This window comes from Delphinus delphis, chromosome 4 (genome assembly GCF_949987515.2).
Source record: "Delphinus delphis chromosome 4, mDelDel1.2, whole genome shotgun sequence".
NCBI lineage: Eukaryota > Metazoa > Chordata > Mammalia > Artiodactyla > Delphinidae > Delphinus > Delphinus delphis.
Genome location: NC_082686.1, coordinates 35,336,585 through 35,408,673, shown reverse-complemented (window position 1 = coordinate 35,408,673; position 72,089 = coordinate 35,336,585).

The following is a 72,089-nucleotide window of genomic DNA, read 5'->3' as shown; positions in this document are numbered from 1 at the left end:
ACTGAAAGGGAGGAACCCTAAAAAATATGCACCTGTGAGTTTATATATGCATTATCTCCCTTTTCTTCTAAAGAAGGAAGAGAAACTCAATCTCCTTGATGAAAACAAATTGCCCTTGGGGAAAAATGGGGAAGGACTCTGGTTCTAACTCTTGGAATGTGAGTAAATCTCTCTAGGGAAAGATAAGACAGGTGTTTCAGTGTTTCAACCCTTGGAATGTTTCTGGATTAATCCCCCTTTGACATTTAAAAATGACTTTCACTAGTGTAAAAATCCCTTACTCTCTATTCAATCATCTTTCAAGTAGAGGATTGTCCTTTAATTCAGGCCCCAAGTTTTTGTTTTAGTTTTGTTCAGAAAGCCCTAACTGTGCAGAAAATGAAAACATTTTCTCTATAATCTCACAAATATCACATATCATATGCCATAATTTTATACACATTTGTGTTATGAGCTTTTTTAAAAAAAATTCTGACTTTTTTTCTCTCATAGTGACACTCACTTTTTGTTGATCAAAAAGTTAACTTTTTATTGTAGATGTCTCTGATTTTTGCAAAAGCTCTTCTTTCAGCTAATGTATAAAGCTCTAAGGCTTAAGGCACTTTTTTCATTATAATAATATCAGAGAGGAGAGGGATTGAAGATATCAAGTTAAATAGAAAATGATGGGATTAAAAGTGGACCACAGGCTACACAATGCATCTGGGAGTGACTTGACCTCAACACTTCATCTGGAAAAATGATAGAAGTAGAGGTGCCGTGATGAGGTAATTTGTCCAGTGTTGCTGTTTGGGGTACAAAGCTACTAGAAGTTTGTTTTGTGAGCTTTTGGTGTCATTCTTACACTCAGGGTCTCTAGTCCTAGATACTCAGGATTAGAAAAACTATTATCTCAGTAGAATAGTATTACATTCAGAACACTCCGACTTTCAGTCATAACACTTAGAAGTTACAAGTAAAAAAGTTTACCCTGAATTATCTAAAAACTGAGATAAGAAACCATATCATCAGCTAATGGTATGGGGATTTATCCAGTGACCTAAACGCCTAATACACTCTTCCACTGGGTAGGAAAATGAAACAACCCTAAACCCACATAGGCACTGTGCCATCAACTTTTCCAGTGATGCCTCATAGACACTTTTATCCTAGTTGGCGTCCACAGGACATCATATTATATTAATACTAATCTCTCTCTCTCCATACAGTAATTCTCTCCATACACTAATATTCTTCATATACTCTTTCCATATGCTAACAAATTGCAGTATTAGTAAGTACTTCTGAAGTGCTGGGCATGGTTCTGGTACTTGATATGCATTACAAACTAATTATTCACAACAAACTAATTATTATCCCTATTTACAGATGAGGCTCAAAGAGACTGAACAAATTGCTCACCATCCCTCAGCTAGTTGGGACTTGGTTTGAGTACCCAGAGCCTACATTCTTCAGCATTATGCCATACTGACTTTCATGAAACACAACCCCAAAGTAATGTTAGTAAATACATTGTACCAACTCAGACCAGTTGGTAGAGGACAATGTAAGAGAAATATTTCAAAATAATTCTGATGTCAGAGATCTTAACAAGCAATAATTTCTAAATTTCATAATGCATAGTTCCCAAACTGGCCATTACCTTTAGTTTCAGCTGCTGGAGAAATGGCAGTCATCCAGAGAAAGTCGTTTGTCTGGGGAAAAAAGGCAAAAATTTCAATCCATGAGGGTTACATTATAAAAATATATATATATATATATATATATATATATATATTTTGTTTTCCTGACCTCTCCAACCACAATCAATGATCCCTTAAAATTCTACTTAAATGTGTATAGATCATTTTATAACATTAATGTCCCTCACATCATTAAATTCTACAAGTGTGTTCAAGAATATCCACCCAACATTCTAAATTGTACTGTGCAAACTGTTTATACAGAGAAGACAACTCCATGGTGACTGGATAACTCTAACTTTTATGACAAAGCTAAAGTTTATTATTATTTCCCACAGAATGTTTTTTGATAAGTTTTAACACAAAATTAGCAACGTTATTAGCATGCAAAAGATATCCAATCATTTACCCATTCATTTACTTCATTAAAAATATTTAAGTACCTCCTTTGTGCAGGGATTGGTCTTAGGAATATAATGATAAACAAGGCAGAAAAAAAATCTCTGTATTGTGGAGAACACATGGTGAGTGAGCATGGGAAGAATTGAAGAAAGTTGTTAAAATATAAAATAAAAATGAATAAAAATAAAAATGAATAGTGGAAATCAGTGTATGGTATTACATTCAGAGACAATTATACAAATTTTGATACCATTCTAACAAAGTAAAAATACAAATGACATATATTCTCTATGCAGGGACAAATCAGACTGTTGAGAATGCCAGAACAGGTGCATCACCACATAGATTGTCTAACATGATTTTATCCTTAAAAAAAAAGATCATTCTTAGTTGTCTATGAGTTGGCTCTGAGGTAGGAGGTAGATGGGGCCCCCCCAGGGTAAGCAATTGGAGATTTGTTCCCTGGGGACCAATACTGCAAGATGAAAATAGCAGGACAATTGAGAAAGGAGGCTGGACTCTGCCCAAATAGAAGATAACTGACCACATATTTCTCATTTTTGGAGTCAAGGAAACGTTTCCGACTAGAAAGCCCCTTGGAGGTCTAAAGGGAGGGGGCGTCACCTCATAATAAGTGATGTCAACTACCCATAGGCTTCTTCGGTGTAATCCATCTTGGCTGAGAAATGCACATGCACACATGGGAGGATCCTGAGATATACCAAATACGGATTCTGAACCAGGCAAATCAAAATGATTGGCCAAAGGAAACCTGGAAGAAATGCCCCATAAAAGTGACTCAAATTTCCATGAGGGTGCGACCCTCTCTCTGAGTCCACCCATGTGTCCATCCACACGTATTGTACTCTTTCTTCTCCTAATAAATACTTTACTTGTTTCTACTTTCCATCTTTGTAGGAATTCTTTTCTGCAAAGCTGAAGGTCCAGGGCCTTGTCACTCACCACTGGTCTAGCGGCTAGGATTTGGTGCTCTCACTGCCACGACCTGACCTCAATCTCTGACGGGAACCGAAACCCTGCTTCAAGCCACTGCAGGCCAAGGCCACCGGAGATCAGCTCCGGCATGCATACCCTGATATATATCATTAACATATTATAGGCAGCCTTAATTTATGAACTGACTTAGCTAAGGTCTAAAGAAATAATTTACTTTTATATAGGTAAATATACAAAGGAAACTGTCACAAAATCATCTGAACCAAGAACTACTACTAAACCAAAATGTAACCCAGTATAGAAGGCAATTACTACCTTTTTCCCCCTACCCTGCTGCTGGGCACTGTTCACCTAAAACTAGAAAGATCACTTGAAAAGATGAAGAGTTCCAAAGTATCAGACTGAATCTATTCTTTTATTTATGTTTCCTATACATATATAGGTACATATATTCACAAATATACATATATGTACAAATATATGTATATGAATCTAGGAGAGAAGGAGGGGTGGGTGGAGAGGCAATGTGAGTGGAAATTCTTTTCTTCTCCTCCAAACTTGATGAGTAGAAATCTCTATAACTCTCCTAAACCTAAATTCAATATTTCCCACTCCAGCTCATCCTGTGGGTATCTAGCCAACCCAAGGTACTGCACTCTTTTTTCACTTCTCATAAGAAGGTGTGTTGCAGGGTCCATGGCTGGTGTATTAAACTAAGAATATGCAGATTATGAACCTGCTGAATGAGGGGGGCACAAGCCACCCACACAGAATGGACAGGTAGCTTCCCCAGTATCTGAGCACCTACTCTGGGGAAGTGAAACCCATGGGGTTGTTTTGATTGAAGCTTCAGTTTTCATACAGCCACACAAAGGAAGTAATCACAGATTTTTACTTACAGATCCCAGAAAGGGATGAGGGTGGAAGGTTGGGCACGATGAGCTAGGGGAAAGGCAATCAAGTGACCAGGAGTTAGAGAGCAGGGTAGCAGTCACCTACTACTTATAAGGTGACTGGGGTGGTGGTTTTTGAGGTCTTAAATCTAAGTGGTTAATTTAAGAGGTGCCCTGGGAAAAGCAAAGCCTGAACTGATGGAGGAACCCTAGACTCAAGTTCTTTTCTAAGTGTCTAGACTCTGGGTGTGAGCAAGATCATCATATTGTAAAATGCCAGCCAGCAACTCATAACAAAAGTTATTTTTCTCATCGCAGAAGGGTCTGAACTCTTCTTTTCTATCAAAAGTCAAGGTAGTTTTCTGTTCTCCTTACCCAAACTACGGCCTTCTCTGTCTTGGCACTCTTTTACAGAAACATACCCTTTATGTGCAACTGGGCCTTTTGTATAGGAGGTGACTCTCTTACTTATGGTGCATAGTCTGGAAGAATATTGTCTTCTGTACTGACTTTGATCTATGAGCAAAATTACTGAGGGATAAGCCTGATAGTCTGGTTTTATATATTGGAAAAAAATTAAAAGACTATGTAAGGATGCATGAAATCCTTAATGAAACAAAACAGAATGGAATAGAAAGGAACAGAAAAAGAATAAATTCACTTGATTAGGATTGAAAGAAAATGAGTGGATGGAATGGTGAGTACTTATTGTCTTTATAGGCAAAAAACACGTTATCAATATTTTTGGGGTGTCACTGATATTTTAAAATCAGCCTTTGCAACAAAACAGTATCTTGGCTTGGGGAGGTATTTTACTTCATCAGTTCAATTGTTGGACAAATGAATCATATTTGAAATGTATAGTAGAACACATAGGAAGCTAGAGGCCAATAAAATTACAAAGTTTAATAAAAAACATTTGTAGAATAACGGTTTCTACATCGTAAGGCAGATCAAAATTTTAAGAGTTGTGGCATTTCTGATGTGTTGACATTATTTCTTCAATAACTAAATTTTAACTTTTTATTTTGAAATAATTTCAAATTTTCAGAAAAGTCATGCAAATAGTACAAAGAACTCCATAGACCCTTCACCCAAATTAATTCAACAATCATTAATATTTTACTACATTCCCTCTCTTTCTCTCCCCCCCCCCCCCGGCTGTCTTTCATAATATTGACATTTCTAAGGATTACGGGTGAGTTGTTTTGTGGAATATCTCATAATTTGATTTGAGCTTATCTAATGTTTCATCATGGCTGTATTTATATTTAGGTAGTTCATTTTTGCAGGAATACTTCTTATGGTGTTTTCACCCCCTTTCACAGTTCTCTCTCTCTCTGTATACACACACACACACACACACACACACACACACACACATTACTGAGTTACTGAATTAGCTGTAGATATCACATCACTTTATAATTCTGAATTTTTTTCTAAAAACTAAACAGAATATAAGGGCATGCTCTTATATAATTACAGATATATAACACTGGTACAATAATTTTATGAATATTCAATTTATATAATTGTTATAAATGTTCTTTATGGTAATTTCACTCACTCATTCAATATAATATCACACATTGTATTTAGTGGAAATGTCTCATTAAAATGACAGTAAGGGATTATATTACTACTGAAAATATAAGAATTCATGAATAAGTAAGAAGGGAGGGAAAGAACTTTATTACATTAGAATTTCAACTTATAAATGTAGATAAAAACAGAGTTATAAAATCATCATTTTGTGGTTCTCAGAGTATCGACTCAAGCAAAAACCATAAACTGTTAATAAACCATTTGGGTTAAAATTTGAAGAGAAACATGATATTTACAAAGTCTAGAAGCATTCCCCACACATTACCTATTAATTGCAAAGAGAAAAATGATAATATTATAGTGTAAAATCTGGTGAGCCAATTTGACCGAGTAATCAGAATTAACGTCAAGAATAAGGGGGCGAATTGACAAAATGTGTGTTTTGAATGTGATGCACTGAGAAACATCATTTATTCCTGTCAAAAATATTTGGTCTGACTCTAGTCATGAGGAAATATATGTAGTCATTTGCCTAGGAGATAAAATGCTAGTCAAGATGGTCAAAATATCTACCCTATTGGAGCCCATATTATGAGGAGTGTTGGGAAGAGCAGAGGAAAATTGCTTGAGGAAAATAAAAAATGAAATTGAAAACTTAAAAATCAAAGTATGGTATTACATTTAGAGTCAAACCAATAGTGTAGTACCATACCAACAAAAATAAACAGAATGAAAGTTATGCCCTGTTGCAGTTCAAGTCTGACTGCTGCTGATAATAAATCTGAAAAACACAAATTGAGGGACATATGATGGCATGCAATCTTCAAAAATGGCAGTATCATACAAAATGACAAGACTGAGGGTTTTAGTCCTTGATTCATCAAATTTCTCTATAACCACAAGGCTCAAAAACTTTAAGTAGAAATTAATTCATAATGAGTAAAACTTTCTTAGAAATAACGATTTTTGTAGCAAATTTCAATTAAAGTAGGCACGAACTGAGCACACCCACAGTTCAGTATCAAGGCTTTGATGTCATTATAAACAGGTTCACAGTTTGTTCTGTTTTGCAATGATATTTTACAAGCCCTTTAATGGATTATAATCCTGGTCATCTTGATTCACCTAATAATTATATCACACATTGAACCATTTCAGTAGAAATATACTAATTTCCAGAATTTATTTATGACAATATCCTAATAGTAAATTATAATAGGTGAGAAGAGATGGAATATTTATTAGTGCTTATTTCTGTTTAAGATATAAAATATAAATAATTGTATCTTTTATTAGGAATATAGCTATATTTATAAAAATTAGATTTATACTCATATAAATAAAATGGCTTTTTATCTAAAATATTAATGATGAATAAAGTAATACATATTTTTATAAATTTATATGATGGCTAAGTACCAAATCTGGCAGTTAAGTAAGTGTTGTGTGAGATAAATTGGTACAAATTCTTAAGAAAGTTGTAATCTCATTCTCTAGCTCAAAAAGAGCGATAAGTAAAGAAAGTATAATAAAAAACCTGCTATTTATTTTTTGATACAGAGTTTCCATTTTCAACAATTTAATCAAAACGACAGTTCCCATGGGGCGATACTACTATGGTTCCCGTGGTGTGATACTACTATGGAGGGAGCATTTTGGAAATGTGTAAAATTATTTTTAGTTGGCACAACAATTGGTATGGCTCCAGAAGTTTCAAATAATTTTACTAAGTATTCATGTGGCTAAAAAGACTATGCATATAATTTGTTCTTTAGTTCAGAATTTTACCAAGTATTCCAATTTCAAAATATCAGGTCATCTAACTAATAAGAACCTGCTGTATAAAAAAATAAATAAAATTAAATTAAAAAAAATAAAATTTAAAAAACATATATCAGGTCATCATCAGCAATGCTGCTAACATTATTTAAGTTGCCAACACACACACACACACACACACACACACACACACTTCTATTAATTTTTATTTAAAGTTCTTGAATTTGCAATCATTTCATATTTGAATGCAAACATTTGAATGTTCATTTTTATATCTTTTGTGCAGAGATTGGCAAACTAAGATTCTGGGCCAAATCAAGCTTTCCATCTAAATTTGCAAATGAAGTTTTATTGGAACATGGCAGTTCTCATTCATTTGCATATTGTCTATGGCTTTCTTTTGTGCTACAGTGCCAGAGTTGTATAGTTACAACAGAGATTATGTGGCTGACAAAAATAAAAAATTATTAGGTAACTGACCCTTTATTGAAAAAGTTTATACACCTATGTTCTAGTGTATCATTCTCAAGCATTTACATATTTAAATGTATATTATTTCAGTAAAACTTATCTTCCCTTTATTTATCTATTATATTTGAACATGATATTATACAGATTTTTTTAAATTGCTTGTACAGTTTTCTTACAGTATGTGTGAATTTCATTTCAGGATAACAAAGGAGGCACTGTGAAATATATTACACATAAAAGGAGTTTGGGGACTGATAGAATTGTAAGCAAGTACACTAACAAAAGTGTCAGAGATAAAAATCATTAAGTAAAAGAATTATGACTGTTTTATTTTTAATTGCAACATTAGAGAATAAGAAAAACTTCAATATTTAAAGCATGTATAAATAAAATATGGCATGTCCATATAATGGGATAAACTGTCCATCCAAATATAGTTGTGGAAATATATTTAAAGACTTGGAATTATATACATAATGTACTTTTTAAAATTTTTTAAATACTTTACAGTATTGTTAACTATATACACATTGTTATATAAGAGATCTCTAGAACTTTTTCTTCTTGCATGACTGAAATTCTATACCCTTTGAACAACAATTCACCATTTCCCCCTTTGTCCAGCCCATAGAAACCAACATTCTATTCTCTCTCTGAGCTTGATTAACTTAGATAATTCATATAAGTGGAATCATACAATATTTTTCTTAATGTCACTAACTTATTTCACTTAGCATATTCTCCCCAAGGTTCATCCATTGTTGTAGCACAAGATTTCCTTCTTTTTTGTGCTTTAATAATATTTCATTCTATGCATACACCACATTTTCCTTATCAATTCCTCCATGTACATGTAGGATGCTTTCATTTCTTGGCTACTGTGAATAATTCTGCAATGAACATGCATGTGCAAGTATTTCTTCAAAATTCTGTTTTCAATTATTTTGGTTATATACCCAGAGTGGGATTGCTGGCTCATATGATAGTTTTACTTTTAATTTTTTGAGGAACCTCCATATAGTTGTCCATAGCAGCTTCACCATTTTACAATCCCACCAACAGTGCACAAGTGTCCCAATTTCTCCACTTCCTCACCAGCACTTGTTACTTTCTTATTTTTTGTTTTTTGAATATTGTTTACCCTAATGGATATGAAGTGATATCTCATTGTGGTTTTGATATGCATTTCCCTGATGATTAGTCATGTTGAGTACTTTTTCATATGCTTTTTGGCCAGTTTATATTTTTTTTGGAGAAAAAATCTTCTCAATTCCTTAGCTCATTTTTAAAATCAGGTTTTTGGTTGTTTTATTATTGAGTTACAGGTGTTCTTTATATATCCTGGATAGTAATCCCTTATCAAATAAGGTTTGCAAATATTTTCTCTGATTCCATAGTTTGCTTCTTCACTCTATTATTTTCTTTGCTGTGAAGAAGTTTTCAAGTTCTATATACTCCCATTTGTCTGTTTCACTTTTGTTATCTGTGCTTTTGATGTCATGTATAAGAAATTATTGCCCATTCCAATGTGATAAAATTTTTTTCCCTGTTTTATTCTAGGAATTTTATAGGTAAAGATTGTATGTTTAGGTCTTTAATATATTTTGAGTTAGTTTTTATGTATGGTGTAAGATAAGGGCTAGTCTTCATTCTTTCACATGAAGATATTCAGTTTCCCAACACCGTTAGTTAAAGAGTCTATCCTTTTCCCCATGGTGCAATCTTGGCAGTCTTCTGCAAAAACATTTGACCATATATGTGAGGGTTTATTTCTGGTTTCCATTCTGTCCCACAGATCTAGATAACTGTCTTTATGCCAATACCATACTGTTTTGAATATTGTAGCTTTGCAATAAATTTTGAAATCAGGAAGTGTGAGGCCTCCAGTTTTGTTCTTCCAGTTCAAGATTGGCTTGGCTACTGGAAGGGGGGGGTGTCCTTTGAAATTCCATATGAATTTTAGAATTTTTTTCTAGTTCTGAAAAAATTGTCTTTGGGATTTTAATACACATTTCATTGAATCTGTAGATCACTGTGGGTAGTATGGACAGCTTAAGAATATTAACCTTTCCAATCCATGAACATGGGTTTTCTTTCAATTTATTTGTGTCTTTAATTTCCTTATGCAATGTTTTACAATTTTTTTCTGCACAAGTCTTTCACTTCCTTGGTTTGGTTAATTCCTAAGTATTTCATTTTTTGTGACACTCCGACAAATGGAATTTTCTTAATTGTTTTCGCAGATTGGACATTGATAGTGCATAGAAACACAATTGATTCATGTGTATCAATTGTGTTTCTTGCAACTTTGCTGAATTTATTAGTTCTAACAATTTTTTTTGTGAAAGCTTTGGAGTTTTCAACATATAAAATCATGTCCTCTGTGACATGTGTCTTTATATCTAAGGTGAGTCTCTTGTAGACAACATATGTTGCATTTTTTTTTTTTATTCATTCAGCTACACTATGTCTTTTGATTGGGGGATTAATCCATTTACATTTAAAGTAATTTCTTGTAAAAAAAGGACTTACTATTGTCATTTTATTGATATATTTTGTCTGTCTTTGAGCTTTTTAATCTCTCTTTTACTCTCTTGCTTCTTTTCTTTTTGTTTTATTAATTTTATGTATTGACATGCTTTGATTTCTTTCTTTTATTTTAATCTACTTATATTTCTTTGTGGTTACTACTTAGCTTAGATCTTAGAGTTATAACAATCTATTGTAAGTATAACACCTTAGAGTTAATATATCGTAAACTGTTAAGAACATAAGTTTAATTATATGCAAAAACTCTAAAATGTCACATCACTCCACTCCCACACTATGTTATTGATATCACAAATTACATCCTTTATATTATGTATCCATTAACATAGTTTTATAGTTAATTTTTATGCTTTTTGTATTTAAATTTTATACCAGAATTAAAGTGCTTTACAAATAAAGTTTATTGTTGGTTTATTAATTTTTTTTTAAAAAAAGTGTTTTATGCACTACCATTACAGTATTACAGTATTCTGTATTTTTCTATATATTTACCTTTGCCAGGAAGCTTTATATTTTCATATGTTTTTGTGTTTTTATCTAGCTTCTTTTTAGTTAAACTGAAAGAACTTAGCATTTATGGCAAGTGTAGAGGAATTTAACTCTCTTTTATATTTGTTAATCTATGAAAATCTTTATTTCTCCTTCAGTTTTGAAGGACAATTTTGCCAGATATAGTATTCTTGGTTGGCAGTTTTTTATTTCAGCATTTTGAGTATATCATCCCATTACCTCTGGCTTGTAAGGTTTCTGCTAAGAAATCCACTGATAATCTTATGCTACTTCCCTTGCATGTGATGTATTGCTTTTTTCTTCCTGTTTTCAAGATTCTCTTTTTGTGTTTGTCTTTTGAGAGTTTGATTACAATGTGTCTTGGCATGGGTCTCTTTGAGTTCATCTTAGTTGGATCTTTTAGGTTTCTTGATTTGGATGTCCATTTCTTCAGATTTGGGAAATTTTCAGCCATTATTTCTTCATGTAAGCTCTCTGTCCCTTTCTCTCTCTTCTCCTTATGGAACTTTCATAATATGTACTTTGTTTTGCTTGATGGTGTCCTATAAGTCCCCTTATTTTTCTTCACTTATATACATATTTTTCACTCCTCTGACAATAATTTCAAATAACCTGTCTTCAAGTTCACTGATTAAATTTCTGCTTCATCAAGTCTGATATCAATCCTCAAATGAAATTTTTCAATTTAGTTAATGTATTTTTTGTCTCCAGAATTTCTACTGGTTATTTTTAATGGGTTTTATCTCTTTGTTAATACTTTCATTTTGCTCATGCATTGTTTTCTGATGTATTTTAGTTTTCTGTCTGTGTTCTCTTTTAAATCATTGAGCTTATTTTAGACAATTATTTTTAATTCTTCGTCAGGTCATAGATTTCCATTTCATTGGGGTTGGTTTCTAAAGTTCTAAATTTTGGTCATGTTTCTGTTTCTTTGTGTGCCTTGTGATTTTTTTTTTTTTTTCTGAATTCAATGTATTTGAAAAAACAGCCACCTCTCTCATTCTTTATGAATTGGCTTTGTATAGGGGGACTTTCACCAATCAATCTGGCTGGAGATTCTAAGAGCATCTGAAACCTCTTGTGGGAAATGAAACCTGTCTGGGCTTATACATGTAATTTTCCACTTACAGAGGCTTGCTGGTTTCTTTTTTAAGAGCATATAATATTTTCCTTTCACTGGTGTCTGTCTGTAGTATTGCAGTTTCTTTGGTGCTACAGCAGCAAGCCACCCCATCCTTTGATTTCAGGTCACCCCAGGCATTGAAAGTATGCTGGCTATGTGTTGTAATCTGAGTCAGTTGAGACAGATACCAGTCCCTTCAGCAGCTCTCCAAAAAGCCAGAACACGAGACATGCTCCCCTTTTCTCACTCTTACGGTACAAGCTACAAGTTAGTGCCTTCTCACAATCTCACTGAGCTATGGCAACATCTGCCTGTGGTACAGAGGGCCCTCTGGTGCCACAGCAAACCACCTGTGCTCTCCCCTGTTTCTGACATTCAAAAACTATGCTGGTTCCATTCGCATTCCAAGTTAGGTGAACAGAAACTGATCCCTTGGTCACTCAGAATGTTGAACACACATTCCACTCTTCTCTTTCCTCCTCAAGGGAAAAGCTACAACTTGAACTGAACAGTACCAGCTTAGGGTTGGGGCAATAATAGGTAAAAAGAAAAGGTTTTTTAAAATCTGTTTTAATGAGGCCATTCTCAGCTTTGCATGTACCTGTGGGTATTGCAACTTCTTAATTGATTTCTGGAGTTCCCCTAAAGGTATTTTGTTCCACACATTGTTCTTAAGTCAGTGCCTCTTCAGTCAGGATTGGGGAACAATAACTGGGACCACCTAATCTGCCCCTTTCTGATGTTACTCCTCCCACATAATGTACTTTTAAACTTACAATTATATTGGTGATACACAAAAACACACACTTTCTCGCTCACAGGACATTCTTCACTATAATTCCTGGGTGACAGAAATATAGAGAATTTTATTTCCTTCTATGTTTTTGTATCTTCTATCAGGATCATTTGTTACTTCTGCAAACAAATTAATGTTTTTGGATATCTAATATTATAGCAGATATCAAAATGAATTCGTGACCTTCCCCCACAAAAAAATCTCCTGCATCCACAATCTTCCCATATAAGTTGACTTATATGCAATCCCATCATTTCAGTTGCTCAAGTGAGAGAACCTAAAGCTATCCTTGAAATATTTTCTTCTCTTACATTCCATACTCAGTCTACCAGGAAACGCTATTGAATCTATATTTAAAATATATCTATAATACAACCAATTCACACTACCTCCTTTACTACCACCTTGGTCCAAAGCAGCATCATCTCTAGCCTAATTATAAAAATAAGCTCCATACAGCACTTTATGCAGCTATCCTTGCCCTTCTCAAGACAAGGAAAGCCTTCAAAAAATCTAAATTGCATCTAGAATTTCTTTCTGCAAAACCTCTCTTGATTTGACTCACAGGAATAACCAAAGTCCATACAATGTTCTGCCAAACTCCTACATGATCTAGACCTCCTTCTTCTGTCTTATTACACTCTGACCTTCTTCTTCTTCCTGTTCCTATATCATGGCAGCAGATATTTCACCTCAGGTACTTCGTTCTAGCTTTTCTCTCTTCTGGGATATTCTCCCTCCATGTAACCACTTGGTTAACCCCCTCACCTCCAAATCTTTCACAATTTCACCATCTCAAGGAGGCTGACCCATAAACTCCTATGTATTACTACACACTGCCCTCTATTCAGGACCCCTATTTAACCAGATATATATTTTCTTCATTTCATAGTAAAAAAAAAAAATCAGCTTCTATTATTTAACACTGATGAAGGAAGAAAGTGGCACATTCTATATGTAATCCTACCCTAAACCTTGTATTTAATTGCATTATTTAAAAAACAGATTTGAAATTGTTAATGGTGTTCTATTTTGATTAACAATAAATTAGTTTGTAATTGTTGTGTATATCACATCTGATAATGGGCAAACATATATCCATGGCTGCTGCAGTACAGTGGACATGAATCAATCAGAAAGATAGTGTCTGTACATAATCATTACACATATACCAGTGTCTACAGGATAAACAGCCTTCTGTAGTAGGTAGGAAAATACTAGAAGATGGTTTAAAATATTCTCTTTATTAATAAACCATCAAGAAAATAATCCATGCAGAAATATTTAAGTATCTGATACAATGCTCTAACAAATTCTCTATTTCTTGAATAGCTATACCTTTCCGATACTCCTATTCTGATTCCTGTGACAGTAAATTAATGTCTCAATTTCTGAAGGAAAGAAAAGAGGTATGCAGTAAATATCTATAATACTTATTCTTTTGATAATTAATTCAACAAACATATTGAACACCTAGTTTGTGGTGGCTTCTTGGATTAGAAGAGTTACTGAGACAAATAAGAATATTGGTTCAATTAGGGAGGTCATGAGCTAGGAGGGAGACAGACCTACACAAAACTGGTTCAAAAGTCACAAAAGGTTATGTACTAACAATGTGAATAAAGTAGTAAGTGACCACAAAGTGAACAAATGACAGAATAATGTTATAGGCTTATAAACATTTTAAGTTTCCCCACAACATCCCAGAAACAATAATTATTATCAACATCACTGTTTATCATAATCATCTTTTCCCCCTCTTATGTTAGTGTTTTATTATATACTAGTTTGTTTTTACTATCTCATAACTATTAAAGAGAATGAACTTCTTTTGATGACCAAAGGAAGTATTGATCTTAGGAGAAGAAGATACTAAGTTCCACCTAGGAAGGAAATGCAGGCATGCCAGCAGTGTTGTTAACTAGAAAATCAATAGACATCTCATCTCCTGGCATAGTGGGACCTTGGCTACATATGTGACTGCATGTGGTTTCCATAACCTGAATAGTTTGCTGAACCCTGAGTGCCACATATTTAAGATGACAGCCCTGTATTTACCCTGTCAAAAATTTCAGGTTCAATATCTGGTTCACTTAGTAACTTCATATTACTGCTAGTATGATATGATAGACAACTCAAAATGGCATATGTTAGAACAGTGATGCTTTCTTAGGGGTATCTGGAAAATATGATTTATAAAAGGGAGATGATATTTGATAGATTATTTTCAATGAAATGAGTTACTGTAATGAATGTTTGAAGACTATCATTTGTTTATACTTTCTCATCACTGAGTTTAACAATGAAAGCAAAATAGATTAACTAGTGACAAAAATAAAATGGAACTTTTTTTATATTAAAGGTTTTCTGTAGCTTAAAAATTTTACTCCTGCAAAACAGTAGGGGCAATAAATCCTTCTCTGTCCTCCAACCTTCAGAGCTGAACTCTCTAATATCATTTTAAATTTTATTTCTAGTGTTTTCTAATTGAACATGAACTTTCCATAGACAACAAAAAAGGCACATCTTTACTTTTTTTTCCTTGCATGACTCTTCACTGGAAATAAGAATTACATTTCAGAGGTAATTCATTGCTTGTTAATCAGCAAATGGATTCTAATTCCACTGCTAATTTACCCAAGATGTAAACCATTATAAAAAGAATTGTCAAAGTATTAATTATACAAAAGTGTGCTGCATATATCACTTATTATAAAACAAAGAGAAACTCCTATGTGTCATTTTCCCCAAACCTTCTGATTATGATAAGAACCAATGTATTAAATTCTAAAAAATCTGTATTTTCCAGGGAGATTTCTAATGACTTTACAAGATAATTAGAGATTTATAAAAGTTTATTTTTAAGTTAGCAATTAAAACTCCACAATTATTTCATCAGCATTTAGCCCACCTATAGAGTCAGAACATTTTTTTAATCCTAGGTATGAGAAGAGATTATAGCTAGAGAAATTTCAAGCCAAAACAGTCAGAAGAATTTAAATGGAGACTACTTATAGTATATTAAATTCTGTCCTTAATAAAGACTTACTTTACATTCAAAAGTGATTTTTTTTTTTAGCTTGAGTTTGACATCTAAATGACATCACTATAGTTCTCTACAAAAAAGTTAGTGCCTTCTAACTTCTGAAATCTCTTATTTACCCCAGAAAACCTATAGGATTTTAGGACCAAATATTGTCTTACTTTATTATGCTGCTGCTGCTGTTGTTGTTGTTTTCCCTCTATGAATGATGTATCAGCTTTAAGTAGCCGACTAGTAGGACGTTACAAGCTCAGACAGGTGCACAAAGTTGGATTCAAGTATAGAAGTAATAGTAAATATACTCGAGTTAGAATTTTATATATTATTGGGGAAATTAAAAATTTTGAACAGAGGAGTAATCTGAATTTTTTACATTCTCACCAGGTTAAATTTGAATTATCTGTTAGTTATCCAAGTGAAATATCAAGTAGTAAGTCAGAAAATCAGCCCTAGTTTCATAAAATCTCATTTAAGTAGTTTAAATAAAATTAAATTTGAGTTTCAAAAAAAATAACGCCCTATTGGACTAGAGCAGCATGTTTTACAAATTTGAAGTAAACTTATTTTGTTCTACTCCCAAATGATCCTATATGTCCTAGGAATTCTGACTCTTTTCACAAATATTACAATCACGAATGGGTTTTCGACATTGTGATTTCAATATTTTGCTTTGCAGCCTTTTAAAAAATTCATTTTATGTAACTTTCTGAAATGATGGTTTTCTTTCTGTACAACCAGGAAGAATTAATATTCTATTTATCTGAACGTGATCTACTTAGAATATTTTATTTCTCTCCTAAGTGAATGTGAAGGATATCTGCTTGCATAGTCCACATTTTTCAATTATAGATTTGATGATCTGTGAGTCTCCACAAAGAAAGAAAAACAGAAGAATTTTTTTTCTTTATTATTAGAGAAATCTGTGAACCATATTACACCCTTGCTTGGCATTTCCAACCTTTAAAAAAATTACTGGTGAATAAAATTTTATCAAAATTCAGTAAGCACATGAAGACATTCTTTATTATAGATCATATATAACTGCTACATTAGTGCATGGTCATTGTGTTGACAAACAAACTCCTGTGATCCAGAAACAATTGGGTGTTCCCTTTATAGCAAATCCCTATTTACATGGTACACACACACACACACACACACACACACACACACACAGACATTTTTTTTTAAAGAAGAGCATTTAGTGGGAAAACACTGCAAATCAAGTCTAGAGTGATTCCTAGCTTTGGATCTTTCAAGACAAATGACCTTGGTCAAGTCATGTAAACTCTGTGAGGCTTATTTCCATAATGAAATAATGAGATAAAATGGATGCCTCTTCTATTGCAACACACTTAAGAATCAAATGACTCAAAAGACTAAAATATTGATGAGATAATGGGTAGATAGTGTGAGAGATAATTCCTTAAGTTATTTAATATATATTATTAACACTAAATAAAATACACAAATGGCCAGTAAGCACATGAAAAGCTGCTAATCATCATTTGCCATTGAGGAAATGCTGATTAAAGCTACAATGAAGTTACATTTCATAGTCACTATAATGGAAAAACAAAACTTGACAATACCAACCATTGAATAGGATATGAAGCAACTGGAAGTCTCATACATTGCTGATGGGAATGTAAATCAGTAACAAACAATTTGAAGAATTGGTTTGGGAGTTTCTTATAAAAAATCATTCCAATCCTATTTATTCAAGAGAAACACAAGCACATATTAACAAAAAGAGCTGTACAAAAATGTTTATAGCCTCTTTATTCATAACAGCTAAAAACTGAAAAAAATAAAAACAGATGTTCAACAGAAAACTGAATAAACAAATTATGGTATATCGATACAATGGAATACTAGTCAGCAATAAAAAGAATGAACTACTGATACACTCATCTCATCAAGCTGAATAGTCTGTGTATTTTATTGTATGTTCCTTTTATTTTAAGAAAAATACCCACTTCTAAAACACAAAATAATATGAGAGCACAAAAGAATATTTCTATAGGATAAGTATGAACATATCACATAACCTCACTGTGCTTCAGTTTCTTCACTGTAATACGAAGAAGACAATAGCAAAAATGTAGTATTTGCTTATTTCATATTTTGATTAGGGATTATTTATTTTTAAGGAACATATATATATTCAATCTGATTTTGGAATGAAACTAATTAGGGAATGCACAAGGAAGGGAATGGCATGCCATAATGGCATGCAACAAAGTGGCTAAATGAAAATAGGAATCAGGACATGCATTTTTTTAAATCCAAATTTAATCATCCAAGATATGGAGGGCGGGCGGGAATCCTTAACTTATTCATGCTTTTCGGTCATTGTAATCTCCTATGGGAGATTTCTCTATTGTTCCTGAAGCAAATGATGTCTGAAATAAGACCTAAAACTACTGATATTTTTTGAAAGCGTAGACTTTCTCCATAAGAATAAAAAATACAACTTTTGTACTTTGGGACCCAAATATATTTATTTAAGCCATTCTAAACAAAATGAAGTCTGTATATTTTTGTGTGGGCACATGAAACAACTATTTCTACTGAAAATGAGACTACATACCTATCAAATTACAATAGAAAATAGACAAAAAAATCTCCTGTGTTCAAATGGAAAATTTGTATCTCGTTTTGTGTGATCTACCAACAATCTTCAAAAGCAAACTCTGAACGAAGTGCCAAATACCATGAAGGCTCTGACAAGGTTAATGCAGAATTGAAAAGCTGACTTAATAAATTTCTGTTAAGTAAAAAGCTTAGTTAAGTATAGAAACTAACATATATTAACCTAATTTATCTCAGTTTTATTTCATCTGAAACTTTCTATGTAATAGATTCAATTTATATATGAATATGAATTAATAGGAAAGAAATCATTATTTAGGAACAAAAATAGTACTATTTAATTTAAATGAAACTTTGGCAGTCTTCTGGATCAACTACACTTTGAATACTTGAATACTGAATATATTACCTTTGCAGTTTAAATATTTCTAGTATTTGGAAACACTCTACCTTGTCAAGGAGTTCACTATATCTTCAGAATGCTCTGGAGTACGAGCTTAGGGCATCAGCAAAATAGGATCAAAAAATTTGATAATATTTTCTGAAATAATTCAAAGTGTTTATGTGTTAAAGATATTAATAGTAATAGAAAAATACAATCAGTTTAGACTTCTATTCATACCTTTCATATTTCAGAGCTGATATATTTTGAATTATGATAGATGAGAGTTGATGGTTCCATTTAGTACTTGGGGCCTCTAAGGTTCATAGTGTGAACATATTTGCTACCCCATAATTTTCCACTTTTCATATTAAATGCTCCTACCCCTTTTAATCATTCCTCATGTGCCACTGTTACAAATCCATTCAAAGTGCTGGCTACTCACCTCTGAATATGCATCATGCTTTTGACCTTTAAACTGCCATACAACAAAACTGAACAGAGAGTTCCATTTGTGGTCTGACAACAGATTGTGCAAGGTGGAGTGGGACTATCACATCCCACCAATTATTACTAATAATGAAGCCTAAGATTGTATCAATTTGACAACTAGATCTCACTGCTGGCTCACGTTTACTTCCCAGTTAGAAAGCCTCAAAATGTTATTTATATACATTGGTCTCTCACATACTGTACTGTACAGATAGAATTTTTGGACCCAAGTCGGATACCCAATTATTTCTCTTAAACTTAATTTTGTTACATTCAATTCTGTAGCACATCTTTGACATTTTTTTGATTGCTGATTCTGTTATAAACAGAAAAAAAAATCCACATTCTTCTATGTATGACATTCAGTTATGACTTGATTCTTCTATGAATCACAAAAATCAAAAATCCACGTTCTTCTTTGACTTGTAACCAAAAATCCACTTATAAATGACCTTACCTAAAATTACCTAATATTTCATCATGACCTTTTGGACAGGAATTTCCATAGTTCTAAAATTGGAAGTTCTCTCTTAACTGCTTCATCTCTTTTTAACTAGAATCTAAAATTTTCATCTCCATAGGATAGAAGTTAAAACAGAAGCTATATCCCAGTTCTATGGCCATGCCTTTCTGCTAATAAGATGCCACAAAAGCCTCTTTAACTGGAAAATAAAAAAATATTGAAAGGAGAAACAAAAGAATGAGGTGGAGAACATTATAACACAATGAAAATAAGCTGGTTAGAACAAAAATATATGAATTAATTTAATTCCAGCTATACTTTAGGTCAAATAGGACTTTTTGGATTAGCCTATAGATAAAATACCACTTAATGCATTTTTAAGAAAAACATGTTTTACTTTTCAAATCACTTTTGGGTTAGAACCCTTTTACTTTGAAGATCATATCTAAGTATATAATAATATATATTTTAGCATATTTAGGTGTCACTAGTAGCTTTTAATTACAGAACTCTGACAGGTTTTAGTAGTTTTTGGCTTCCCTATAGCTTCATCACAGCAGGATTATTGGCTTGATCTTACATTCTCTTCTGACACCTGTAGTTTTACAGCTTTTTTCCCCCTTAAGAGTCTATTTCCAAAATTTTTACCGCCTTGAAAGGCAATGTTGGATTTTCTTTGCATTAATAATCACTTGGCTGCTCAAAGTGACCTTCCACCATAAGAATATGTCTTCTGTTCTGCATAAATTATTGTGATTTTTTTCAGTTAAAAGGAACATACCCTTGATGCCTATTTTACAATCGGACTTCATTTGTTGGTTTTTAAAAATATTTAAAATGACTCTAATTTTCCTTCAGAACAAGAAATTTTCCCTAGTGGGATGACTCAGGTACATCCAAGCAAGAGTAGCTGTTTTAAAATGAGCTCTTGGCATGTTTGCTTAAAAGTCCATGAAGTGCGTGCTCTCTTTGGACACTGGGTTGAGATGCTTCCTCTGTGTAGAGCCGCCTGAATTGACTGATATTGAAGTCAAGCTCTGTTAAATAGATCACATGCTTTCTATGAAAAGATTTCTCCTTTAGATCTCCTGCTTCCTCTTTCAGGGAAGCTCATTCTCTGATCTGCCCTTGAATATGTGTTGACCTCCGGGTCTCGGTAGGTGGATTTACCTCCATTCACTGTTAGTTTTCTTCTGGTATGATGTTGCTTTTATCACATTTTCAGAAAAAGGCCAGTTTCTCATCTTCCTTTTCTCTGCCGAATGTGTTAGATCCTAGAAATATTTCCCTGAAGTGGTGTAACTGAGACCTCTGGTGCCACCATCTCATCCTGAATGTCCACAGAAAGGAAATGTTTCTTTTTGTCTACAAGAGTAGAATTAAGTTACTTTAAAAGTAACACATGAACTTATTGAAAAACATTATGTCAACTGAGGTACAAGTAAAACAGAGAGCATGTTGTAAATACCTATGGTCAGGGAGAATAACAGGTGGACCAGTCATTTTGGGGAAATAGCCACAAGTAGCATCCTCAAATCATTTAAATATATGGCAACAAGAGGGCTTCTAACCTCTATTACAACAATGTCATGAAAGATTAAATATAATGGTGATGTCTCATAAAACATGGCAACAAAACCATCTCTCCTCTTCAGAGTTATTTCCAGAAGTCATTGGGAAGAAACCATTGCATTGTGTCATACGAAAGATATGTTTTTGCTTTTTTTTCTTGTTCAAAGTAAAAGATTTCATTTACTATATGAAAGGAGTACAAATAGCTTGACCAAAATTAAACAAACAAACAAACAAAAAACCAAGAAAGCCTCTCTGTTCCTTTATTTCTAACTCAAACCTCAGTTCTACTGCTTAAAGAAGACTTCTTTCTCTGAATCTCACTGCCTTACTTCTTTCAATCAGTTACAAGCACTGCCAATTTAATATACAAAATGCTTCCTCTGTCCCCACTACCTTTCTCTTAGCAAATTACCAACAAATGTAAAATAAAGAAGGAGGAAGAGGCACTTAAATGAATCAATGACAAAATTATCACAATATGAAAAGATAGGGTATAATCTACTATTTAAACAAATTTTAAAATGTGAAAAGGAACAAGAAATTGATTTACCCAAAGCTTATATCATAGAGAGTTAAATTGCCAGATCATAAAAAGAGTAGCTGTATAGCCTTCATTTTCTTCTTGTCTTTTCTGTCAAGAATTATATTCTGTTGAGGATATTCTTTTAAAAGTAAAAGCTAACCTATGTGAAAGATAGAATGGGTGCACATAGCTTTTCTTCAGGTAATTTTCAGTCAAAATGTATCTTACCTGTGGAATTCATAGGTAAGCGAAATGATGTTTAATCATTAACTGCTGGGAAAACTTGAAGAGTCAAAGATTTTTCTCCCTGTATTTGCTATCTCAATTAATAGCACAACCATTTCACTCAGAAGCCCAAGTCAAAAACCTGGGAACCATCCTCTACGTATCTATTTTCCTCTCCATACCCAACCAAATATATTTGTTAAATTTTCCTTGATGATTCCATTTCCTAAAAGTCTGCCACACTGATTCTTTCTGCTTTCTTTTAGTTGCAATGGCCTTACTTAAACTCAGGGACTGCAATACTGTGATACACTTTTTTCTTTAATAAATATTTATTGTGTGTCCACTACATACCAGCTGCTGTTCTAGTGCTGTACACACAGTAGTGAAAAAAATTAGCAAAGTTCTGCACTCTCACGAAGCTTTTAAAGTGTTTCTTGTCTTCAGCCTGGTACCTTCCAATGTAACCCACATACTGCAGTCACAGTTATCATTTCCCAACTTAAAATCAACTTAGTATGTTACCCAGCACTCTTTAGAACAGTGAATATTTGTTATAAGTAGTCCAAATAACATTTAAAACTGTAGATTCAAGAAAATACAAACAAACAAACAAAAATCCACAAAACAACTGTAAGTACAGTGTTTTCTTGATTTATGTCCAATAAAATAAAAATGATGATCATGATGGAAACTACAAATGCCCCTTGTTAATATCTCAAAATTCATGTTCCATAAGGATTCTACAAACATCCTATGCTTGAAATTTTCTAGAAATGTCATGGTAAGTTGTTTCCTGGTTCTTTAAACTCTGTCATATAATTACCTCCCCTGGTATTCCTTCCAAAACTCAACATAAATGTCATTATTTCTTGGTAATTTTCTCCTACCTACAACATCTGTTGGCTGAGGTAGAATCTCTCTGTGTTTCTATAGCTCTTTAGGCATATATTAATACAGAATATATTGTGTTCTATTATCATTTTTATTTATATAAATATTACTCACAAATTTATAAAGTCTTTGAGTGGAAGAACAATGTCTTGTTCATGGGTGCATGCTCAATTCCTAAGCCAGTATGTAGCATATGTTAAGTAGACGTATAATAAATTTTGGTTGAAGAAATAAATCAGTGAGTAAGTTCAACCAGTAAAGTTTTACTCCATTTTTCTTTTGTCCTAGAAATCTGACACCTCTTATTAAATTTCTCAAGCCTACTGGAGTCAATTTGTTTTTAAAAATCATTTACAAACACACTCTTTCTCAATGCTTAATTCTAAATTCTATGCTCAAAATATCATGTTGACCAAGCACTTCTTCAGTTCTTGTGGTGGCAATAGATATGTAAAATAAAACTATTTGGGTTATGAATTAGCAACATTCATTGATTCTCTCCAATTTTCAAGACGTTCTGGAATCTCAAAGCCAAAACCCTTTTTGCATGTATTAGAAATAATTTCTTGTTCTATTTAGATATCACAATGTGGGAAAAGCACTTACATAACATCTTGCTCACAATAAAAGCTCAATTTTTTTCCATTGAGTTAAATGACTAAATCTTAAAGAAACTGAATAAATAATACCCTTTACATTTTATTTTTATTACTTTACTTCAAATAAAGAACTCATATTTGAGGTGAAGTCTCTCATACATATTCCAGGTTTAGCTATTCAGATTTTTGCCTCACATTATCCAAATTTTATTTAGAGGTTCCAGGTATAAAATACACTTAAGAAGACTTTCCATTAAAGCATTATACATATTATTTGAAAATATCTTAATTAAATGTTCTTGTAAGTATTCTATTTTGTTAAGAATATGGTTTCTGTTTTAGCAGTTTCAGACTGCTAAGTATGGCCAGGGCAGTTTGGCTGAAAGCTGTTACTTATATACTTAATCAATATTGAAACTTAACTCATGCTGTACAGTTAAATTGAAAAAACTTTGAAAGTAAAATTTCTATGAAAAATAAAACAAATACATTAAAAGTTTTATCATCAGGATGGTATTTTTTCAACATATATATGTGTGGTTTCTCTTGTAATCAATCAAGCAATCAATAAATGCATAAGTGAGTCTGATACATATTGAAAGAAATTTGAAGAGGAATTACTTCAGGAAGATTCCTTAAGCACACACACAAGCTCATGATGGCATTTTAAAATTCAGGCTGTTTTGAAAGAGCAAGAACACTAAGTCTGTATTTGGAGTATACTGATAACTGATACTTTGGGTTCAATAGTATTCATAGGATTGGCCTGACTTACAGGTAATCATAGAGATAATTAATATTCATTCATTAACTTATAAAGTGACACTGTACAATACGGAAACTAACTCCAGTCGTTGAGAAGGGCAAGGCTGCTCCTTTTTGGAGGCATATTAATACATACAATCCACAAGAGAACAAAGGGGAGATCGAGCAGAAAACATGCTGAGGAAATGTGTGTTAAGAATATGATAATTGAACAGATGTTAAACTACACCAGAAAAGATCAAAATGTATTGATAAATCAACTAAACAGAAGTAATCCAGACATAAAGTAAAAAGGTGTTGTTTCAACTGGGTAAACATGATTTCCTTTCCTGTCTTTTTCAATCCTTTCTTAAACACATGCAGCTCCTTATAATGTATGAATTTTCTAAGTGATAAATACAAAACTACATTCTGAGTCCCTGCTAATACCTAAGGCAGTAAACAAATGCTAGAAAAAACACACAAGGAGCAAAACCCTTTATCTCCTAAGACTGTACAGTGATTATGATCAACAAAAGTTGAACCAATTGTCAAAAGATTCAAATATTTCTATACTGATTGATTTGCATAGTGTTGGCCACAGTGGCAGTTAATGGGGCTTGCCAGAGATGCTACCAGTGATCATCAAGTGCATTAAGGTGACAGGTGGCACAGCTGAATGCATGTGCTGTGTCTACCCATGGTTCCAAGGGAGCTCAACTTCATGGGGGCAATGGAGCAGATGACAAAGCAGGCAGCATTTTTGGGAGTATTATCAGCAGTCACCAAGGCCTTTCTGAGACCAGTCATTGTGGGAAGCACTCACATGAAGTATGCAAAGTATGTACCATCCAGGACAGGTGGCGGAGCACCTGGATGCCCCCTGGCTGCAGCAAAGACCAGAAGCTGGGAAAATCAGAGGATAGGTTTTTTTTTTGCTTTTTGTTTTTTTTTTTTTTGCGGTACGCGGGCCTCTCACTGTTGTGGCCTCTCCCGTTGCGGAGCACAGGCTCCGGATGCGCAGGCTCAGTGGCCATGGCTCACGGGCCCAGCTGCTCGGGCACGAACCCGCAACGGCAGGCAGACTCTCAACCACTGCGCCACCAGGGAAGCCCTGGAATATATTTTTTATATATAATATCATATATTAATTTATATTACTGTCCAATTGTTAAAAATTTAATGTATCCTTGGTATAGGCAATGATACAAATTCAGAGTGAAGAATTTTCTCAAATACTTTTAAAAAATAATAAGAAAGCATTTTCAAAAGTAGTTTTGTTATGCTGTATAAATATATCTATAAAATATCTGTATTCATTAGAAGAATTCAGTATATCAAATCACACTTTGGAAATATTAACACCTCTCTCTCTGTCTTTGAAAAAAATAAGTCCTCAGAGTCTCAAAAACTTTATCTTTCACTATTTAAGTTACAGCCTCTGTGCTAAAAAGCTGTTGGCCCTCATGACAGTCTGAATTTAAATAAATAAATAAATGTTTTTCAGTTATTTCCACATGATAAAAGCCAGTTAAAGTAGAATGTTTTTAGCCATAAATAAAAGGCTTTATAGCTTTACTAGAGAATAAAGTAACATCTGAGATCATTTTTTCCTATTTTACTGCTATAGATTTGGTTTCTGGCTCCTATTTACATGTATAGCAAAATGTATTCAGTTATCTCTATTTGAATGTTAATTATTATTAATTTACACACATGTTAATAAGTGACGTACTATTTCCTAAAAAAACTAATTATCATTTTTTCTGATATTATAATAATAATCTATTAAGTCTCAGAATGAGCACAATTATTATCCAGATATCAGATTTTCATTTCTATGAAAATTATTCTTTAAAATATACTATACTACCCAAGGCAATCTACAGATTCAATGCAATCCCTATCAAATAACCAAGGGCATTTTTCACAGAACTAGAACAAAAAAAATATTTTTAATTTATATGGAAATATAAAAGAGCCCAAATAGCCAAAGCAATCCTGAGAAAGAAAAATGGAGCTTGCAGAATCAGACTCCCTGAATTCAGACTATACTAAAAAGCCACAGTAATCAAGACAGTATGATACTGGCACAAAAACAGAAATATAGATCAATAGAACAGTATAAAAAGACCAGAAATAACCTCACGCACTATGGTCAATTAATCTATGACAAAGGAGGCAAGAATATACAATGGAGAAAAGTCATTCTCTTCAATAAGTGGTGCTGGGAAAACTGCACAGCTACATGTAAAAGAATGAAATTAGAACATTCTGTAACACCGTACAAAAAATAAACTCAAAATGGATCAAAGACCTAAATATAAGTCCAGACACTATAAAACTCTTGGAGGAAAACATAGGCAGAACACTCTTTGACATAAATTGCAGCAAGATCTTTTTTGATCCACCTCCTAGAGTTATGAAAATTAAAACAAAAATAAACAAATGGAACCTAATTAAGCTTAAAAGCTTCTGCACAGCAAAGGAAACCATAAACAAAATGAAAAGACAACCCTCAGAACATGAGAAAATATTTGCAAATGAAGCAACCAAGGAAATAATCTCCAAAATACACAAACAGCTCATACAGCTTAATATCAAACAAACAAACTACCCAATCAAAAACTGGGCAGATGATCTAAATAGACATTGCTCCAAAGAAGATGTATAGATGGCCAAAAAGCACATAAAAAGATGCTCAGCATCACTAATTATCAGAGAAATGCAAATCAAAACTACAATGAAGTATCACTTCACACAGGTCAGAATGACCATCATCAAAAAGTTTACAAACAATAAATGCTGGAGAGGGTGTAGAGAAAAGGGAACGCTCGAACACTGTTGGTGGGAATGTAAATTTGTACAACTACTATGGAGAACAGTATGGAGGTTCCTTAAAAAACTAAAATTAGAACTACAGTATGATGCAGCAATCCCACTCCTGGGCATACACCCAGAGAAAACCATAATTTGAGAAGATACATTCACCCCAATGTTCACTGCAGCACTATCTACAATGGCTAAGACATGGAAGCAACCTAAATGTCCATCGACAGAGGAATGGATAAAGAAGATGTGGTACATATATACAATGAAATATTACTCAGCCATAAAAAAGAACAAAATAATGCCATTTGCAGCAACATGGATGAACCTAGAGATCATCATACTAAGTGAAGTAAGTCAAAGACAAATATATGATACCACTTATATGTGGAATATAACTGACACAAATGAACTTATTTACAAAACAGCAACAGACTTATAGATATCAAAAATAAACTTATGATTACCAAAGGGGAAACATTTGGGAGAGGGATAAATCAGGAGCTTAGGATGAATATACACACACTATTATATATATGATAGATAACCAACAAGGACCTACTGTATAGCACAGGGAACTCTACTCAATATTCTGTGATAAACCTATATGAGAAAAGAATCTAAAAAAGAACGAAAATACGTATACGTATAACTGAATCACTTTGCTGTACACCTGAAACTAGCACAACATTATGAATCAACTATACTCCAATAAAATTAAAATAAAATAATAAAATAGTATTGATTATAAAGAATTTTCCTTTTACAGCTTAAAGGGTTTTTTTTTTTTTTTGCTTTTCCTGTGTTTAGTAAAAGGGATAATAACTAGATATTTCATAAGTTAATATTCTAATATGATATTTTAAAATCATATTTTTAAAATCTGTGCTTTATGAAATACTAGTTTTGAGAATTTTCATTTCCCCAAGTATTAATTTTTTTTTAATTCAGTTTATACTTACTCAAGGCTATGTTCATTATGAGCCTTTTTATGCAATGTTTTTCAAAATCATAATCACAGGAATGCAACCAATAATAAATTACTTGGAGCATAGATAATCTGGTAGGAGAACTATCCATTCCATTTCATGTTCTGCCTCGCCTTCTACCTTGATTTTCACCTTTATTAGTATCTGCACTGAAAAATTAGCAAAACAGGGCTTCCCTGGTGGCACAGTGGTTGAGAGTCTGCCTGCCGATGCAGGGGACACAGGTTCGTGCCCTGGTCCAGGAAGATCCCACATGCCGCGGAGCGGCTGGGCCCATGAGCCATGGCCGCTGAGCCTGCGCGTCCGGAGACTGTGCTCTGAAACGGGAGAGGCCACAGCAGTGAGAGGCCCGAGTACCGCAAAAAAAAAAAAAAAAAAAAAAAAAAAACCAAAACAAAAAAGGAGACAAATTTCTAACTAGATTTTGCAAGCTATATCGGAATTTCAATTTGGTGGGAAATAATAGTAGCAAAATATGCAATATTTAACTGCTTGCATGTGACAAGTCCTATCAACTTTACATATACTGTGTGAAATTCTCACAAAGACACTGTGAAATAGTTTCATCCCAGCTCTATATATAAAAACATTAAGACTCAGAGAGAGATGTTACGTAATGTACCTATGTTGACACAAAATTAAGGAAGAACCACAATACTTACTCCCAAGCCAGTGTGCTTTTCCATACGGAGGAAATCCTGGACATATGTCTACAAATTGAATTTTTTAATATAAAATTGTTTAAGTACATTTGAAATGATGGTCTTGTTAGTTCATAGAACAGTTTTAGTTATCATCTGCAAACCCAGTATATTGTGGTATAAAAAAGAAATACAAGAGCTAATTACTGTCTTTAAGAAGCTGGTATGGTAACAGGCAGTTAAATAGGACACTTCCTGGCTTAGTTTAGGCCGAAAGCATGGGACAGCACATCCTACATTCCAAAGATTATCTTAAAAAATGTTCTAATGGAAGTAGCCAATGGGTTTCTGTCTTAAACCCATTACTCATGTTAAAGATAGGATGGAATGTTGAAAAATGGGAGAAATTTTAAGGAGGATTTTTTGGCAGAAAATCCTGTGACTCTGCTCCATCAACTGGGAGAGAACAAATGTTTTTTTTTTTTTTCACCTTATATTAAAACAAAAAAGGCCTTATGCTAGTTAATTAGAGTTTACTATTTGCTTTATTCAGTCTGTGGAAGCAGAGGAGACCCAGGGCAGACTGGTTTCTAACTTCTGCCTGAAATGTCTGAGAACAAGATGTGTTGCTAGTTGGATGTTGAGAGATGGATCAAGGAGAAGTGGCACAATGGGATCTTTCCTGCACTCCAAGAATTTCATGCATCAAACTTTGCATTACTGTTCAAAAATTGAAGATGTGCCACACAAAAGAACACCTTGGCATGGGATCATCTTAGGACCACCCAAGGCAGTTATACAACAGGCAACAGCTAAGTCAATTTCAACGTTTTCTAGGCATTGTGGAAGCAGTAAGCAGCCAGTTAAATTAAGGGGGCATGTCTGATGGATGCAGTTAAGAGATCTTTAGTTAACAATATATCTGCAAAGAATCTCTTACGCCTACACACAAAAAAAGTGCCACTTAAGATAAATTCAGCTTTAACTATCTGCCAGACCCAGCATTGTAAAACCATCTGATAAAGCAAAATATTTGCTATTTCACTTACTTTTGTTCTCTTCCCCAGCTTCAACTTTGGAGAAATAACATAGTTGATACATTTTAGAGAAGGTGAATAAGGAAGAAAGCAGGCAGATAATTATTTCCCTTTTCTGGCCATCTCATGGCTGTGTTTAACTTTTTACATGAGAGGAGAAGGAATAACTATAACTTTGAATAAAGCTGGACACTTTGATGATTACAGGGAATTGAATATTTTAAATAGGCAGTTCAAATTGTCATTTGTAACTTACAGTTTATTATTAATTTTTATTAAACTTAAAATTTTTGCTTAAGAATGCTAGGAGAAAAAACACAGAAATCATGAGTTTTTACTCAGAGGGTATGAGTAGATATCCCACTATTTAAAATAAATATGCTTTAAAGGAATATTGGAAGAGAAAGTAAAATTGCTTCGTGCTTGAATCACATGAGCTATATTTGCTCAAAATATGTTATAATAGAGTTCAGTGAAAAGATGAAATATGGCCTCTCTGATATGTTATATTCTGTATTTCAGTATTGTCCACTTCTAAAACAATGCTGGGTTATAAGAGAGATAATAAATATAGAAACCATCCCTATCCTCAAAGAGTTTATTACCTGGTTTTATTTCTTGGTTTCCCCTTACATGTGACCCAACCCATTTCAAATCAGGCTGCCAAGCAAATTCTCATTGTTTTGAAACAACTCTGCTCTCCATGAATATCTTCATGTCTCTGGATGATCAAGGCTGAATAATTAAATGGCAAGCATGATTTGAAAGTTAGAGATTGGTATTGCTCTGGAGTCATTTGCTTACAATGCAGGGTAGAGACCTTCCCTATCTTCCTCAGAGAGAATTATTTTTTTTAACAGTCCAGAGCATCTCTCTCTCCCTTTCTGAAGGGGAGGAGGGTAGTTGTGCCAGCCACCCTACGTATGCTCTGAGTCTCCTTTATTTTGTGATTCCTCTCCTGTGGCGCAATTCCCACTGCACATGCAGGTAACATCTGGCTCTTGTTGTCTCTCTCCATGGGGAACTGGAGTATAGGCATCCAGTGCTGCTGCTAAGATTGGTGTGTGAATAAATAAAAACTCTGTTTTCTGATCCAGGGGTCTAGGGTTTCTCTGTGTGTGTGTGTGTGTATGTGTGTGTGTGTGTGTGTGTGTGTGTGTGAAAGAGAGAGAGAGAGAGAGAGAGAAACTGTGTTAGACTAACTTGTTAGCTTGAAAATGGGATAAAATCTCAGACCCTCTTCACACTTTTAGACTTAACTTTCCTACTCTAATATTTATAGCTATCTTTTTCAGTCAGTTTTCTCGGCAAACTTAGAGTACTTAGAGCTACATACTCATCTGACTCTGTCACAAAACTGAAACCATTCAATCTGTTATATTCACTTCCTTAATCTTCAGACTACTTTTCACTTTCCTATATTCTCCACCCATGCTGTCTCCAAGTTCTGCTAGTCTCAACATATTGTGTGTGCTTCCCATACCTACCACCCATAAAAAAAGACACAAGCAGTTCAAAATGATGGCGGTCATTCTGAAGAAAGAACAAACAGCCTTGAGTATTGCATGAGAAAAGAGGAGAGGTAGACACGATTTTGTCCTAAAGGAGGTGAAGGGTTTAAGAGTGGATTACATGTATCACAATTTAAGTATGATTGTAAATACTATCCATTGCCCCCATCTTCTATATCCCCCCTAGATGGTCACGCTAAAGCAGCTTGGATTCCACAGAGCAGGAAACACTTGATGGTAAAACCAGCTCATTGTGCACAGACTTGAGGGCAATTCAGTTCTAATCCATTCATGGACCATTAGATGGTCTTTATTGTGAGCATTAGTCAGATTGAGAATCTCCAGGCATGCCTCTGATATTTTGCTTCTATTTGTGAAAGCTAGAACATGTGACAATAAAGCCAGTTTCCCTACTTCTATTCTACCTTTGCTTCCACATTTCTCCCAACTTTGTGGCTCCTGCTATGTAGTATATCTCATACAACCAGTCAGATTCAGGGCTTATAAATATCCCACTTTGGTGAGTAGTTACTTTTAGCTAATCTTTTGTCACTCATTAATAAAGCAGAATTCTAACACTATATATTCTTATAGCACATATTCTTCACAAGAAATATCTTTTTAAAGCAAAATAGAATAGTAATATCATTTCTTAAGTTACTTCATGTTGACCTTGAAACACCTCCCATCTCTGGGATTGGTGAATTACACGCATTATAATCAGTCATTTGCTACTTTGCTGCCAACTCACAGCAGCATGACTTCCATCAGCATCTCCTACTCTGACCCTCTTTCTTCATTACCAAAGGAGGGGGTTGGATATGACTAGGCTGCCCAATAGTTTCACTCAATACAACCAAGATTTTAGCCTTTCTTAGTTGTTTCTTTAAGAAAAAATGTATCCATACTTCCCAAGATTACATACTTATTGATTTTGTTTTTTTATTTTTTAACTCTGAGATCACACTAGAGAATTATTTTCATCACTATGTAAAGTCTCATGGCATTTTCTCAAGAAGACCTGTGGGGTCTTGGTTGGTTGATGTTTTTATACCATTTTTTTCCCATACCATACCTTGTGGGATCTTAGTTCTCCCACCAGCGATCAAACCCAGGCCCTTGGCAGTGAAAGCACAGAGTCCTAACCTCTGGACCACCAGGGAATTCCCTATACCATTCTTTTTTAAAATCATGACATGGAGCATTAATAAGATTCTTATCTATTACTCTATTAAAAGGAGCTCAGCAGTAAGGAGAAAAACCAGGTCTGGGAGCCCTGAATGCAATTCCCTCAATGAGACAGTGTACAGCACCCCTTCATCTTGGTCTACATTTAATTCTTAGCTGTTGTATTCTGTATTCTCTGAACTATATGTTTCCCACAGTTGCAGAGATGACCAACTGATCAACACTCTTCCGTGTTCTCTCTGGAGCAAAATATCACTTTCTATACTTCTCACTTAGGGAGATCAGAAGCCACCAAACCATTTGGCAGAGAGCAAATACCTGACGTGTGACCTTTCCTACTCCATTTCCATGTTCCCCCCGTGTCTCTTAAGCCACAGTTTGTATTAATGTAACTGTTCCAGATGCTTACAGTGGACAAAGGATAGTGAAGCCGCAAAGCAGAAGGCACTGTAAGCTGATTCCTCCCTAGGTAACAAACAGCCTCAGGTTACTTTTGCTGCAGGACTTTCATAAGGAGGAAATACACCATATGAAAAGGGAATTTGAGAAATAAGGAAGAAAAAAAAAAAACCTGTCTGTGGTCAGCATGGACTTTATGCTTATAGAGGTATTCTTTTTTTTAAATATACATGCATTTAAAATATATATGTATTTTCCTGTTTAAATAAAAAAAGGCCTTTCTATAATTTCTAGGCATTAATTTTATAATTATATAGTCCAGAACTATTCTACTCCCACCCCTTCCCTATGCCCATAGGCAACCAGAATTTGTCTAATATATCTCTTGTGCATGCAGCTTTCCACACTTCCAGCGTAGCAGGCTAAGAATGTAATACCTGATTCCTTCTACCTAATAAGTCTAAATCACAGCATAGAGTTCAGTCTAGGACCAAGCTGAGAGCTTCAAAAAGTAGTCTATGTTGTTTCAGAATAAAATATTATTCTGGCATGAGAATACTGTTCTGTCTTTAACATCTTTTATCATATTTCTATGATTTTCAGTAAAGTATTTGTAAAAGAAAATAAAGGACCAGGGGAACTGACAGGTGCTGAGGTGGGATTAAAGAATGCTCATCTCTGTCATTCAGTTTCCATATCTGTAAAATGTATACTATATTGCTTGAATGCTAAAATTCTTTTAAGATGTAGATATTTAGAAATCTCTATACTTAGGATACATGTTAACTAGAACTGATTTGAATCATCATTATAAAACATATACAGAATATTTTCTGGATCAGATACCCAATGTTAAATTATTTTTATTGTAAATCAGTGCTGAAGATGAACAGGTTATTGAAGGACATTCTTCTAAGATTATGCCAAGGGTGCCAGTTACTATAGGAAGCAATATAGTATATAAGACACCCTCATCCCCAGATGTCTCACCTACTTTTTGGATTCTCACAAACCCAGCTTTAAATCCCAGCTCTGAGCCTCAGGGCTGAGTATTGAGAGGATTAAAAGAGAGTTCAGAGGTAGAATGCTAAACATAGCAATCAACACATGTTATAAAAGAAAAAAAAAGGAGAGAATAAAGTTTCATCTCTTCCCTTTTTCCCGTTCTCTGCCTGTTCACATTGTTTCCTAGCTTTCACCATAAGTGCATTTTCAGTAGTCACCTACAACTGCTGCTCTTGAAGAAATGTTTTTGTTTTTACTTTTTTCTCCTCATCAGTATTCCCTTTAAGGAATGAGTCAGAAAGAAAGATTACTGGCCTTATGATATCTTCCTCAATCTGACCACTGTGCCCATATTTTTTAGCCTATCCATATTTTTAAGATCTGGACTTTAACAAATACATATTAAATAATAGACATTGAAATCCTTTGAAATGGCAGTGAGCGTGAGAGCAAGAGAGAAAGAGAGAATATGAATTGACCCATAGATTGAGGCCTTCATCAATTTGTCATTTTTTAAGCATATTTCTTAAAATCACACCATGATGTGTGTATCATATTATTATCCTAGAATGTCATTTAACACTTTATGCCAATTTATTTTCCTATGTTATCACACATTTTTAAAACATATTTGATTATGAATTAATACTATAATTTAATTTTGTGCTATAATTTTGTTAAAAAGTATCATTTTGCTATAATTTAATAAATATATACATATTATATATACTTTGTGAAAGACTTGAGCTCTTTATTATTTTTTCCTTTTTTTTTGGTTGTTGAAAAAAACGTTGCCATAAATATTCTTATAGTTTCTGACTATTTTTTAGTATATAGCCAAGGAAGAAAAATGTTCAAGTTGAAGGCCATGGACATTTCTAAACTTTTTTATAAATATTGTCAAATTCCTGTATAAAACGTATACACCAATATAAAGTCACCCACAGATTAGGAAAAGTGGTTTTACCAGTCCCTGTTTCACAACGTATGTTTGCATTTCTTAATTCAAGTGGAACATGAATTTTAAATAGGTGTACAAAAATTTTGCACTTCTAAAAAGTAATTTGTTAATTTTTTGGCCTTATTTCCATTGGAGAATTTTCCCTGTTTTATTGATATATAAAATCATTTTTAATAGAGATTATGTGTTTCAAATATTTATTTCTAATTTGTCATTGGTGTTTTAAATTAATTTTGACACAATATCGAGGCATATGAAAAATATACTTAGGCAAATACTTTTCAAGTCTTTATATACCTTTCTTCTGTGTCTTTACCTCTTACTGACGTTTTAACCTGAAACTTGTAATCTACAACTAAACAAAGACCCCAAATCACTAGTAGCAAACTAAACATACTTTATCTTGGCCAACACACATTTAGTGAGCCTATCTCCAATATTAAAATTCAAAGATGAGATGCAAATTTAATTTCATTCCAACTTGAAATTTCTTGTTTCACAAATTTATAACCAAAAATATTTTGTCAAAATAATAAATCCAGCTTTTAGCAATAGAGATAACTTCTTCTCATGCTCTTCCTCACTTCCCTACCTCAAAGTCCTTACTGACATCTTGTCCTAAAGTGATACCTACTACTATTTTTTTTAAGACTTTATTATTTTAGAAAAGATTTAGTTTCTCAGTGAAATTGAGAGGAAAAGATTTTCTGTATACCCCAGCCCAGCACACATATGGGTCTCTATTATCAACATCTCCTACCAGAGAGGTACATTTGTTAGAACTGATGAAACTAAATTGACACATTATAAATATCCAAAGTCCATTTATGTTAAAATTTACTTTTGATATTGTACATTCTATGGGTTTGCACAAATGTATAATGACTGGTACCCATCATTATGATATAATACAGAGTATTTTCACTGTCCTAAAAATTCTCTGTGCTCTACTTATTCATCCCTCCTCTTCCCCACCCCCATAAATCCCTATCAACCACTGATTTTTTTTTTTTTTTACTGTCTCCATAGTTTTGCCTTTTCCAGAATGTCAAACAGTTGGAATCATACAGTATGTATCCTTTTCAGATTGACCTCTTTCATTTACTAATATGCATTTAAGGTTCTATGTCTTTTGATTTCATTTCAGTATTGAACAATATCCCATTGTCTGGATGCACCACAGTTTATTTATCCACTTACCAATGGAAGAACATCTTGGTTGCTTTCAAGTTCTGGCAATTATAAATAAGGCAGATATAAATATTCAAGTACATGTTTTTCCTTGGCTATTTCCTTTGGGTAAACACCAAGGAGCATGGTTGCTTGACTGTAAGGTAAGAACATGTTTAGCTTTGTAAGAAACTACCAAACTGTATTCCAAAGTGGCTGTTCCATTTTGCATTTCCACCAGCAACGTATGAGTGTTCCTACTGTCCACATTTTAGCCAGCACTTGGTGTTGTCAGTGTTCTAGACTTTGGCCATTCTAGAAGATGCATCGCATTGTGATTTTAAATTGTACTTCCCTGACAATGTATGATGTGGAACATCTTTTCATATGATTGTATTGCCATCTGGATATCTTCTTTGGTGAGGTGTCTGTTATATGATTATATTTTTCTCCTTTCTTATCATATCAGTTATACTTCTTTGATGTTCTTCCTTTTTTGTGGTGATCCAAGTTTCTGACCTATGTTATTTTCCTTCTTGCTAGAGAATTTCATTTAACATTTCTTTCAAGGCAGGTCTCCTGGCAACAAATTCCTTCAGTTTTTCTGTGTCTGAGAGCCTTTATTTCTATTTCAGTTTTAAAGGATAATTTCATAGAGAACAGAAAATTCTAGGTTGATGGCTTTGTTCTCACAATACGTTAAGTATTTCACTCCACTCTCTTCTCGCTTGCATGATTTCTGAGGAGTCAGATGTAATTCTTATCTTTGTTTCTCTATAAGTAAGGTGTTTCCCACACCTCTGCTCTGGCTTCTTTTAAGATTTTTTTTTTTTTTTTGCCTTTGATTTTTGTTGTTTAAAAGTGATATGCCTAGGGCTTCCCTGGTGGCACAGTCGTTGAGAGTCCACCTGCCGATGCAGTGGACGCGGCTTCGTGTCCCGGTCCAGGAGGATCCCACGTGCCATGGAGCGGCTGGGCCCGTGAGCCATGGCTGCTGAGCCTGCGCATCCGGAGCCTGTGCTCCTAGGTGTAGGTTTTGTTGTTGTTGTTTTGGGTGTTTATCCTGTTTAGTGTTCTCTGACCTTCTTGGATCTGTGGATTGGCATCTGATATTAATTTGGTGACATTCTTAGTCACTGTTGTTTTCAATATGTCTTCTGTCCTTTTCCTCTTTCTTCCCCTTCTGGTATTTCCATTACATGTGTTATACCTTTTGTAATTGTAAGATAGTTCTTGAACATGTTGTTCTTTTTTTTACATTCTTTGTTCTCTTTACTTTTTAGTTTGGGAGGTTTGCATTGAGATATCTTCAAGCTCAGAGATTCTTTCCTAAGCCATGTCCAGTCCACTAATAAGTCAGTCAAAGTCATACTTCATTTCAATTATAGCGTGTTTTTGATCTTGAGCATTTCTTTTTATTTTTTTCTTAGGATTTCTAACTCCCTGCTTACTTTGTCCATGTGTTATTGCAGGTTGTCTAACTTATTCATTAGAACCCTTAGGATATATATATATATATTTTTTTTTTGGCTGTGTTGGGTCTTTGCTGCTGTGCGCAGGCTTCCTCTAGTTGCCGCAAGCGGGGCCTAAGCTTCGTTGTGGTGCATGTGCTTCTCATTGTGGTGGCTTCTTTTGTTGCAGAGCACAGGCTCTAGGACTACAGGCTTCAGTAGTTGTAGCATGCAGGCTCGGTAGTTGTGACTCACAGGCCTAGTTTCTCCATGGCATGTGGGATCTTCCCGGACCAGGACTTGAACCCATGTCCCCTGCACTGGCAGGCAGATTCTTAATAACTGTGCCACCAGGGAAGCCCCTATTCATTAAAACCCTTAGGATATTAATAATAGCTATTTTAAATACCCAATCTATATTTCCAACGTCCCTGCCATGTCTGATTCTGGTGCTTGCCCTTTCTCTTCAAGCTATCTGTGAATTCTAAAACTGTTTTTAAATTCTAAAAAATGTGAAGGTTGCCCTATGACTTGGTCCCCCTGGAGTACTTAACTCTCAGATTTGCCTGCACTGAGCCTCCAGCAATATGTCAATTACATTTCAGGTTTTCCCAACTGGGCATTAGTTCCCCTGGCAATTTCCACTTGTGTGTATCTGCTCCAGGTAACCTATGACTCCCTATGCTCACCTGTCTATCTCTCCAGTATTGAGGACAGCAATTTGTCCTACATCCTCACCTCTTTTATGGATCCAAAATGAGTTGTTGACTTTTCAGTTTGTTCAGCATTTTATCTGTTCAAACGGAAGTGCAACTTCCAAGCCACTTACATATGGAACTGGAAACTGGAACACTCTACTATCTCTTTGTAATCACAGGGTCAGTTAAATTCTTCATCTCCCAGGAGACACACGATCTAGAGTGCAGAGTTAACTTATATCTTGGGACTTCTGGTCAACACATTACTCTGCAAAAATCAACTGCAACCTCTTTCTCCTATGGAATTTGCTATCACATATTTACAAACAATTTTTTAAATATTTTCATTATTTATACAAATAAAAAGAAATATATAGTTTTTGGGAAAAATGTATGCTTAATAATATATTAAAAAATATACCCATATAGCTATACACTTAATCACTCTCTAAAACCAGGATTATTCAAATAATCACTTTGAGTTTTTCTTCCTTTTATTCTTCCTTTCTTCCTGCAATTCACCTTTCCATTTTAAAAATTAATTTGTATTTTTTTGTACATAGTATTTTTAGAGATCTTGCTTTATTTTTACCTCAATAATTTAAAAATGTGCCTCAGCACCATTAATTAAATAGACTTTCTTTGTGAGAGATTTAATTCTAAACTTTATCACATATATAAGTTCTTTGTAATGCTCATTTCTGGAGATTTTTGTCTGTGTAACTTATCCTTTTCTTAGAGATGCTTATTTTTTAAATTATTCTAGTTATATCTTATATTTACTATATAGAAGAGCAAGTGCCTTGATGTCTTTAAATTTGATTATTTTCAACTATTTCTCCTCATTAACTTTATATTACAATTTATTACCCAAAATATCTTTCTATAGTTCTCAAAGTGTTCATTTATTTTGTTTGAACATTTATTATTCATTTCTCAAATTGTCAAACTGTTGTGAGAAATGTATTCATGCAATTCTAGTTGAGAATATAACTGGCAATTTTTCACTTTATTGTGTACATTATGTTTCTAAATATTACATTGATTCCTGTAATAATTCTTTTTTAGTTTTAGTATTATATATAATTCAGTATGCTATATCTTTACTTTTGCTTACTTTTTGCCCAAGATTCAAATTTATATTAAAATTAAATTTTTCTATGTGATCACTCTAAATTTCTTCTTTTATTCCTTACCATTCTTTTTCATTAGCCTGATAATGTTATTCAGTATTAAGAGTTTATAATTCATATTTTCTTTCTTAAATACATCTTTTTCAATATATAAAAATATTTTTGTAACATGCAAGAATTTTTGTTTTAAATTCCTCTAGTGTTACTCTTTCATCTATTACTTTATGTCTGCATACATTTGTTTCACTTTTGACTTTTAAAATCTGTGCCCCTTTGATTTAGATCTATCATATTTTTCTCTATTTTGTTTTGATTCTCTTTGTCATTGAATAGGAGGATGTGAAGAAATGTGCTTTCAGGATTTTGGAAAACTGAAAGCACAGATATTTTTTCATGATCAACTAGCCATGGATTCTAATTCTTCCTCTGTGAAGATAAGGTGGCCATATTATGTCTAAATTTCTTTCAGGAAACAGGACAGGACAATATTTATAAACAATCCTTTAAAGGGAAGTACTTAGATGTTTAATATAACTTCTTCTAGAATCATAATTTAAGTACCAAGAGGTATGGCAACAATTGATATTTCCAGATGTGTGACAACTGCATGTCCTTGGTCTCACTTAGAGACTGTGAGACCAAGGAAAATTCCCTGGATTATGTTACATCTGCTCCTATCCTAGGGGGCCAACCTACTTTTCAAATGACAATGTTTTATTATATCATTTTTAAATTAGAATCTATATAAGTCCACAATGGTGGCATATGAATGTTTTTTTCCTACCAGTCAGAAAACTGCAGAAGTTTTTATTTGCATTTACTAAAATCACTGAAATGTTTTGTTTTCATTCTGTAATTTTATCTTTTCTTGCTGCATATATATTTTTATTTGACTCTTGTCTTCCTGTTCTCTTCCTCCCTCACCCTCCCCTTTCCCTTCCTTCTCTTTCTCTTCCTTCTTCTTTTCCTGCTTCTGCACATCCAGTTTTTAATTTTAATAGTGGTCATGGTCATCTGTAATTATTTTTATTAACATCATAAATCAATAACATTTATCGATGTCATAGGTCATTACATTAACCAGGAAGTGGTCAAAGTATAAATTTAATGTAGCCTCCAGTAAGGCAAGGATGCATATTGTAGCTTCTATCATAAAACATACAAAATACTAACAATTCAACTCAACAGCAAAAAAATAAACAACCTGATTAAAAATGGACAAAAGACTTGAATAGGCATTTCTCCAAAGAAGATATACAATGGCCAATGAGCATATGGGAAGATGCTCAACATAACTTATCATTAGAAAAATATAAATAAAAACCACAATGATATATCGCTTTACACCCATTAGGGTAGATATGCACAGAAAAAAAAGCAAACAAACAAAACAGAAAATAACAAGTGTTGATGAAGATGTAAAGAAATTGGAACCCTTGTGCATTGCAGCTGAGAAGGTAAAAATGGTATAGCTGCTGTGGAAAATGGTATGACAGTTCCTAAAATAATTAAACATAGAATTACCATATGATCCAGCAACTATATTTTTGGATGTATACCAAAAAATATTAAAAGCAGAGACTCAAAGAGATACTTGTATATTCATGTTCCTAGCAGCAATATTCACAATAGCCAAAAGGTCGAAGCATAGATGTCTCCATCTGTGGATGAACAGATAAGCAAAGTGTGCTATATACATACAGTGAGATATTATTCAGCCTTAAAAAGGAAGGAAATTCCAATTATGCTACAACATATATGAACCTTGAAGACATTATGCTAAGTGAGTACACATATATGAAGTGCCTAGAGTAGTCAAATTCATGGAGGTGGCCAGGGGCTAGGGAGGAGGGGAGAATGGCAGTTGTTATTTAATGGATACAGAGTTTCAGCATAGAAAGATGAAAAAGTTCTGGAGATGGATGGTAGTGATAGTTGTACAAAAAATGTGAATGTTGGGCTTTCCTGGTGGCGCAGTGGTTGAGAGTCCATCTGCTGATGCAGGGGACACGGGTTAGTGCCCCAGTGCAGGAGGATCCCACATGCCGTGGAGCGGCTGGGCCCATGAGCCATGGCCGTTGAGCCTGTGCGTCTGGAGCCTGTGCTCCACAACAGGAGAGGCCACAACAGTGAGAGTCCCACGTACCGCAAAAAAATAAATAAATAAATAAAAGAAAAAAAAGAAAAATGTGAATGTCCTTAATGCCACTAGACTACACTTAAAAATAGTTAAAATGGTACATTTTATGTTATGTATATTTTACCAGAATAAAAAGGTATCTTTTCTGATATTTAAATTGAGCTAGATAAATGGATGTAGGCTTTAACCAAATTTCTGGCATCTAACAAAAATGTATTTATTCTTACTTCTGAATGGAAGAAAAAATTCTTGGTATTTCAGCCTTTTTTTTTAGAAAATGTGGTGAATAGATTAGATTCTTAAGTAGTCTTTAGCCAATTCCTTATTGAAAAATCATGGATGAAATATGTCAACCACACAATGTATCACTTCTGTGGCTTTTCGTGACCCAGCCACTTCCTAATCCAAACTTTGCAACTCTGGATGTTTCATGATCCTGTTTGCCAAAGGGCATGTGGTATTTATGCTAACTGAAAGTAGAAATGGAAGGCACTGAGGGTCAAAATGGTCTTAGTCACCTTAAAAAGAAGTTTTCCATTTTTCTATTGATAAAGACTTTGCTTTGGACTTCATTTTATCGTGGATAAGATTACATTGTTCCCTTAGTATATCCTTCCAGCTGTAACTCTTGCTGTCCATCAAGAGTTAAAATGTGGCATAAAGGACCTCCCTGGTGGCACAATGGTTAAGAATCCGCCTGCCAATGCAGGCGACACAGGTTCAATACCTGGGCTGGGAAGATCCCACATGCCGCGAAGCCAATAAGCCAGTTCACAACTACTGAAGCCCACGTGTGTAGAGTCCATACTCCACTACAAGAGAAGCCACTGCAGTGAGAAGCCCACGCACCACAATGAAGAGTAGCCCCCACTCACCTCAACTAGAGAAAGCCCATGTGCAGCAATGAAGACCCAACATAGCCAAAGACAGAATAAATAAATAAATTTATGAAAAAAAAATGGATAGCTAGCAGGAACATGCTATAAAGCACAGGAAGCTCAACTTGGTGTTCTGTGATGACCTAGATGGGTGGGATGGGGCAGGTGGGAGGGAGGTTCAAGAGGGAGGAAATACAGGTATACATATAGCTGATGCACTTCATTGTACAGCAGAAACTAACACAACATTGTAAAGCAATTATACTCCATTTTTTTTAAAAAAAAGGGTTAAAATGTGTACCTTTATCAGCTACATTGGATTTCTAGGATAATAGTTGAGTTTGGGGTATTATAAGTTATTGAATTTTTCTGACACTTGTTAAATTTCACAGTGGGAAGTTGTGAAAAGCTGAGTCATGAAATTTGTATAAATTTGCTTCTTTCCTGATGACTTTTATTTGAATCAATGTTTATTTTCCAATTAAGCTAGAAGGAATGACCTGCCTAACATGATTTATAAAATAGCAAGTATAAAACAAATACAATTTTGTTATAATAATTTATACTTAGTACTTTTGATTTTTACCCACTATTTATCTTTAACTTTGTTTTCAGAATGCCCATTATATGTCAGTACCTTGGAAGGAATAGCTGAAAATGAGTAAATTCCTGGCCTTAGGAAAAGATGAATACTTCTTGTCTATATACAGATGGATTGTATTTAAGGCATGATCTTCACAACTCTACTATTGGACCTTGGAAAAACCCTGGCAAAACTAAGCTTTTCTGTAAGGATACTCTCACATTTTTATTTTTTTTAATCTTATTAATAATGCTTATGATTTTCTAAAGACAAAACAGGCTTCATGTACCCAAAGAATTTAGGTGGGACAGCCACATATATTCATTTATCCATGAAAATATTCTGTCCACACATCACTGCTCTTCTTACCAATATGACCCCATATGCAGGACGTATTCTAATATTCCTCTATTCATGTCTGTTTATTTTGTGTTTATCTCCCTTTGAGCAAACATTGTAATAAATTAATCTACTGCTAAATTGAAAAAGATAACAATAGATTATTTGCTATCCTTTAGTGGCAGCATTTTAATCCTGTAGCAGGGTGTTTGCCTGTTCATTTTCCTGGATTTGCAATGGCTTTGTCCAGAGGAACTAATCTTCTGATATAAAGTTAAGGCAAAAAACACTTGTTTTGTTGAATTGAAAGATTGGCATCCCTCAACTCATAGCATGTGGGTAGCTGCCACAATCTTGCTTCCTGCTCTGAAGCTTCCTTTTGAAGAGGAGCAGCATTAATATTCTCCTGGAAAAATAATTATCATGCTCCACCAATACAACATACAAATGTGCCATCTTTACTATTCTGAGTCTGTAACAATACCTTGAACACTTGTAAGACAGCTCACCTTCTCACACGGAGGAATGAATCAGATTTGCTGTATAGAGGTGATTATCCTTTTCTATTTTTTGCTCCACTATCATTTAAGTATAAGGCCATCACATATCCTTCCTGTCATTTTTATGTAGGAAATCCTCAGTGATAAGGTGACAGAGTTTGACAACCCATTTACGTCCCTGGTTACTATCACTCATTCTACTGTCTTTATTGTGGAGATATGTAGGTAATTACCTCTTTCTTGAAGATTTTGCAAGATAGTCTTGCAGATATTGGACAAAAATATACAAATGAGACTCCTAGTCCTAACCACACGCTTTCTCAATGTACCTTCAGAATTATCTTTATATAGATATGGCTCTTCTTAAAATTTTTTTAATATTATATGCAGACTAATAGATGAGATCTTCACAGAAGTTTGAAAAGAGCAAAAAAAAAAAACATTTGCAGTTCTAGATTTTAAAAAATCAAACTAATCAGTAAGTTAGAAAAGAACAGAAATATGTGCTTCATCCTTATCATCATCATTTCCTTTCCATTTACTCATGTGTTAAAGCATATAATCTCCAAAGCTCTATTAGCTTCCCTCATTGTAAAGCCATTAGCCATATAAACTTGAAATGTAGTTACTTTAAATATCACGTCATTTCAAATATATCTACATATTTATTATCTAAATAGATTACATAATAAAAGTCTCTTCAAGCTAAAACTTAAAATATCTGTATTTCTGTACATAGATCTTTATTCCATGTTGCACACTGCATGTTTATTGCACATATAACAATCATAACATCTATATTAGCTCATGGAATCTCAGATTCATTTGCATTTTAAACCCAAACTAATATTTTTATCCTTTGTGATGCAAATAATTGAACCAACTCTACTTTTGTCTGAATTAGCTGGTGATTTAGAATAACTGAATGTTTAAATAATAAAGTCAGTTGTGTAAAAGCTAAATCCCACTATTAATGTAAAAAAAATTCTCATTTGTCAAGAGAAACTAAATTCATAATGTTTCTTTTGGGCATTAGGGCTCAGAAAGGTTTCTTCCTTCTGAGAAAGAAAGAAAACATATTTCTGCTACATATATGATTTAAAATGCATATGATATTTGTGTTTTCTTTGGTATATGTGTTCCATGTTTTAAACTTTTAAATTCCATGAAGGGAATATTATTGCAAAATTGCAATGATCTCTCATTCAACTGACATCCTCTTTGAGAATTGTCCATCACCCGACAAAACTGGTCCTAGTCTCCATATTTAAATAAACGAATACATACACTTGCCTTTTATCAATCCACATCCAATCACCCAACCAGAACTGATAGGGTAGAAACCTGAATCAAGATAAGCCAATCAGATTGTCTCTCTAAGAAAATTAGAATTAGAATCCTGCTACTTGATGCTAGGTCTCATGTGTGAGAGATCAGAAGGTAAGAATATCTGGTGACATTGACAAGACTAGTGACAATAAAAGGAGAGTCAAAAATTAAGTATGATGAAGTAAAAACTATTACTGTGAGACTATGCAGAGAAAAAGAAAAACTAATCAGGGATTCAAACTTTTTGGTTCCTATTTCTTAGATGTATTTCCATCCAGAAAGTTATTTCTATTTTATCGTTAGCAACTGTTAATTTTATGTGCTAACTATTGTGAAAAAATGTAAGTTTATTTATTGTTTATAATAATCTGTTTAAATTCCATTTATGATATTCGTGACATATTTAATCACTTCTTGCTTAAATTGCTGTGTCTGTTGAGTAACCGTTCCATTCAATTCAGGATTTTCCTTCTTACGTATCTCCTAACTTTCTACCTGATGGTGATTAAAAATCAAGGCATACTAACATGTGGCTCTGGTAATGAAAATGAAGCCTATGACACTCTCAGTCATTCCAGTTCTTCAAAGCTTTCAAGTTGTAGGATTTTCACCCAATCCAATCAGGTAACTCTCCTTATGTATCTCTTCATTCTTTCCAGCTCTATATTTCTTGGGTTAAACTTAATGTTCAGGTTTTTGTTTGATCATCAAAAAATGCTTTTGGACTTGTCTCACAGAGTCTGGGCTTTGCAAATCCAAAGCACTTTGGCTTTCCAGGCTATTGATGCTGCTACGATTTTCAAGAGGCTCTTTGACACTTGGTTCTTAACAATATCAGTCACCTCCCAAAATCAGCACTTATAGAATTCTATGGCTGCTCCCAGGATCACTGATGTAGTGGTAGTGTTGTGAGAGGACTAGAGGGATGGGAAATAAATAATATTTTTAAAATTATCTCAAAAAGTATTTTTCAGTGGATATGTATCATTATAAATTTGTCCAAACCCGAAGAATGTGAAATATCAAGAGTGAATTATGTGAACTATGGACTCTGGGTCATGATGTGTCAATGTAGGTTCATCAATTGTAGCAAATGTACCACTCTGGTGGAGCATGTTGATAATGGGAGAGACTGCATGTGGGGGTCAAGAGCTACATGGGAGTTCTCTGTACTTTTTTATTCAATTATGCTGTGAACCAAAAACTGCTCTAAAATAGAGTCTATTAAAATTATCTTTTTAATATTATCACTAAAATTAAATACACATCATAAAGCACAGAGTCTGGTATACGGTAGAAGTTCATTAAATGTTTGCTGACAGCCTAGAGGCATAAACAAATTGATGGATAGATTAAAGAGTAAAATAAGCTCAGACAAATACATGCACAGATTCAAGAAAAAAGCAATAATTTTAGTAGTAAGATAATAAAAAAATAAGTATTTTGTCTGTAAAGAGTAAATGGAGAGACCATAATTTGAAAAAAATGGGATGAAGTGCAAGTAAGATGACTCAGACTAGCATCTTTCATGGTAAAGATATTCAAGTCTACTTCCAAAAGTCAGACAGTAGTACCTGATGTAAATCTATGTACATGTATTCCTTTCAAATTATTTGTTATCAGTAAATCTAATTCCCAAGTTGCACATGGTCAGAGATTTTCATTTTATCTTTAATGCAAATAAAGTAGAACATTCTCTACACACACACACACACACACACACACACACAAAGAGTAAATGGATAGAGTAAGTGCTCTCAATACTTTTAAACATAATTTCATTTAAAAATAAGTTAATTGGAGTAAATGGTCTCCCAAGTCCCTTTCAACTTTAACAGTTCATTATTAATGATACTAATGTTAACTCTGGGTAAACAGCAGATAATTGTAAAATAGATACAAATCTTATTCCCTTGAATTTTAGTTTTCTTAAATGTGTTGATTTTTTTAATGCATTCAGTATTACAGAATTAAGTACTAGTCAGTGGATATAGAATATGTGAGAATGATTATGGAGAGAAATAGTGTTGGCAATGTACATGCAACAGAAAACTAAGAGTTACATTATTGTTTCCTTTTGACACTCCCAACTGTAACATGTTACCTGCTATAAAAAGCACAAAAATAAACTCTAAATAGATTAAAGACCTAAACTTAAGGCCTGATACTATAAAACTCTTAGAGGAAAACATAGGCAGAACACTCTTTGATGCAAATCACAGCAAGATCTTTTTTGATCCGCCTCCTAGAGTTATGAAAATAAAAATAAACAAACGGGACCTAACGAAACTTAAAAGCTCTTGCACGGCAAAGGAAACCATAAACAAAATGAAAAGACAACCCTCAAAATGGGAGAAAATATTTGCAAATGAAGCAACTGACAAAGGATTAACCTCCAAAATATACAAACAGCTTATGCAGCTCAATATCACAAAAACAAACAACCCAATCAAAAAACTGGTGGAAGATCTAAGTAGACATTTCTCCAAAGAAGACACACAGGTGGGCAAAAAGCACATGAAAAGATGCTCAACATCACTAATTATCAGAGAAATGCAAATCAAAACTACAATGAAGCATCACCTCACACCTGTCAGAATGGCCATTATCAAAAAATCTACAAACAATAAATGCTGGAGAGGGTGTGGAGAAAAGGGAACCCTCCTACACTGTTGGTGGGAATGTAAACTGGTACAGCCACTATGGAGAATAGTATGGAGGCTCTTTTAAAAACTAAAAATAGAGTTACCATATGATCCAGCAATCCCACTCCTGGGCATATACCCAGAGAAAACCATAATTCGAGAAGTTACATGCACCCCAGTGTTCATTGCATCACTATTTACAATAGCCAGGACATGGAAGCAACCTAAATGTCCATCAACAGAGGAATAGGTAAAGAAGATGTGGTGCATATATACAATGGAATATTACTCAGCCATAAAAAAAGAATGAAATAATGCCATTTGCAGCTACATGGATGGGCCTAGAGATTGTCATACTGAGTGAGGTAAGTCAGACAGAGAAATACAAATATATGATATCATTTATATGTGGAATCTAAAAATAAAGGTACAAATGAACTTTATCTACAAAACAGAAATATAGTTACAGATGTAGAAAACAAACTTATGATTACCAGAGGGTAAGGGAGGGGAGGGATAAATTGGGAGATTGGGATTGACATATACACACTACTATATATATAATAACTAAAAAGGACCTACTGTATATTACAGCGAACTCTACTCAAATAATCTGTAATGGCCTATATGGGAAAAGAATCTACAAAAGAGTAGATATATGTATAACTGATTCACTTTGCTGTACACCTGAAACTAATACAACATTGTAAATCAACTATACTCCAATAAAAATTTTTAATAAATAGATAGATTTTTCTACCCCCCTCAAAAAAAAGAATAAACCATTACCTACTTTTCATAAATTCACTATTCAGAAATCCGTTTACATGCCACATTTCTTCTTCTCTGTCATCCCAGCAGCATGATGCATTACAACAGCAGAAAATACATTATATCACACTGACAAGAGTGTCATGACGATTGCACATTTATAGAGAGGAGGATGAACATATTGTGAACCCATGGTTAGGTGTCTGGGGACCATCACCACTGGCAGCAGTTGTGAGACTGTTATGATCAGCAAGCACTGAACACTGCAAAGCCTGTAGTTTTTAGAAGTATGCATAGTACTGCATTCAAGTCTTTTTTAAAAATATTTTTATTTTTCAAACTTGGACACATTTTATGAACTGATAAACTACTAGATAAGAAATACTATATCTACAACATCTAATAGAGGACTGTATACTTCAGGGCCTTTTCTGATTTCCAATCACAAAATAAATTTTTTCTTTGAAGTTTTTCTTTTTAATATTGAAGTGAATGCATATTGAGATTCAATAACTAAAAGAATAGACCAATACAGTTTGAAAGCTTAGCTATTCATTTGTCCATTATTGCTCTTCAGTTGAAGCCAAGTTAAAGCATTGTTTTTTCAGGAGAAAATAAACATCCATCTTCCAGTTGGCTAACCTATCTCTTGAATTACAGATGCTTCATCTCCCAATTTTATATCTTCACCCCTGAGTATTCTATTCCATTTCAAAGTTTTTATTCATTAATCTTCCCCAGAATATTTTAGAGTACCACATTCTTTGCAGTCATTTCTTTTAAGATTCTAATTACCTTTTGTAACTTACTTGTCTTCAGATGATTCCCAAATTTGTCTTTCTTCTTTCTTATTTTTATCTTTTCAATCTTCACTTCAGAATATTGCCCTGGAATAACTCAGGCATGCAATAACTCAGTAAGGTGTTAAAGTATCTTCTTTCTTTTTCTATCACTAAAGTCATTATCCTTCTGTCTCAATAATTAATCTTACCTTATCCTTGACCTTAAACTTCACTCCTTTATAAAATAAATCTAAAATGCATCACTTTTTCTTATCTCCAATATAAAATTTCATTCAGTAAGTTGGACATTTTAAATTTCTTCTTGCCATCTGCCTGTCCTTCCTCTTTACTATTTTGTAATAGTAAAATGCAGTTTGTAGAATGTGGATTGCAATGAAATGAACCACTATAGCCTACACTTCAGGTTAATACGATTCTGTATTCAATTGTTTTACAAAGAAATTTACTAAAAAAAACTTTATCCATATATAAATATGCACAAAAGCCTTGTGATTTTTGGAGAGAATCAGAAGATGGTTTTATAAGTGGATGTGATATTTATACCCAATTATTAAAACTGTTGTCCTTTTATCCTTCTCTTACCTGTTATCATAATCTTGTTTGAACTAACCTTCCATTCACTCAGTTTCCTTTTGCCTTATTCCTTTCTCTTTGTTCTAACTTCCCTTTAGAAATTCCATGTTTCCATAATTAGCTTGTATTAATGTTTTCTAGATTAGCAGTGTTACTTAATACAAAAATTTAAGTATTAAATACTCATGACTGACAAACCCAGAAGCATTAAAAAATGTACTGATGTAAATGTATTACAGGTATGTATTATGAACTATAAATTAAATTATCAGGGGAAAAAACTCTATGAAAATTTTCTACAGTATTTACCTTTTTCCATTGCTTTGTTCAATGGACTTAAAAATCTTTTTTTAATGCTTTGTTAGTTATGCTTTAACATTTAGTAAAATAAAATTACATATTTAAGGCCACTGAGCATAAAGGAAATTAGAAACAAGTATAAGACTATAATTGCCATAAAGTAAAACTAGTCTGTACCACTACACAATATATTGATAATTCTCCAAATTTATTCAAGTAAGGGGTATTATATTACCTCATAAGTTCTGCATTTTGATTGTTGTAAGAAAACAAAATCAATGGAAAAATTGAATATAAGATTTAGGAAGTTCAAATGTTGTGTAGACACATTCATATCATGTAGTATACATATGGGAAAAAAAGGCATTAATAGTAGATAAGATTTTACTATGAACTTTTTATTCTGCTTTTTTCTTTAAATAACATTGTAATAAAACTAGATTTTGTTCACCCCAGACAGTACCTATATTGTATATATAAATAGAACCCACTTATATGATTTTTGTGATAAAGCAATAAATTGGCATCTTTCTATAAAAAGAAGAAAAGTTACAGTACTTAGAATTGCTGCAACAGTCTCAGACTGCTCACCAAGCTCCTCCTATGTGTAAGCTAATAAATGATACTTCTCTTTTTGAAGTTGGTTCAAGCTTCTGCTGAGATTTTCAAAATGTGATATATCATTTTAAAGGTAATAGGGAAAACTCTTTTATTACTTTAAATTAAAAGTATTTATAAAGATATCATTCTCTCCTTCAGCAAAGGTTGTTACATTCTTGCTATTATTGGAAAACAATGGTTGTACTCTTTTACATTTATTTTGATCCCACTGAGCTACCTGCTTGAACAATAATACTTTCCTGAATCTCATTATTTGGTGATGTGATTGTGATATTGGATTTCATTGAGATAATCAACATAAACATGACTGGAATTTATGTATACTCTATACTCCTGCTGTTTTTAAAATGTCATAAAACTAAAAATTCCCTTAGAGTATGATGTTTCATTTAAAAATAAACCAATATCAGGCACTTTTGAAACAGTTATTAAACAATTTAAGTAATCTTTTTTCCTTACCATCAGGATCTCTTGTTAGCTTTGTAGATACATAAGATTATATGAGATACACTACACTGTATATTGCAGTTGATTAAATTAATGTATATGTCATTATAGCAAATCACAGGTAAAAATTAACTAGATATATCATTGTTTTTGCTCAAGTATCAAGCTAAAATTTTATACATTTAGACATGTGTTTGCTATAAACTTCAGTTTCCCTCACATTATCTACTTCTTTTAGAGCAGTACAAAGAGGTACAGGTTATAAAATACTTGGGTGTCTATCCCTTAAATTGAACATTTTTTTCCCATTGTGAATTTCTATCTTTTTTTTTTTTTTCTGTACGCGGGCCTCTCACTGTTGTGGCCTCTCCCGTTGCGGAGCACAGGCTCCAGACGCGCAGGCTCAGCGGCCATGGTTCACGGACCTAGCCGTTCCGCGGCATGTGGGATCCTCCGGGACCGGGGCACGAACCCGTGTCCCCTGCATCGGCAGGCGGACTCTCAACCACTGCGCCACCAGGGAAGCCCCTGAATTTCTATCTTAATGAGAAGTATTGAACAATCTGAAGTAATTTTATGTTTGTAAATGTATTGTTTAGACATTTATAAGCATTCTCTAGAAATTTTAGTATGAAAGTCTCTTGACTACCATATACCCTCACTCCAGTGAATTTGGTGGAACATGTTTCACCTGGTAGTCCAGGTATTTTTCCATGCCACAGGTTTTTCCTACAAGTATATAGAACAATTTTAGAGAAAAGACAATAGTGAGCTTTTTCCACTGGTTTGCAGAGTTCCTTCTCTTGCTGAGAGAGCGGGGAGAAGCAGAGAGAGAGATTGAGTGGTGAGCACAGTTTGAAACTGCTGTCATAAAAGTTAGAACTGTACAACATTCAGTTATAAACACCCACTGGAAACCTTGTAAATTTTCTATGATATTAACAACAGAACCACACGTTTGTATTACTCTGTGGGATTTGTATGGGGTTTGGTGGTGAGTGGTCTGCCAATGTGACTGATGAACTCAGCTCACTGAGTGCTCCTTACATTTCTAATAACCCCAGGTCTGCAGGAGGCCTCCCCACTGTTTTATCCCTGATGTTGCCTAGCTATATCTCTGTGTCAACGTAGTTTTGAAACAGCTGCCCCTCTACAAGAAATTCAATCACCTCAAGACTTTTCTAGGAACACTGAAGATTTCAGAAATAGTGGGGAGGAATCCCTGGTGTAGCAATCAGCATTCTGTCATCTGGCTCCCCCTCCAATGCTCTGTCTCTTTCTTAAACCCCTACCTGCCCCATGTCCCAGGACCTAATTCTTCTCATTTTGTTATGCAGAGTTCCTTCTATCTTGCCTGGAATCCTGGCAGTCAGTCATCACCTGAGCTTTATATTTCAACCAATAGGCCAAGAGAGGTTATTAAGGTTTAGTCTCAACATTGGCAGGTGCCTCCCTAAGAGAAATTATCAGGGTGACTCATTGGGGAAAATGATTTTAACTCTTTATATAAACAAATATTTTATTCAAAATGTATTTAAAATCTGACCTCTTCTCAAAATTTCCATGTCACCACATTTGTGATATTGTGATTTATATATAAGAAATATATATCAATATTTGGTCTTAGTACCCTGTTCCTGGCACAGAGCTCCTAAATCCCTCGGAATTTCCCAAGTGAGGAAAGTGATAAAGATGTAGCTTATACGTTAATGAGGTCATTTGGGAATCTCTTAGGTCACCTAAGGTTGGGGGCTGATTGCCAGCAGAACCAGCCATGTGATTAGTGGTTTGGAACTTTCAGTCCCACCCTCGACCTCTGGGGAGGGGTTAGAGGTTGAGTTTAACTTCAAATGGCCACTGCTTTAACTAATCATGGCTATGTGATGAAGCCTCCGTAAAAACCCAAAAGGATGGGGTTCAGAGAGCTTCTATGAACACGTGGAGATTTGGGGAGAATGGAGCATGTGGAGAGAGCATGGAAGCTCCTGGTCCTTTCCGCATCTCTTACACCTGACTGTTCCTGAGTTATGTCCTTTTTTAATAAACCAGTGATATAGGAAGTAAAATGTTTCTCTGAGTTCTGTGAACTGCTCCTGCAAATTAATAAACCCCAGGAAGGCGTCCTTGGAAATTCCAATCTATATATAGCTAGTGGTCAGAAGCACAGGTCACAATCTGGACTTGCAGTTGGCATCTGTAAAGGGGTGGGAAGGAGTCTTGTAGGACTGAGCCCTTAACATGTGGGATCTGAAGTTATCTCCTGGTAGAAAGTGTCAGAATTGAGGTGAATTGTGGGACATCTGCTGGTGTTGATGAATAGTTGAGTGTGGGGGAAAAAAGTCATTAGAATTCATGTCGGAACCCTTCCATCTCTTCTGGGTAATTATACACACTTCCTAACTGCTTTGTTTGCTTTTACTCTTGCCCCTAAGCCACACACAGCAACCTGAGGGATGCTTATGAAATGGAAGACAGGTTGTGTCCCTGTTATGTCTAAGATGTTACTGGTGTCCTATCTTACACAGAGTGAAAGAAAATGTTTTCTCTGTTCTTATTTATTCTCTTCCACTTCACCCTTGCTCATGTCATTGTAACCTCCTTTTGTACCATCTCCACATCAACCCACTCCTATCAGAGCCTTTGGATTTGCTGTTCCATCCCTAGAACGCTTTTCCTCAAGACATCTGCATAAGTCACTCCCTTTCTCACTTGTTTCATGCCTTAGTGTCATCTTAACAAGGAGGACTGCAAAATATAGCAAGCAATCCTCCACACCCCTACCAGCAACACACTCACAAGTACATGCATATTCCAATCTCCCTTAACCTGTTTTATTTTTCTTCATAACACTTAACATCTACCCTGTCATCATAAACTGGTATCTTAATAAATGTCAGCTAAGTACTGACTTAAGTCTCAGATTTCTTTCTTTGCAAATAGAATATAAAATATAGTCTTGCAATGCATGCAACATGTATTCATTTATTTATCCATCTATTCTGCAAATTATTTAGTAGTAATTTCCGTTTACCTCCGTTCATTCAACTGTAAAATTGAAAAAAGTTTTAGCAACAACTACTTACAGTGTTTTAGGCAATATAAATTTAGAAGATATATTTAACTAATTGGCTTAGTGCCTTAGATTAAAATGCCAGTCAATATTAACTATCAATACTGTAATTTTCTGAAGGACAGGTAATTATATTAATAACAAAATAAATAATAATATCCCTGATTCTATTAGTAGGTGTTTTTAGGTCTTAAGAAGCATACCCTGAGATGGGGATTCTCAGGAAGATGAATTAGGAAGATTCTTAGGAAGATGAATTAGAGGAACACTCTCAGGAGAGGGAGTGAAGAAAGTAGGATAAAGCAGTGAGGGGGGCCGGGGGGGATAGAGGTAAATAATGTGGTATCTGCTAGAATAGCTTAGGTTTGATCTCACAGGGAGCACTGATCCACAGGTTACACCACAGAATCCCACCTCGACGCAAAAGGGTCAAATTTTTGTCCCTCTGTGACAGTCATGTATGGCCACAGAGGACATGGGGGGCTCAAAGTGGAGGCTCCCAGGCAAGGAGGTCTGCCTCTGCCTGAAAATGATCCTCTTGAGAAGAGAGTACCTGTTGAGTTGTTAGTGGCCAACACTCACTACTGAAGGATGGGTGCACCCCTTCTAATGGGATTTGGGTAGATGTGAGGGGAAGGATACATTATAATTTATCCTTATTGGAAAACAAATGTACAATTTGGAATGGATCTGAGGCAAATTGTGCCCTAAGCAGATTTTCTTTAAGTGGCTAAACCAAAGTTTAAAAAGCAAGTAACAATAAAATATATGTTTCTGGTACAGGATCAAAAGTACAAAAAAGTAGTGTACAAGTACGTGGATGTGTACAATGCACCTGTTTTGCAATAGTGCAGCTTCTAAGTACACACTCCATAACTCCACACTTCAACAGCGAAATGTTGATAGTTCCTAAAGAAAACTACTTAAAATCCAGATGTTCCCTTATTTGACCAACTCTTTCTAAGTTTGTGCAGAAGGTCTTAGAGATATACAGAATAAGCCACATGCAGCATGTTACTTGATCAATTTTCTAAAATAAGGTTTCAGGACAATGATAGTAAGATGAGGGAAGAAACTGCCTACAACTCTTAAAATTGTATCATAATTTAAAAAATTAAAGATACTGAATGCAGGGTTTGAAATTCATTTACGAATGGCTCCATATTTGTTTCAGTAGGGATAATTCATGTCCTTTCCATTCTCTTCCTACCTTGTATTTGAACTCCAATTTTAGATTGGTGATCAGACTCAATTTTGTAGCCTCCCAGGAATCCCTGAAACTAATGGAGCATGCAGTGGGATGGTGACTGATTTCTTTGAGTTTGTTTATCTGAAATTTCAAGGAGATTAACAGATGGAATGTCAGATTCAAATGAAGCTTTATTGCTTCAAGTGAAGGAGCAGCAATTAGATTGTTGTTTACGTAGATTAACACTCTGAACCCCTCCCTACCTGGTCCAAATACTTACCACTAGGACATACAACTGTAGATTCTAGGCAGCTGAAACAGCAGCCGAAACATCCTCAGCCATTAATAAAACTTTTTCTCCTTAGTTATACTTTCTATTGAATCTCTCTGCCAATAATATAGCTCTTCTGTTACTTATTGCCCAAATATATTCTGAATAGAATACATTTTAAAGATTTTGATGTTCCATGTTAAAATATGATAAACTGAGAAACATTTAACGATTAAAGTCTTAACAATTGCAATGCAGACCATAAAGCACTTGATGTGGCAAATAAATAAGAGAAATAGTCCCTGGGTTATTGAGAAATCAGGACTATTTTAAAAGGTCCATTTTAAATAATTAACAGTCCACTAAGACTTAGCACCTCATGAATGTCTTCTTGACTCAAGCTTAGCTCTTTGGTCTTACAGAATGGATGTAGTGAAAGGGTTTTAATAGCCAAATTTACAATAGTTTGTACTCCTGTATATTTTAAGTCACTTCCAGATAGATGGCCATTCTTTATCTGATTTACTGGTCAACAATTCACGCTAAAGAAACCTGTGATACGCTCCTTTCAAAAGACACATAAAATCGATAGTGCAAAGAGTGACAAAAGGAAATACATAAATATAATTATATACAATCACTAGATAGAATTATTATAACTATTTGCTAAGTACTGAATTAAAAGTGGCTAACTATATACAATATCCTATAGCAGAGTTTCTCAACCTTGGCATTACTGATACTTTGGGACAGATAATTCTTTATTGTAGGCTAGACTGTGCATTGTAGGGTGTTTTGTTGTTGTTGTTGTTTTTTGACCTCTACTCACTAGACACTGTTAGAAATCTTCTACCCAAATTGTGACAATCAAAAATGTCTCCAGATATTGCCAAATGTCATAGGGGGCAAAACCCCCAGTTGAGGACCACTGCCTATTAATATGCTATGTCTAATGATAGATATAAAATGATGTTAATTATTGAGGGTGCCAAAGATACAAAACAGGGGCTCAGTACTCAGAAATATTGCTGTTTATTCCAAGGCTATCAGAGATTCTTCGGGCTGCTGAAGATGCAGTCTTAGGCAAATTGAACAGTCAGAGAAGCCTGGTAGGTAGAGAAGGCACAGGAGAGGATGCTAAGTCTACTTTACTATGAGCCAAACAATGTACAACCCAACTCCCCAGAAGCACCTCTCAGGCAAAGAAAATATAACACCTACCTGTATTCACAGGATTCACTATCATGTTATGAACAACACGCAGACAACTTAGGAAGATGTCTTTATTATTTTTATATGTATAACTATAGCATCGTTGTCCTCCAGTCACTCCTGACTGTGTGGACCACCAGTCTGTATGGACCATAGTCTGTGAACTCATGGTTATAATGTATGCTTGTTTATGTGTGTGTATGACTATAGACAATTTTAATTTCCTAGACCCGTCTTAACTCCCAGCACAAAAATTCTTTATTCCAAAGTTTTGTAGTAACTATTCCTATAATTAAAATATATGAGAGAATATTACGTTTTCTCTCCCAATATCCCATTAGAATGCTAAAGTGCATCCTGTAACAGTTTTAGGAATCTGGAAAAAATTGTTAGGAGCCAAATTTCCAGAAGTCTGTCACATTTTTGCATGTCTTGTCACCAGAAATATTGACTACCTTTATTCCAGATTATTTTCATGGATATTTGTATGAAATCCGAGTGAAATCCCTTGGAAGGTAAAGATAATATCTTCATCCAGGGACAAGAGAGGCATGCTTACTGTCTAGTATAATGAAGATAATATTTCCCTGTGGAACAAAAATGTCAGGTTTATTGCCTATTTAAAAGATTTGGGTTACCTGAGCTCAAAGCTCCTTGCTTGGAACACAACTCACTGTATGCAAAGGTATATCCTTGCACTTTCCACATCACCCTGTGGCAATTAGGACTCAGGGAACAGTACAGGAAAATGCTTATATGCTGTCTGCTGCCTTTGCTGTGAGTAAGAGAGTCTTTTCTCTCACCCAGGAATGGCATGTCTTCTTTCAACATACATGAAAATTGTGGCAGGCAAACTTATACTTTCTACTCCTCTATGCTGCTGCTCTATACAGAGTCTTTCTTTATGAAGGCTGTGTACAAGTTAAGTGACCATCCATCCTGGTCTGCCTAGACTTTCCCAGGTTTAGCACTGAATATTTCACATCTAAGGAAACCCTTTGGTCCTGGAGAAACCAGGACAGTTGGCCACTATACATATGCAAATTTGCTTCCTGTTTCTTCTATTTTCTTTCTTCTCCTTTTTATTTTTTTATCTTTCTTCTTTTATTTCTTTCTTTTTCCCTTCTCCTCTACCTTCTCCTCCTCCTTCCTCTTCCTCTTTTTTTCTTCTTCTTTCCTCTCTCTCTTTCTCCTTCTTTCTTTCCTTTTTTTCCCATCCTATTCAATTATTCAATCAGGTTTTTAAATAAAAGGCAAAGAACTAATTTCAAATGCTGGGCATCAATAAGACACACCTTTAGAACAGGAACAGTGGGTTTCATAATTAACTGGGAAACTGACAGGAATGAATTCTTGATGTTTTAATAGTTTTCACCTTTATTACCTACTATTTATAGATAATTTTTCATGGATTCCAAAATTGATTATATAACTGTTCTCAAATATTTGCTGCCCATATTTGTGGGAAAATTTGATCCTCATCTCATTCACTGGACCTGGACATGTGATTTGAATGTTTCTTTCTGTAGGGGTTTAGCTTCACATTTCACTGAAATCAGAAATGCCTCTGTGATTTACTTTAGTCAAGAAAATGTGAGCAGAATGACACATAGCCCTTCCAAAGAGAACTTTCAAGAGCCAGAAAATTATTCCACCATTGTCCGGTGCCATTTGCTCCCAGATTGTCGATGTCTCACATAGGGCCAATGCCAAAATCTGAATCAGTTAACTGTCTCTCCGGTACATTGATACAAACACACAAAATGATAAAGATATCAACTTCACTCTTTGCTAATGTCCTTCTCATTCTCTATCCATTTTAGCTTGGGAAAAGAAAATTATTTACCACATGGAACAGTCAGAAGTATTGCTGATTAGTTAGTTACCAAAGATCAGTAACATAAGACCAGGAAAGATTCTGTACCTGATTTTTTTTAATTGATTTTTATATTGTAAGCAATATATTTTTTCCAGGAGTACTCTATGTATTTGTGGAATCCCAGTCTCTAAGCCATACAAAAATTAAGAAAATAGAGATAATTAATACTGAGTTGTGAAATTTTAGGTGAAACTACTTTAAGAAAATAACAACAGGACTGATGTCTATAATAAATTATGGCAATAAATTTATGAGGAAAATCATATAATAGTGGGAGAAAAACATATACACACAGAGAGAGGACACAAATTACTAATAACAGAAATGAAAGAAGGGACACCACGATAGCTCCCATGAGCATTAAAAGGATAATTAAGGAATACTATGAACAACTCTATGCCAACAAACTTCATAACCTAGATGAAATGGACCAATTCATGGAAAGAAACAATCTTCCAAAACTCACAGACACAAAAAATATATACAATGTGAACAGAAGTTACCAGGCCCAGATAGGTTCACTGGTGAACTCTACCAAATGTTCAAGAAAAAATTTGTACGAATTTTCTATCATCTCTTTTAGAGGACAGAAGCAGAGGGAATACTTCCTAACTCATGCTATGAGGTCAGCATTATCCTAACACCAAAACCAGACAGAGACATTATAAGAAAAGGAAACTACAGACCAATATCTCACTGAACATAGATGCAAAAATCCTTAACAAAATATTAGCAAATTGAATCCAGGTAGGATTTGTCCCAGGTATACGGCACTGATTTAACATTTGGAAGTCAATTAGTGTAATCTCACACATCAACATGCTAAAAAATAAGAGCCACATGATCATATAAGTAGATAACAAAAAAATCATTTGGCAAAATCCAACACCCATCCATGATAAAAACTCTCAGTAACTAGAAGTAGAAAGGAAATTTCTCAACTTGATAAAGAACATGCCTGCAAAACCATCTACAGCTAATACTAGTGAGAAACTCAAAATTTTCCACTAAGATCAGGAACTAGGCAAGGTTGTCCCCTCTCACCACTGCTTTTCAACATTGTGCTGGAAGTCTTTTAGCTAATGAAATAAGATGAGGAAAGGATTTAATAGGACTACATATCGAGAAGGAAGAAATAAAACTGTATTTTTTCATGGATAATATACCATTTAATTCAGAAAATCCTAAGGTATTGACAAAAAAAAAAAAAAAAAAAAAAAAAAAACCTCCTGGAACTAAAGCAACTATAGCAAGGTTATAGGATACAAGGTTAATATACAAAAGTCAATCACCTTTTTTTAAAAAATTAAGCTTAATGGAACCAGTAACTTACAGGTCATCTTTTAGTGTTAAAACAACTTCCTTTTGATTGCCAATTTTTTTGCATGCTTCTTTTTTTAACTGTTGCATATTTAGTTAAGAAATGACTTAACCTAGTAATAGATTTTGGTGATATAGGAACCCGGTTAATTCTGAATGACTATCCCAAAATAAATGAGTGAAAGAAATAATTTTGAGTTAAATACTTACCAAAAAGTCACTTGGGGACTTCCCTGGTGGCACAGTGGTTAAGAATCCACCTGCCAATTCAGGGGACATGGGTTCGAGCCCTGGTCCGGAAAGATCCCACATTCCGTGGAGCAACTAAGCCCGTGCACCACAACTACTGCAGCCTGCACTCCTAGAGCCTGTGCTCTTCAACAAGACAAGCCACCACAATGAAAAGCCCATGCACTGCAACCAAGAGTAGCCCCCACTCGCCACAACTAGAGAATGTCTGTGCGCAGCAAAGAAGACCCTGTAGGACCCTGACTTTCAAATTGTAGCAGATCCCTTAAAATATACATTCTAGTTATTGTTTTTAATGACTTATTCCAGCACATTTTAAAAATCATGTTTGAAGTGTTCCATTTTTTTCTATTTTTGTGAGATAAAAAAAATCATACTTTCACACACACAAAAAAAGTCAATCACTTTCCTATATTCCTGCAATGAACAAGTGGAATTTAAATTAAAAACAAACTACCATTGTGTATATGTGCCACATCTTCTTTATCCATTCCTCTCTTGATGGACATTTAGGTGGCCTCCATGTCCTGGCTATTGTAAATAGTGCTGCAATGAATATAGGGGTGCATGTATCTTTTCGAATTATGGTTTTCTCTGGATGTATACAATGGAATATTACTAGTCCACAAAAAAGAACGTTATAAGGCCATTTGCAGCAACACGGATGGACCTAGAGATTATTATACTGAGTGAAGTAAGTCAGAGAAAGAAAAATATCAATATGATGTCACTTATATGTGAAATCAAAAAAAGAAGGGTACAAATGAACTTATCTACAAAACAGAAATAGAGTTTCAGGTGCAGAAAAAAAAAAATTATGGTTACCAGAGGGTAAGTGTGGGGTGGGAGACAGATAAATTGGAAGATTGGCATTGACATATACACCCTACTATACATAAATTACATAAATAATAAGGACATACTGTATAGCACAGGGAACTCTACTCAATACACTGTAATGGACCGTATGGGAAAAGAATCTAAAAAACAGTGGATATATGTATATGTATAACTGATTCACTCTGCTGTGCACCTGAAACTAACAAAATATTAAATCAACTATACTCCAATAAAATATTTTTTCCTTTTTTTTTAACATCTTTATTAGAGTATAATTGCTTAAAATGTTGTGTTAGCTGTTGCTGTATAACACAGTGCATCAGCTATATGTATACATACATCCCCATACCCCCTCCCTCTTGCATCTTCCTCCCACTCTCCCTATCCCACCCCTCTAGGTGATGACAAAGCACAAAGCTGATCTCCCTGTGCTATGCAGCTGCTTCCCACTAGCTTTCTATTTTACATTTGGTAGTGTATATATGTCAATGCCACTCTCTCACTTTGTCCCACCTTACCCTTCCCCATCCCTGTGTCCTCAAATCTATTTCCTACATCTGTGTCTTTATTCCTGTCCTGCCCTTAGGTTCTTCAGAACCATTTTTTTTTGTTATAGATTCCATATATATGTGTTAGCATACAGTATTTGTTTTCTCTTTCTGACTTACTTCACTGTGTATGACAGACTCTAGGTCCATCGACCTCATGACAAATAACCCAATTTCACTGATTTTTATGGCTGAGTAATATTCCATTGTATATATGAGCCACATATTCCTTATCCATTCATCTCTCAATGGACACTTAGGTTGGTTCCATGTCCAGGCTACTATAAATAGTGCTGCAATTAACATTGTGGTACATGACTCTTTTGAATTATGGCTTTCTCAGGGTATATGCCTAGTACTGGGATTGCTGGGTCATATGGTAGTTCTATTTTTATTTTCCTAAGGAACCTCCATATTGTTCTCCATAGTGGCTGTATCAATTTACATTCCCACCAACAGTGCAAGAGGGTTCCCTTTTCTCCAAACCCTCTACAGCATTCATTATTTGTAGATTTTTTGATGATGGCCATTCTGACTGGTGTGAGGTGATACCTCAATGTAGTTTTTTTTTTTTTTTGTTTGTTTGTTTTGTTTTTTTCTGGATGCGCAGGCTCAGTGGCCATGGCTCACGGGCCCAGCCGCTCCGCGGCATGTGGGATCTTCCCGGACCGGAGCACGAAATCGTATCCCCTGCAACCGCAGGCGGACTCTCAACCACTGCACCAGCAGGGAAGCCCTCAATGTAGTTTTGATTTGCATTTCTCTAATGATTAGTGATGTTGAGCATCCTTCCATGTGCCTGTTGTCAATCTGTATATCTTCTTCGGAGAAATGTCTGTTTAGATCTTCTGCCCATTTTTGGATTGGGTCGTTTGCTTTCTTGATATTGAGCTGCATGAGCTGCTTGTCTATTTCAGAGATTAATCCTTTGTCAGTTGCTTCCATTCTGAGGGTTGTCTTTTAGTCTTGTTTATGGTTTCCTTTGCTCTGCAAAACTTTTAAGTTTCATTAGGTCCCATTTTTTTATTTTTGTTTTTATTTCCATTTCTCTAGAATGTGGGTCAAAAAGGATCTTGCTGTAATTTATGTCATAGAGTTTTCTGCCTATGTTTTCCTCTAAGAGTTTTATAGTGTCTGGCCTTACATTTAGATCTTTAATCCATTTTGAGTTTATTTTTGTGCATGGTGTTAGGAAGTGCTCTATTTTCATCCTTTTACAGGTAGCTGTCTAGTTTTCCCAGCACCACTTATCGAAGAAGCTGTCTTTTCTCCATTGTATATTCTTGTCTCCTTTATAACAGATAAGGTGGCCATATGTGGGTTTATCTCTAGGCTTTCTAATCTGTTCCATTTATCTATATTTCTGTTTTTGTGCCTGTACCATATTGTCTTGATTACTGTAGCTTTGTACTATAGTCTGAACTCGGGGAGCCTGATTCCTCAAGTTCCGTTTTTCTTTCTCAAGATTGCTTTGTCTATTCAGGGTCTTTTGTATTTCCATGTACATTGTGAAATATATTGCTCTAATTCTGTGAAAAATGCCATTGGTAGTTTGATAGGGATTGCATTGAATCTGTAGATTGCTTTGGGTAGTAGGGTCATTTTCACATTGTTGATTCTTCCAATCCAAGAGCATGGTATATCTCTCCATCTTTTTGTATCATCTTTAATTTCTTTCATCTGTCTCTTATAGTTTTCTGCATACAGGTCTTTTGTCTCCTTAGGTAGGTTTATTCCTAGGTATTTTATTCTTTTTGTTGCAATGGTAAATGGGAGTGTTTCCTTAATTTCTCTTCCAGATTTTTCATCATTAGGGTATAGGAATGCAAGAGATTTCTGTGCATTAATTTTGGATCCTGCTCCTTTACCAAATTCATTGATTAGCTCTAGTAGTTTTCTGGTAGCATCTTTTGGATTCTCTAGGTATAGTATCATGTCATCTGCAAACAGTGACAGTTTTACTTCTTCTTTTCTGATTTGGAATACTTTCATTTCTTTTTCATCTCTGATTGCTATGGCTAAAACTTCCAAAACTATGTTGAATAACAGTGGTGAGAGTGGGCAACATTGTCTTTTTCCTGATCTTAGTGGAAATGGCTTCAGTTTTTCACCATTGAGAATGATGTTGGCTGGGGTTTGTCATATATGGCCTTTATTATGTTGAGGTCAGTTCCCTCTATGCCTACTTTCTGGAGAGTTTTTATCACAAATGTGTGTTGAATTTTGTCAAAAGCTTTTTCTGCATCTATTGAGATGATCACATGGTTTTTATCCTTCCATTTGTTAATATGGTGTATCACATTGATTGATTTACATATACTGAAGAATCCTTGTATTCCTGGGATAAGCCCCACTTGATCATGCTGTATATTCCTTTTAATATGTTGCTGGATTCTGTTTGTTAGTACCTTGTTGAGGATTTTTGCATCTCTGTTTATCAGTGATATTGGCCTGTAGGGTTTTTTTTGTGTGTGTGACATCTTTGTCTGGTTTTGGTATCAGGTGGACTCATAAAATGAGTTTGGTAGTGTTCCTCCCTCTGTTATATACTGGAAGAGTTTGAAAAGGATAGGTGTTAGCTCTTCTCTGAATGCTAGATAGAATTCTCCCATGAAGCCAACTGGTCCTAGGCTTTTGTTTGTTGCAAGATTTTTAATCACAATTTCAATTTCAGCTGTTATCCTTATGGAGATTCCCTTGTATGTTATTTGCTGTTTTTCCCTTTCTGCTTTTAATATTTTTTCTTTGTATTTAATTTTTGATATATTGATTAATATGTTTCTTGGCTTTTTTCTCCTTGGATTTATCCTGTATGGGACTCTCTGTGCTTCAGGGGCTTGATTGACTTTTCCTTTCTCATATTATGGAAGCTTTCAAGTATAATCTCTTCAAATATTTTCTCAGTTGCTTTCTTTTTCTCTTCTTCTGGGACCACTATAATTCGAATATTGGTGTGTTACATGTTGTACCAGGGGTCTCTGTGACTGCCCTCAATTCTTTTCATTCCTTTTTTCTTTATTCTGTTTTGTGGTAGTTATGTCCAGTATTTTATCTTCCAGGTCAGTTATCCATTCTTCTGAATCAGTTATTCTGCTATTGATGTCTTGTAGAGAATTTTAAATTTCATTTATTGTGTTGTTCATCATTGTTTGTTTGCTCCTTAGTTCTTCTAGTTCCTTGTTAAATGTTTCTTTTATTTTCTCCATTCTATTTCCAAGATTTTGGATCATCTTTACTATCATTACTCTGAATTCTTTTTCAGGTAGACTGCCTACTTCCTCTTCATTTGTTTGGTCTGGTTGGTTTTTACCTTGCTCCTTCATCTGCTGCATATTTCTCTGTCTTCTCATTTTTCTTTACTTACTGTGTTTGTGGTCTTCTTTTTGCAGGGTGCAGGTTCGTAGTTTCCATTTTACTTGGTGTGTGCCCCCAATGGGTAAAGTTGGTTCAGTGGGTCATGCACGTTTCCTGGTGGAGGGGACTGGTGCCTGTGTTCAGGTGGATGAGGCTAGATCTTGCCTTTCTGGTGAGCAGGACCATGTCCGGAGGTTTGTTCTGGGGTGTCTGTGAACTTATTATGATATTAGGTAGCCTGTCCACTAACGGGTGGGGTTGTGTTCCTGTCTTGCAAGTTGTTTGGCATGGGTTGTCTAGCACTGTAGCTTGCTGGTCGTTGAATGGAGCTGTGTACCATTGAGACAGAGATCTCTGAGAGAGCTCTCACTGATTGATATTACAGTGGGCCAGGAAGTCTCTGTCAGTCCAATGTCTTGAACTCTGCTCTCCCACCTGAGAGGCTCAGGCCTGACACCCAGCCAGAGCATCATGACCCTCTCAGCCACACGGCTCAGAAGAAAAGGTAGAAAAGAAAGAAAGAAAGAAATATAAATAAAATTAAATTAAATTACTAAAATTAAAAATAAAAAATATTAAAATAAAATTAAAAGAAGAGAGCAAGCAAACCAGTAAACAAATCCACCAATGGTAACAAGCACTAAAAACTAAACTAAGATAAACATATTAATCAGAAACTAGTCAGTTGCATACAGCAAACCCCAAGTCTACAGTTGTTCCTGAAGTCCACCACTTCAATTTTGGCATGATTTGTTGTCTATTCAGGTGTTCCACAGATGCAGGGTACATCAAGTTGATCGTGATAATTTAATCCACTGCTCCTGAGGCTGCACTGAGAAATTTCCCTTTCTCTTCTTTGTTCGCACAGCTCCTTGGGTTCACCTTTGGATCTGGCCCCGGCTCTGCATGTAGGTTGCCCTCTGGAGTTTGTTTCTCGCCCAGACAGTACAGTGTTAAAGCAGTGGCTTATTAGGGGGCTCTGAATTACTCAGGCCGGCAGAGACCTGCATGACATTGCAACAGCGTGAGGTGTGCAGTGTGTTCTCCCGGGGATGTTGTCTGTGGATCACGGGACCCTGGCAGTGGCAGGCTACACAGGCTCCCGGGAGGGGAGGTGTGGATAGTGACCTGTGCTTGCACACAGGCTTCTTGGTGGCTGCAGCAGCAACCTTAGCGTTTCATGCCAGTCTCTGGTGTCTGCGCTGATAGCCGCGGCTCGTGCCTGTCCCTAGAACTCATATAGGCAGTGCTCTGAATCTCCTCCCTCGTGCACCCCGAAACAATGGTCTCTTGCCTCTTAGGCAAGTCCAGAGTTTTCCCCGGAATCCTTCACATCTAGCTGTGGCACACTAATCCCCTTCAGGCTGTGTTCACACAGCCAACCCCAGTCCTCTCCCTGGGATCTGACCTCCAATGACTGAGCCTCAGCTCCCAGGCCCCACCCACCCTGGCCGGTGAGCAGACAAGCCTCTCAGGCTGGTGAGTGCTGGTCAGTACTGATCCTCTGTGCAGGAATCTCTCTGCTTTGCCCTCTGCACCCCTGTTGCTGCACTCTCCTCCGTGGCTCCGATGCTTCCCCCCCATCCACACCCCGTCTCCGCCAGTGAAGGGGTTTCCTTATGCATGGAACCTTTTCCTTCTTCACAGCTCTCTCCCAGAGGTGCAGGATCTGCCCCTATTCTTTTGTCTCTGTTTCTTCTCTTTTTTTTTTTTTGCCCTACCCAGGTATATGTGGTGTTTCTTGCCTTTTGGGAAGTCTGAGGTGTTCTGCCAGCATTCAGTAGGTGTTCTGTAGGAGTTATTCCACATGTAGATATATTTTTGATGTATTTGTGGGAAGGAAGGTGATCTCCACATCTTTGTTCTCTGCCATCTTGAAGGTCCTCCAAATAAATTTTTTTTAAAAAATATCATCTACATTCACAACCCCACAGATGAAATGCCTAGGTATATAATTATGTACTAACAAAATATGTGCAAAATCTATATGAGGAAAATTATGAAAGTCTGATAAAAGAAAGCAAAGAAGATCTAAATAAATGGAGAGCTATTCCATGTTCATGAATGGGAAGACTCAAGATTGTCAAGATGTCAGTTCTTCCCAACTTGATCTGTAGATTCACTGCAATCCCAATCAATCAAAATCCGAGAAGTTATGTGTGGATATCAACAAACTGATTCTAAAGATTACATGGAGAGGCAAAAGACCCAGAATAACCAAAAAATATTAAAGGGAAGAACAAAGTTGGACAGACACTAACCCAGCTCAAGACTTACTATAAAGTTTCAGTAATGAAGACTGTTTGGCACTAGCAAAAAACAGACAAATAGGGCTTCCCTGGTGGTGCAATGGTTAAGAATCTGCCTGCCAATGCAGGGGACATGGGTTTGAGCCCTGGTCCAGGAAAATCCCACATGCCATGGAACAACTAAGCCCGTGAGCCACAACTACTCAGCCTGTGCTCTAGAGCCCGCTAGAGCCCACGTGTCACAACTACTGAAGCCCATGCTCCTAGAGCCCATGCTCCACAACAAGAGAAGCCACTGCAATGAAAAGCCCGTACACTGCAACGAAAAGTATCCCCCGCTAGCCGCAACTAGAGAAAGCCCTCGCGCAGCAGTAGACCCAATGCAGCCAAAAATAAATAAAAATAAAAATAAATAAATTTATTTAAAAAAAAAAAGAATAGACAAATAGATCAAGGGAATGGAACAGAGAGCATAGAAATATACCCAAACAAATACCGTCAACAGATCTTTGACAAAGGTACAAAAGAAGTACAATGGAGCAAAGATAGTTTTTCTAACAAATGGTGCTGGAACAACTGGACATTCACATGCAAAAATTCAATCTAGATATAGACTTTACACCCTTCACAAAAATTAACTCAAAATGTCTTATACACCTAAATGTAAAATGCCAAACTATAAAATTCCTGGAAGATAACGTAGGAGAAACCTGAACAACCTCGGATACAGCAATGTCTTTATATACAACACCAAAATCATGATCCATGAAAGATATAATTGATAAGCTGGACTTCATTAAAAGTAATAATTTCTGCTTTGTGAAAGACCCTGGCAAGAGAATGAAAACACAAGCTGAACTGGGAGAAAATATTTGCAAATACATATCTGATAAAGGACCATTATCCCAAATATTTTTTAAAAAGCTCTTAAAACAGTAAGAAAACAAACAACAACTGATTAAAAAATGGGCCGAAGTCTTAACAGACACCTTGCTAAATAAAATGCGCAGTTGGCAAATAAGCATATGAAAAGTTGTTCTACATCACATGTCATCAGGGAAATACAAATTAAAAAAACAACAAAAGATATACTACTAATATAATACAAATTCAAAAAACAACAAAAGATATACTACTAATATAATACACCCATATTAGGATAGTCAAAATCCAGAACACTAACACCACCAGATCCTAGTGAGGATGCATTGCTGGTGGCAATGTAAAATGATACAGCCACTTTGAGAACTGTTTGGTGATTTCTTATAAAACTAATCATATTCTTACTATACAATCCAGCAATTACACTTTTTGGTGTTTACACAAATGAGTTGACAACTTTTGTCTACATAAAAACCTGCACACAGTTTGTCTATAACAGCCTTATTTATAATTGCCAAAACTGGAAGGAAGCAAGATGCCTTTCAATAAGTGAATGGATGAATACACTGTGGTACATCAGGACAATGGAATGTTATTCAATGCTAAAAAGAACTTAGTACAGAAAAGACATGGAGAAATCTTAAATGCATACTACTAAGTGAAAGAAGCCAATTTGAAAAATTGGCTCCATACTGTGAGTCCAACTATATGTTATTCTGGAAAAAGCCTAACTATGGAGACAGTAAAAAAAAGAAAAAAAAAATAGTGGTTTCCAGGGTTACAGAAGAGGGAGGGATGATTAGATGGAGTACAGAGGATTTTAGATCAGTGGAACTACTCAGTGTAGTGTAGTGGAACTATTCAGTGGAACTGTAAAGGTAGGTATATGTCATTATACATTTGTTCAATCACATAGAATGTAACACCAAGAGTGAACCCCAATATGAACAAAGGACTTTAGGTGATTATGATTTGTCAGTGTAAGTTCATCAATTGTAACAAATGTACCACTCTGGTGGGAGATGTTGATAAAAGGGGAAGCTATATATATGTGGGGGCAGGAGGCATATGGGAATTCTCTGTACCTTTCACTCAACTTTGCTGTGAACATAAATCTTCTCAAAAGAAAAAATGTGTATTCTATTAAACACACACACACACAAACACACACAGTGTTGAAAGCCTGGATACCTGATTCTAGTTTTTGTTTTCCATAATTAGCTGTTTGATTATATGTTGGTCACAACAGATTTCTGTAGTTATTTTCTTATTCAAAAGTGAAATAATTAAGAAGGTCGCTAAGGTTCCTTCAATTCTAACATTTAGTAATCTCTCTCTACTTCACTTCAATAAAAGCATTCAATTTTATGATAGTAATTTTCTGCTTTCATGAGCAGAATACATATTTTTATAATGCCATGTTCTGATATTGGGGTTATTTTGCCTTTCTCTAAAATCTTTGAGCGTTCATGTTTACTTTATCCATTGGTACAAGTAGTCAGGGTCATTAATGCAAAATATATAATTTAGGACTGTTTTCAATAACACTGCTGTTCAACCAGTGTAGAAAGACAGAGTAGCTGAAAAGGTGCAGACCAAATATTCTTCTTTACAGACAATTTTGGACATACTTTTATGCAGAGTTCAAGCTCTGCTATCTCCAATGTTAAGATTAAATGAAGATGTAAGAATTCAGTAGGATTCATTGTGTGTCATTTCTGAAGGAACACAGTTGTCGGGAGCCACCATTTGAGTCAATAGTAATTAAGGCTCAAATTACCACCTTTCTAAATGGCATACTGGCTCTCCATGGAGAGTAACAATAGGCTGTATAAATGTGGAGTCAATTAAACTTGTACTACATATCATGTGAATCATTCTTACTGTAAAAGGAATTTGTGTATAAATTAAGGTACATTTAGTTCTTTCTCCAGATCATAGATGGCTACAGACTCCAAATGAGGTGTTCCTCCAAAGATTGGGAACTAGTAGGAAAATTTCACTCTGATCTTGAAGCCGGAAAGATTCAACATAAATTAATGAGAATAGCCATCTGCAGAAGTGACCTATTCTAACAGATGGTTCCTAAATGTGAGAATGATTACACAGGGGGGCTTCTCAAATCTCATTAAAGAGACTCAGATAAAGCCAATATAAGATAAACTGTGACCTAATTAATTGTAACTTCTTCTATGTAACGTCAGCAGAAGGCTAAGGCATGACTGAAATCTGGGGGAAAAAATGGAGAGCCAAAAGACTAGAATCTGACACTGGCATCCATTCAGGCAATATTTCTTGAGTGTCTCCTTATGGGCCAAGCATTTAGCAATATGTTGGCTCTTACTCAGAGAATAGTAATCACAACACTGAAGATAAATGTTTATATTTGCTTGGCAAATATGTCCTTTTGTATAAAGGGTTGGATTAAACTACCAGATTTTATTAATGCTACTAATTAAAATCCTCAAATTTCCTCCAATCAGATCTTTTAATAAATTTGCAAACTGATTAACCAGTATAAATATTTTGTTTAACTGTTTTTTAAAGTCTCAGCATACTTAATTAAATTATCATTTTATTGAGAAAATACTAAGTAGAAGACATTTTGCATAAATCTACAGAGAATGCAATAATTAATATGTCAATGTCTTATTTTCTGCTTTAAAGGTATGTAATCATAGGGGAAATAAATCCATGAAAACATAGCTGCAATATTAAGTAAAAGGATATAGAAAAGAATTAATAATTCTTCATCTGGCATTTGGAAGCAGAGAGTAGAATAGAAGCTTTCATGAAGGGGATAACATGAGCTGAATCTGTAAAGATGTAAACGTCTCTTGAAAGGAGGAATGGCACGTAAAGTGGAGGGTATAATGTAGTTAACTCATAAAAGGAAAAAGGTGAAACTGGAAACATTTCTGGAATATAGTGGGTATGGAGAGGAGTAATTGCAGATAAGTGTAGAAATATGTTCAGAATAAGGTCACTGTATATCACATGTCAAGATAAGTATATTAAACTTAATTCTTTAGAATGCAGGAAGCTACTAAAATATTGAGTTAGCTTGTAAATGGTGATCATGATTAAACATCTGAATGTCTCCATGCACAGTTATAAAACTGCTTTCTGACTTTTAAATTAATCTATTGTTATTTGGATGAATATACTAGCATATGAACATCCCTAGGTAGACTGATAAGAATCAATATCCAGATTAAAAAGTACTGAGAACCAGACTCTGGTCCCATGATATAAACGTCTCATGAAGTCATAAGGTAACAAAACACCACTGTAGATGTTTTTTTCTCACCCTCTTTCCTCTAGACTATGATAAAGCCTAACTTTTAAAAGCTGAATTATCACTGAATTAAAAACTGAATTTAGTCAAACTATGATTCATTTAGTGAAATAATAAGTCTTTATTAAAAGAAGAAAACTTTTTTCCTCCTCAAAACTACTTAGATAATTACATTGTTGTACATGTATCCTCCTTAGAATTTGAAATTTCCCGTACTTTGAGATTAGAACATTGTTTCAGCTATCTTCTTTTTAATGAAAAACACATCTTTTGAGAATAACTTTTAAAAATATATTTTAACTTGTACTTCAAGTCACAGATTATAGTTTTAAAGTACTTTTCCATTTAAGTTTTCTTCAGTGAGGAATTTTTAACATCATTGACATTAATAATTTCTACCTAGCTGCTTTTCTTTTCAATGTATCCCTGAATTAGAGACTAAAATGTCAAGTTATGTGCTCCTAGAGTCCATTACTTAGAAGATCATCATAAACCCTGAAAAAAGAAAGATAACCAATTTATTAACTTCAATGTAAATGGA